The 72,089-nt window shown below is 43.3% G+C and overlaps 1 long non-coding RNA gene across 1 annotated transcript; it reads right to left on the reverse strand.

Moving 5' to 3' along the window:
• Positions 1 to 33,843: 33,843 nt before the first annotated feature.
• On the reverse strand, positions 33,844 to 59,248 carry LOC102396683. Its single transcript, XR_003107532.3, has 4 exons — positions 58,545 to 59,248; positions 56,647 to 56,713; positions 39,239 to 39,371; positions 33,844 to 37,773 (listed from the first exon to the last, which is right to left on the reverse strand). It is a non-coding gene; the product is annotated as an uncharacterized LOC102396683 (long non-coding RNA).
• Positions 59,249 to 72,089: the final 12,841 nt, after the last annotated feature.

Below are 72,089 nucleotides of genomic sequence, written 5' to 3' on the forward strand. Positions count from 1 at the left end.
ATTCCATCTGCAACACTGCGTGTGTACTTAGTCCACAGATGAACAGGCGGCTGACTAGTAAGTGGAGACTGGGACCTGTCAGCCCACACAAACTGGCCAGAAAAGAAACAGGGGAGTACCTGGGAGGTGTGGGCTGGAGTCAAAGCCTTTCTGAAGTTTTACAAGCAGGGGCAAGGCCAGCAGCTCATGGAGTGTCACCGTGGAAAATGGCAGCCCACCCGTGAGCGCTGTGTGCCCACAAAGGGTGTCAGTCCAGACAAGGTTCTCAGCCTCCCCTTCACTGCAGAGCAGTTCTGGTGATACGGCTGCATCATGAAAAGAACCACTGCCCTCTCTCTGCCCAGAAGATGCACAGAGCCAAGTCTTCCAGGACTTACCAGAAAGATACACATCCCCTTGCTGCCTGCTGAGTCCTGAATGGGATCCCCTGGTGCAGCTGACTTTGGACTGATTTCTGGGGACCTGGAAGCCCAGTAGCTGATGCGGGGTTACACGTGATCTTTCAGAGCACTGGAGTCTCGGTAGTGGTCTGAGCCCTTGAGTTCTGCATCTAAGGGCTTAGATACAGTGATCTATGTACATGGACTGGAACTAACCAATAACACGCGCAAAGAGCTTGTTTATGACACTAAGTATGATTTTCTCTCTAACATGAACAGTCAACCACACTCTCCCAATCATTTCTGTTCCACTAAACATTGCAAATTAGACTCCACAAAGAAGCTCATTTCCAATCAAACAGAAGAACCAGGGGGCCCCAAATCTGGTCTCACCCAGATGGCTGTGTAGGCACGTACTCACAGGCCAACTCACCCACGGAAAGACAACAGAACAAAACACATAAAAATAAACAAGTGACTGGATCCTGTGTCATGTGCTCTTTTGCTATTATTGTCATCATCCATTTTTGAAACAACTCAAGAGGCATGATTTGGATGCCTCAGTATCTGATGGAAAGCATTCAGGGGTTTAAAAATGTAGTTTGCTCTCTGACTTGGGTCCTCTTATACTGATGCTAGTTGGTTGTGCCAGAAGTGCCCAGAAAGCCTGGAAGCACAACTGCAACCTTCCACGTAAGCGGATACTATCCTCTGCCAAGTGAGAGCACTACCTCGACATTACAGACCAATTTATTCTACTTGAATATGATGTCTCATTAATCTCATCCATCTGTTGTTTATGTGTACGAACAATTCTAATGGGAAATGGGAAAGGCTGACCCAGGATTTCCTACTTGGGCCTCTGAGTTATCAGGTTGAATTTGTAAGGAGTTACTATGCCTACAGATGGGACACAGATATCTAAGAACTGTCTCTCCTCCCATCACAAAGACATTTCTGAGAACTTCCTCATGTGCCTGGGCAGCATTCCCATGGCCAGTGCCAGACAGATGCTCATGTGTCAACGTCTCCTGGTACCATCAGAAATTAAAATGGGATTTCCAAGACAAGAACAGAGGGCTGCCAATGCTCTTCTCTTTTCCTCTTCCTACTGCTGCTGCTTTCAGATCAATTCATGGCTTCACATACCCTCCACCAGGCTCCAGACAGGACAGACAAAAGTCAGTGTCAGTCAGTTTTATACTTAGTATTAGTGCAATTGAATGTGCTCATGCAAGAAGACTCTGACATTAAATTGGCTACACTCAGGACTGGGGATTACTGACAAGACAGTCTTCCAAAAGGATAATCAGCATCTTTGAGGGAAAATTAACACCTTATGAACAGCCAATCTGAAAACCCCCAGTATAATTAAATGAGGATTACTAAGTGTGTTCATTACATCAACAAATTTGTGGGCGCCCAATACATGCCATGCCTTGTGCTAGACATTGGGACATTCCGTGGTAAATGAAACAGATGCCATCCTTACTGGTCTAAATTATTCAGTGTTGTTATTGGCTTGAATTGTGCTCCACAATTCAAGGGGCAATAAATTGTGCCCCCAGATTCATACGTTGAAGTCCTAATCCCCAGTACTTCAGAACGTGACCTTCTTTGGAGCTAGGGTCTTTAAAGAAGAAATCAAGTTAAAATGAGGCATCAGAGTTGGTTGTAATTCAAAATGACTAGCATCCTTATAAAATGGGGAACTTTGGAGACAGACAGGCACACAGGGGGAGTAAGCCAAAAAGCACCAAAGATTGCCAGCAAACCAGCAGAAACCAGAGGAGAGGAATGGAACAAACATTCTCTCCCAGCCCTTAGAAGGAACCAGCCCCACTGACGTTTTGATCTCAGACTTTAGCTTCCATAACTCAGTTGTTGTTGTTTGTGCTCAGTTGCAAAGTCATGCCGAACTCTTTGCAACCCCATGGACTGCAGCACGCCAGGCTCCTCTGCCCTTCACTATCTCCTGGCATTTGCTCAAATTCATGTCCATTGAATCGGCGATGCTATCCATAACTATGAGGCAATACATTTTTGTTGCTTAAGCTACTTAGTTTGTGGTACTTTGTAACACAGCCCTAGTAAACTCAATGCAAATGCCTTCTATGAAACGATGTCATTTAAAAAGGAAGCATTCATGAAAAACTTGAAAAGAACTTTTCCAATTTCTCTTCTACAGTGGGAGAAGTCCAGCTTCCAGTAAACATGGCAGATTTCCATCCCTCCCAGCAACAACAAGCATTCCCAGCCATGCATATGGCCAAGACACGGCTCTAGTGCAGCCACTCTGAAGGAACAACAGCCAGAAGAAGCGGGGGCTCCTTGGGGTCCAATGGAGGGTATCTTAGGATCAATGGAATAAGAAACTATGTGAAGGAAAGAACCTCTCCAAATCTTCTCTGGGGAATCCAGGATTTTCCTGCCACCGTATTGTCTCAAAAACTTCTGAGATGTGCTGGCTGGTTTCAAAGATACAAAATTTCTAAATTAGTATTTTTCACCTGAATTCTAATCCCTTTTACATTACTAGTAAATTCTGTGAGCTCGGGCAAGTCTTATCTCCTCTTCGAATCTCAGTTTCCCCATTTGCAAAGCGATGGTTTAGACTAGAAGTTTTCTAGGTCCTGTCTTTAGAGTCAGTCACTTTGCAATTAGCAAAGTGCTGTAGAGTCTATAATGGTAGTAATAATAATAATATTATGAGTATTTATTTTACCATGTTTTGTTCTATGCAATTTTTCTAAATCAATGCATTTAGTTCACTCAACTCTTTTATAAGAAGAATAAAAGCAAATAGCTATTGGTTATTCTCAAATTTCTTCCTGTTCCAGGACTCAGTGGAATAAACAAGGGGTTTCCAGGTGGTGCTAGTGGTAAAGAACCCGCCTGCCAATGCAGGAGACATAAAAGATGTGGGTTCGATCTCTGGGTCGGAAAGAGCCCTTGGAAAAGGAGATGGCAACCTACTCCAGTATTCTTGCCTGGAGAATACCATGGACAGAGGAGCCTGGAGGGCTGTGGCCCATAGTGTAACAAAGAGTAGGACATGACTGAAGTGACTTCACACGCATGTCAGATGAAAGACACTGTCTGGGTCTGAGACGATCCCTCAGCATCAGAGCACTGGAGGAGCTGGCTTGCTCTGCCCTTCCTGCTGGGCCAAGGGCCTGGACTCAGCCACAGAGGGCAAACGTGTAGGGCACGTGTAGGGCAAACTACCGTACACGGTGAACGGCCTGCGTAGCCCATTAGAAACCTCTTGTCATCAAGCATACACAAGGCAACTGGCCAAAAAGCCGGTGAAAGAGGAGGGAATCCAGTGTATGATGAAATCGATGTTATTAATTCCATAGAATAAAAACAAAGTTTCCTAAAATACATCTTCCATGAAATAAAGGGGCCAAAGGTCAATACATTGTGATGGCTTCCAGGTGCTGCTTGGGGTTAACGCTTTCTTCTTGAAATGAGAAGCGATGGGACAGGTCTGTAACTTGAAGAAGAAAGTCACTAGGGTCTATCTCTCATTGCAGAGAAGGCCAATAGGACCAATTGACCAGGGACCCTCCCAGTGGCTATCTGCTACCAGGAAAAAAATGTATGAGACCAAAAATGACACCTCTTGGACCTTTCTGTGGCCAAGCCAAGGAAGAATGTGGCCAAAATTCACGATTGAGTTCAGTCTCTTGGCCGCAAGTTTTTAACTAACTCTTTGTAATGAGAGTAGCTTTAAAAGTTATATAAGCAAAAACACTTTGAAAAGTGGATTAAAAGACTTTTTACATTATATTCATGCTAAAACCAATTGTTATAATTACATTGTCTTATAACAGAAGACAAATAGCTGATTTGGATCAATTTTAATTATCCATTATTAAATTTGATGCTATTTATTCACCTCTAAGAACCACTAAGTTTGTCTTAAATCCATTATTCTTTAGTCAACTTTTGGGTGGAGGGGGTAATCAAACTGCAAATTCCTATCTGTTAGAACTGAAAGGAATCTTCTAGAACATCTGATCCAACTTCCTCTTTACATTGAGGATACTGAGGTGTGGAAAGAAGTGATGTTACCCAGATCATGTAGCTGGTCAGAGGCAGAACTGACAGGGAAACCCAGAGTTCCTGACACCAGGTAAGCCAGGAAACTGCCTTATACCTTCTAGAGGTCCCCAGACCCTTTCCCGCATTCCCTCCATCACCTGCTTCTTCATTTCTATCTCATATACATGGAGGCTTGGGGCTGACCTTGAGTAAAATGGAAGCATCTTTAAAATTATATTTCAAATCTAAAAATTATCATCTTAAGTTTCTAGACTTATAGTCAAATTTTTCCACTGAATACTACACTTCCTACCTTGAATCTCATTTGCCAGACTTCCTTCCCTAATCTCCCTTCTCCTATCCTCTATTTTAAAAAAAAAAAAAAAAAAATCAGGAAGAAGGAACAAGGAAGAGGTTCTACATACCCAGAAGAACACAGAACAAGCCCCTGGTCATCAAGGCCTGGCTTAAGCCCAGGAGAAGGCTGAGACCAGGCTTAAGGAAACAGGCTCCTCTGAAGGTTCCCAGGCTGACAAGCAGTGGTGCGGGGTGTGAACTGAAGAACCTTTGTAGGTAAATCACAGGTCAGTGAACCTTGATGGAAAACAAGGAGCTGAGGCAGCTCTTAGCCATGGCCCAATTCTTGCACAATACGGTAGGCCCTTAGCACTCTGACACTTGATGTGCTTGGTTTCAGCTGTGACACGTGATCGCACAGGCCATAACATGCTCATTTATAACTGGGGAGGTACCAGTTTGAATCCATACTCTGAGTCAGCTGTAAAGGGGTAGGTCTCTCAGCCAAGTTCATTTCAGTTCAGTTCAGTTGCTCAGCCATGTCTGATTCTTTGCAACCCATGGACTGTAGCACGCCAGACCTCCCTGTCCATCACCAGCTCCTGGAGTTTACTCAAACTCATGTCCATTGAGTCGGTGATGCCATCCAACCATCTCATCCTCTATCGTTCCCTTCTCCTCCTGCCTTCAATTTTTCCCAGCATCAGGGTCTTTTCAAATGAGTCAGTTCTTCGCATCAGGTGGCCAAAGTATTGGAGTTTCAGCTTTAGCATCAGTCCTTACAATGAATATTCTTGAGTATCCAAATTACATACTTCACTGGGATCTTATTATTGTCCTTCGGATTTCAGCTTCTAACATGAAAGCATGTTAGAATAGTATCTATCTGTGTGGGAGTTTTCAGAGGTCTAATATTTTCCCAAATAGCAAAGATTTACTCTGCAAAAATCTCTCTGTGGAATTTCTCAGAGGCACTGCATTGGCCTCTTGCTGAAGACTGAAACAATGCAACCCCTTGACCTACTTGCCTTGAAATTCTTTCACCATTCTCTTGGCAGGTATGTGCCGTTTCCCCTTAGTCTTCAGCTCTATTTCTTCTCTTTCATTATGGCTTTTTTTTTTTTCTTACTTGTCTAACTCAATGGTCTTTGTGTTTCCACTGCAGGGTCCTTCCAGTGTTTCATTAGTGTACTGGTGGATCTCAGTTTACCAGAGCAGAGATTCAGATACATATGGCCCCTGGAGTTGGGTGATATTCCCTGCCATGGCACCCTCTGGTACCCTTTTAACTAGTTTCATCCAGAGAGAAACACCCCAGCTCAGGGCTCCGTGATGACTTAGAGTTGTGGGATGAAGGGACGTTGGGTGAGGGGACAGCTCAAGAGGGAAGGGATATATGTTCACTTACAGCTGATTCACCTTGTCATACAACAGAAACTAACACAACATTGCAAAACAATTATCCTCCAATTTAAATTTTTAATTAAAAAAATACAAATATAAATAAATAAATAATTTTTTTAAAATAGGGAGAAGCACCCTAGGAAAAAGGTGGCAAGTGTGTCCATATATAGGGGTCAGAGGACTATAGACACATCCTGCAAGTTAGCCCCAAATGAACAGAAACCAAACTTCACCTTGCGAAGACTCTGGACTCGGGAAGGTGGCCACTGGTGTGCTGAAATTGAAAGAGACTTAAGAGATGGAAGGAAGTGGTTTCTGGAACAACACAGAGACTTTTCCCGGAATCTTTTTCCAGTTCAGCTCCCCCACCCCAACAGCTCCTGTGGAAGGCAGAGAGAGGCAGGGGAGCCCTGTCCCTGTGCATGTTCTTCTGGAGAAGAGTAAACATTGGCAATCTGGACCTCAGCAGCTGGAGGAGCGTGGAGCTGCGGTCTGGGCAAAGCAGCTCAGAGGGTGAGTATTCTGCTCAAATGAATGGCAGACCCCAGGGAGACTGGTGATGGTGTGAGAAGTTGCCCCCTGGGATGTCCATGGGGTTCTGGAGGGGGCACTCCTACAGAGCAGTGGCAGTGGTTCCAGCCAGGCGGCCCAAGAGAGTCCCAAGGGGTGTCACCAGGAAACCAACACTGAGCGATGAAGCCAGAACTGCCAAGGGCATCGTTAAAGATGACCTCCTTTCAGTGAACTCTCAGACATTCCTCAGGAGGGAGGCAACTGACCTCGAAAGGGGCGGGGAGTCCTGCAGTCAAGAAGATGGAAGGATCCAGCAATGTTTGGGCCTGCATAGTAACGTGATCTCATTTTTCTTGAGGTTCGTGATGTCAGGTCATAAATGTTAAGTTCAACAACACAGAGAAGGTTTCTTTGACAGATAGCTTTTAACCATTCACAGAAAGAGGGGCCCTCGATGTCTCTGTGAACCATTCTGGGTGATTAGGCATGTCAGTTCAGTTCAGTTCAGTTGCTCAGTCGTGTCCGACTCTTTGCGACCCCATGAATCGCAGCACGCCAGGCCTCCCTGTCCATCACCATCTCCCAGAGTTCACTGAGACTCACGTCCATCGAGTCAGTGATGCCATCCAGCCATCTCATCCTCTGTCGTCCCCTTCTCCTCCTGCCCCCAACCCCTCCCAGCATCAGAGTCTTTTCCAATGAGTCAACTCTTCACATGAGGTGGCCAAAGTACTGGAGTTTCAGCTTTAGCATCATTCCTTCCAAAGAAATCCCAGGGCTGATCTCCTTCTGAATGGACTGGTTGGATCTCCTTGCAGTCCAAGGGACTCTCAAGAGTCTTCTCCAACACCACAGTTCAAAAGCATCAATTCTTCGGCGCTCAGCCTTATTCACAGTCCAATTTTCAGATCCATATATGACCACAGGAAAAACCATAGCCTTGACTAGACGGACCTTTGTTGGCAAAGTAATGTCTCTGCTTTTGAATATGTTGTCTAGGTTGGTCATAACTTTCCTTCCAAGGAGTAAGCGTCTTTTAATTTCATGGCTGCAGTCACCATCTGCAGTGATTTTGGAGCCCCAAAAAATAAAGTCTGACACTGTTTCCACTGTTTCTCCAATTAGGCATGTATACACCCATAAAGGGGGGTAAAGACCACGGTGGGCACATATACACCCATAAAAGGGGAAAAGACCAGGGTGGGCACATGAAACTTGTTGGGCATCATGGGGAAATGCAGTTTGCTGCAGGACAGTGATGCTCAGAAATAATCCTTCCGGCCTGTATTTTTAAATTGCGTGCAGGTTCTTTGTGATCTTTTCTCATTCTGTGAGCAGTCTTTCTGTGTATATGTGGTCTCAGACTGACTGGGTACTGACTTTGCCCTTGAGTTCACCCAAATCCCATGCGCTCTGGGACAGACTGCATTTATCAATAATGCCAAAGATTTCCCTGGGACTTCCCTGGTGGTCCAGTGGTTAAGAATCTGTCTACCAACGCAGGGGGCACAGTTTCGATCCCTGGTCCAGGAAGATCCCACATACTGCAGAGCAACTAAGTCCATGCGCTGCAACTACCGAAGCCCATAAGCCTCCATTACTGAAGCCTGGGCAACAAGAGAAGCCTCGGCAACGAGAAGCCCACACACTGCAACTAGAAAGCAGCAACGAAGACCCAGAGCAGTCAAAAATAAATCAGTTAAATTAAAAAAGTGTGCCCTACAAGGTGATATCACCTTAACACTTCAGAGTTTGCGCATTGCCTTTCCACTGACTCAGTAGAGCATTATCTTACATTCTGAACTGTGCACATAAAGAGGCTAACTCTTCTCCTCAGGAAGGTTCTGAAGGTTGAAGGGGTTTTCTTTGTATGTGCCACCCACAAGAATCATAAGTGCCTATTGTTATGTTTTGATTTCGTTATTGAAGTATAGTTGATTTATAATATTGTGTTAGTTTCATGTGTATAGCATCAGTTCAGTTCAGTTCAGTCGCTCAGTCGTGTCCGACTCTTTGCAACCCCATGCATTGCAGCATGCCAGTCCTCCCTGTCCATCACAAACTCCCGGCGTTCACCCAGACTCAAGTCCAATTGCCTATTTTTTAAGGACACAGAGTACAGAAATGGGTAAAAGTGAAAAATCAGAAGTTTTTACTTTTATGTTTTTCAGCTGACCTCGCTCCCATGCAGACAATTGAGACTTTCCAAGATAGAGACTGTGAAGAGATTTGGGGTCTGTTTTATTTTCTAAGTATTTATAAGAATACACACACATAATACACACCAAGGAATGTCATCATACAAAAGAAGTACAGGCATCTTGCCGTTTTCAATCAATACTCTGTCTTGGAAAATTTTCCATGTTAGCCCTTACACATTTTCCTCATTACCTTTTTAATAGCTGCATGGTTATTCCCTTCTATGAACCATATCTAATTCATCCACATTTTATTAATAGACATTTAAGTTGTACAGAATGCTGCAGAAAAAGTATCTTTGTATAGATATCCTTACCAATTGCATCGATTCAGATGCTAAAGCTGAAACTCCAGTACTTTGGCCACCTCATGCGAAGAGTTGACTCATTGGAAAAGACTCTGATGCTGGGAGGGATGGGGGCAGGAGGAAAAGGGGACGACAGAGGATGAGATGGCTGGATGGCATCACCGACTCGATGGACGTGAGTTTGAGTGAACTCCAGGAGATGGTGATGGACAGGGAGGCCTGGCGTGCTGTGATTCATGGGGTCACAAAGAGTCAGACACGACTGAGCAACTGAACTGACTGAACTGATTGCTGTAAGGTAAATTTCCTGAAGTAAAATTGCTGAATCAAAGGGTACATGCAGATTTTTTTTTCTTTTTTGATGAATGTTTTCAAGAGGTTGTATCATTCATCCTCCCAGAGAAGTGGGTTTTATCAAAGTGGGAGTATGTTATTGTTGGAGGTCTTGGTGGGTCCCAATCTTGCGCATTGACTTAGAAGTAAAATCCTGGGCTCCCAGCATGACTAAAAGGTGCTCTCCACCATTGGAAATTCAGCACCTTTATATACAGCTCTGATGGTTTATTTATGGAAAAGGTGGTCCTCAGCAGTTATGGGGGAGGCAATGTTTCAGAATCACAGAAGGCTGGCACCATAAGGTCCTTGGCGAGATGACTTAATCGACCTCCTCATTTGACAGATGAGCAAATGCAGATGTGGACGTGCGCCGGCTCTGGGTGCACAACACCTGGCCCCCCACCCACCCCTCTGTGAGATGTGGGAGTTTATCAGCCATCCAGATCACTGGTGTGTTTCCAGTGCAGACTTGGGGGAGGGAGCGGGGCATGCTTTTGGAAATACAGCTGCCACCAAGGCTACAAGAGGTGTTCTCAAAAATGTACGTCAAAAAAAAAAAAAAATGTACGTCAACCCAGTGTGAATGTATAGGATCGATGCCCAATCTGGGATGAACAAAATGATGAAAATCTACTTGCTGAACAACAGATTGAAGTATAAATCTGCCTCCTGAGTCATGACTCACTCTTCAGTGAATGATCAGCAGGAGCAACCCTCTCCACAGCAATCTCCCTCTCTCAGCCCTTAAAGTCAAACCTCCTCCCTTTCAGAAATAAGAGGGAGGAACTGTCTAGGCATCTCCCCACCTCTCTCTCTTCTCATCTAAGGATGAAGCCTGGTCCATCTAAGTGGTCAGGTGGGAGAAAGGAAAGCCCAACCCAGCTCCTGTCTTGGAGGAGCTCTTCTTGGAGTGCTGTCCCCCAGGGCTGCCTTCTCGGCAGCCACAGACCTGACGCCAGCAGCTCTGACTCTGTTCACATGTGCCTGAGGAGGGCCGGGCAAATTGACTCAGCCTCACTGTGGTTCTAGTTCTAAACTGGCTGGGTCTGGCTTATCACTAAAATGATATTTTCATTTGGCCCTTGTTTTTGATCTCTTGATGGATTCAAAACTCAGATGAACAAAGGATTTATGTTAACTGGCCATCTTGAAATCACAACATTCTCCCTCTATGACAGTGAGTTTAAAGGCTCAGGAAAGGGGAACTGGATCCAGTTATTTACCTGATAAGTGCTTGATGGCTTTCTGTCTGCAGAAGCTGCTGGACCATGAGACCCTTGTTCTCTTTTCCCTGAAAGATCAGGGATTCATTTCAATTCCATCTCTCAAGTACATTCAGTTGAGTGATGACCTTTTCCCTTGACTGGTAGGACTGGGAGCTTAGGAACCTCCTGGAACATCAGCAGACGTGAGGGGCTTGCAAAGCTGAATAGCAAATAAGAATTGTGGGAGACAAAGAAAAAAATACACCTGTATATATAAACACCCACATGCATGACAAGAGAAAGAGGAGTTAGGAAAGAAAAATATAATCGAGCCTCATCTCTTGAATTGTTAGGAATGTTCTTAATATATTGTCAGGGGGTGGACACAAAGAGACTGATTACAGACTGATACATTTACTTTAATTATATTTGAGTAAAAACAAACCAAAAAGGAATCTATCTTATATGTAAATATGCATTTACATCTGTTTGAATGAACGTGGGCAGTAGGTAGCAGGTGTTAGCATGGGAGCTGGGAACGTGGGGAGAGATGGGACTGGAGACAGGACCAAAGGAGATAGTTCGCTTTTATTTTATTTTATATGTCTTTGCACCATTTCCTTTGTTACGGTAAGCATGTTTTACTCATATTGAAAAACATCACTAAAAAGAAATGAGATGAAAATGGAAAGAAAATGTTAGTTCCAAACTGGTATATTTCTCTGTGTTTGGGGGGAAGTGTGTTGTGTGTGTGTGTGTGTAAGACAGAGACAGAGAGGAAAGCAAGGCATAGAATAGTGTGTGTCACATGATCTATTTATATCAGCAAAAATGATTCATCACATATATGCTGCTGCATGCACTGACATGTCTTTCATCTTTCAAAATGTTTCACGTTTGAAACATTTGCCATGGCTATGTAATTCTTTCATGTGTCAAAAATATAATTATATCTATGAATGATTTATAATACAAGGAGAAAATGCATGTGATGTATTAAACAAAAGAGGAGTATAGCAAACTGCTTATATGTTAAAGTTTCAATAATAAGAGAACAATTGGGGAAATTCATAGACAATAAACTAGATGAGAAAATGCCATGATGTTAAGAGTGATGGTTAATTATAGGTGACATTTGTTAAAATTAAAAACACGTCCTGTGGGCATGAGTTTAATGCTGATACTTCAGGGTTGGGAAAGGTTTTGCCTGGCTGTGGATAGAGAGAAGATTTTAGGACCACAGCATCTGCGTGGTATCCGCAGGTCCTAGATGATGCCCTTGGCCTTAGCTAGGCCACATGAGAGCTCAAGGAACACAGAGCTGCCCCCACAGAGAGAAAATCACCACCAGCCCTGCCCCAGCGACAGGGTCAGCGGCCTTTTCTTTGACTACAGACAACATAATTAAAGACGAAAGGACTCCACTGGAGTTAACAGAAGTCAGGAATGTTCTATGTTCAATGGCTTTCTTTTGCTAGAATGATGCTGAATACAGACTTCTAGTTACACTGCCTGGATTCAAATTCCAGGTCCACAATTTGGGTCAGCTGCAAGCTTCTTAACCTCTCCATGCTTTGATTTTCCCATCTGTAAGATGCAAATAATAACAATAACCTACACCTTATAGGATTATTATGAAGAGGCAATGAGCTAAGAGAGGGATAAATCTTAGAGCACAGCACTTTGAACACAGCACGCTATAAGCATTTGTTATTAGCAATACTGGGAGCTTTCCTAGTGGCTCAGATGGTAAAGAACCTACCTGCAATGTGGGAGACCCGGTTCAGTCCCTGAGTAGGGAAGATCCCCTGGAGAAGTGAATGGCAGCCCACTCCAGTATTCTTGCCTGGAAATATCCATGGACAGAGGAGCCTGGGGGGCTACAGTCCATGGGATCGCAAAGAGTCAGACACGACTGAGCGACTAACACACACATACACACGATTCATATTATTATTATCCCTTTCACATTTAAACATGGTGGCATTAATACTTGTTTTGTCATCATACTTTATTAACTGCTACAGTTTTTTTGGCTTCCCAGGTGGCGCTAGTGGTAAAGAACCCGCCTGTCAATGTGGGAGACTTCAGAAATGCGAGTTCCAGCCCTGGGTCCAGAAGATTCCCTGGAGGACGGCATGGCAACCCACTCCAGTATTCTTGCCTGGAGAATCCCCGTGGACAGAGGAGCCTGGAGGGCTACAGTCCGTGGGATTGCAAAGAGTCAGACACGACCAGAGCAACTTAAAACACACAGACACGTACAGTTTCCTAGAAGTCAAAGCTGTGTCTGGAAACCACGTGGATTTTTTTTCCGAGGAAAGGGGACAGGTTGAAAACAAACAAGTACTTCAGATGAGAAACAGTGTCTGTGAGCTCCAGAAAGCCTTTCCCACTTGGCACCCCCATGAGGGCTTGGGTTAGGGGGTCAGAGAAGTTATGCGTTGAAACAGGTGGTAAAAACAAAAGACATTTTCAGCTGGAAACATCCCACACCAAGGTCTCAGAATTTCCCCCTAGATTTAAGAAGCTTGGTGCTATTTCAACACCTGAAGATAATTAACCAGGTTAGACCCATTCATTTTATTTTAGGACTTGGTCTGTGTGTTACTTGAAGTCACAACAACACGTTTCATTCCTGCCTTGAGCCAAAGTGGGCGAAAGAGAAAAAGGCTATAAATGATAGGTAACTTGCATTTCCTTGTATAAATATACAAACAAGTGACAAACACACAAATAAATGAATATATATATATATATATATATATGGTGAATGTAGACATATATTTTCAGGCACCATGAATTTATTAATTTGGAATGCCTACATCTTCATCTCTCAAATTCTGCCCTGGTAAATTTCTACATGATCATGTCTTCCCTTGAATATTCCCTAGTCACTCCCAGGTCCTACAGATTCCCAGCCCTTTGGAATTCTTAAGGCATTTAAAATAATTGCCAATTTAACTACAGACTGTCTTCCATTGTTTATAGGTGTTTCATATGTGTTAATCTCTCTCATCTTGATAAACTTCCTGATGATAAATGGTGTGGAGAGTTAGACTTCCTTTAAGTCTACTCTCTTCTCCCCCTCCCCCCACCTGAGAAAAAAGAAAAGCTGAGCATACTATGGAACTCAACATAGAATGACAGGCTCACAGAATTTTTTAGATCTAGAAGAGAGCTGAATCTATGAAGGGACTCTTTTCATAAATGAAGAACCTGACCTAGCATCACCTACTGGGATGACTGTACATCTAACTCACAGACACTGCCAGTAAACACACACACACATTCTTAATCCACCTACCTTCCCAGGTCTGCAACCAAATGGCTACTGTCTCTTATGACAGAATTAAACAGTATAATTTTGAACTAACCTCTGATCAGCCCAAGAGAGACCTAAAAATTCTTTCCCCACCTGCTTTAGACAGGACTCCTGAGATTTCTGGATGCTGGTTTGTTGTTGCCTTTTAAAAATGTTTTTGCCTTACAAACGTAAAGGGAAAGCAACAAGGTTTGACTAGTGGTGCTAGTGATAAAGAACCCATCTGCCAATGCAGGAGACAGAGAGGATGCGGGTTCGATCCCTGGTTTGGAAAGATTCCCCTGGAGGAGGAGATGGCAACTCATTCCAGTATTCTTGCCTGGGAAATCCCATGGACAGAGGAGCTTGGCAGGCTACAGTCCATGGCGTTGCAAAGAGTCAGACATGACTGAGGGACTGAGCACACACACACACACACACACACACACACGTGCATGTGTGCACACACAAACACACAGACACGCACTTCAGCCAATAAACCATGGAAACTAGTTTCCTGGTTCTAACTGCAAAGTACTGTGTTAACATGTTATTGTTTAGTCATGTCTGACTCTTTGCGATCCTGCCAGGCTCCTCTGTCTATGGGATTTCCCAGGCAAGAATACTGGAATGGGTTGCCATTTCCTTCCCCAGGGGATCTTTCCAACCCAGGACTGAACCCGTGTCACTTGCATCGAGGCACTGGCAGGTGGATTCTTTACTGCTGAGCCACCAGGGAAGGCCAGTTAACATGTTACTTAATCTTATTAATCACATCAGTGGGGAGACTGTGCCTTGTTTTATAGTTAGTGTCATTCAATCACTAACTTCTGTCCGAGTTTTGCGACTCCTTGAATTGCACCATTGTTTTATATCTTTAAGCTAATCTACCTTCATAAAATGCAAATAAGGCTAAACATTCATCCCCAAATAATGTTTCACATTATGTACACATAATGTATGTATACATAATGTTTCACATTATGTATTTGTATACATAATGTATACAAAATATAAAACTGCTGGCTGGGCACGTGGGTAGGTGAATATAGACACCAGAAACTGGGCCCAGTTCTTAGTTTCCTCATCCACTAAGGAACACAATGGAACCAACCAGGATGTTGGTTCCCATGGCTTACTATCAGTGACTCTGGGCTAAGTCCCACCCCGAACTATCCCCCTGCATTTATAAAACACACAATAAGAAGGTGTGGATGAGGAGTGTCCCCTGCCAAACCAGTACACAAAGGACGTGGTAACGATGAAGCCACCAGCCACTGTAGCCACTTCCGACTGTGCACCCTGAGGGGATTCAGGATGGAGAAAAGCAGAATTCTGGCCCCAGACAGTTAAAGTGCCATCGAGCGAATGATTTCAGTGAGGCCAGACTCTTGCATCTTCCCATACATTTTGTTGCTGTTGTTCAGTCTCTGAGTTCGGTCTCACAGACTCTTTGTGACCCCAAGGACTGCAGCACGCCAGGCTTCCCTGTCCTTTACCATCTCCTGGGGTTTGCTCAGACCCACGTCCATTGTGTCGATGATACCATTCAACCACCTTATCCTCTGTCACCCCCTTCTCCTCCCGCCCTCAATCTTTCCCAGCATCAGGGTCTTTTCCAATGAGTCAGCTCTTCGCATCAGGTGGTCAAAGTATTGGAGTTTCAGCTTCAGCATCAGTCCTTCCAATAAATATTCAGGGTTGATTTTCCTTAGGATTGACTGGTCTGATCTCCTTGCTGTCCAAGGGACTCACAAAAGTCTTTTCCAGCACCACATTTCGAAAGCATCAGTTCTTTAGTCCTCAGCCTTCTTCATGGTCCAAACTCTCATATCCATACATGACTATAGGAAAAGCCATAACTTCGACTAAATGGACCTCTGTTGGCAAAGTAATGTCTCTGCTTTTTAATATGCTGTCTAGGTTTGTCGTAGCTTTCCTTCCAAGGAGCAAGTGTCTTTTACATGGCTGAGTCACCGTCCCATACGTGGCAAGCACCAAATTCATTAACTTGAAATATCTGGTTTTCTTTAATTAATAGTATCTTTTGATATTCTGATTACCTGGATTTTTTGGTTTGGGGGTTTTTGGGGTTTTTTTTGCAAAAACGCCTATGTATCCTGGGTCTTCCCTCATCTCTTTGGAAAAGTCCCTTAGCCCTGTCTGAGAGGCTGTCTCCTAGGCCTAAGTCCTCATTAAGTCCTATGACTAAAACATATTTCACAACCTTTAGATGGTACTTTTTGTTTTTTTAGTCAACAAAGGAATAAACTTTGTCCACAAACTTCTTGAGTCCCATAGAATGACAGTTGTAAGTGCCATAAGCAAGTGGGAAAGAGCTTTGCAACTCTTGAGTTTGGTGGTTAGACACTGGGTTCTGAATTCTGCTGTGATTAATCTCCTTCCTCTTTTCTGTATGCATTAGACTGTAAACTGATGAGCAATCCTGTTATTTATCTCCGTATTCTGGTGCTAACAAAGAACATGGTGTGCACTAAGCGCTCAAAAGATATTTATTGAACTGATTTGAAACTGAGCAGTCAGCAGGCTATTGCCCAGACAGTAACTGTCTCTTTTAAAACAACATCTTCCTACTCTTCACCAATAATCACACTCCTCTTCACTTCTCCACATCTCCTGGTTGAGCAGGTTGGCCTTGAATTACAGAACAACCCCCTATGGGCTCTCCTCCTATTTAGAAACCTGACGTTTGTTTACAGATGATCCCAGCTTATGCAACGCTCCCCATTTTCCCAAAATATCATGCATCAAAATGCAGCCTGAATATAGATAGCAAAACGAACACTGATGTTCTGCCTAAAGCCCTTCCACAAGCTGCAGGAAGAATATTAATTATGTGTTCTATTTGTTTTCACAGCCTAGGGGAAGCCCACAACTGACACCAGCCCATCTTTAATCTCCTTGCCATTTCCTGTCTGGGGGCTGGGCAGGCTGATTCTTCCCTCCACTGACTTTCTAATTCAACCATATCCATTCACCTGGAGATACTGTGAGCCATCAGCGAGCCCTCAGGAATCCAAAACCTGGTGATGAATGTCCTTTCCGCAGTAAGGAGTGTGGCATTAGTGTACTAGAAACACAACAAAACCTTAAAACAGTTCTGAAGTGACTTGCTTCTCCATCTGTTCAAACAGTAGATATTTCTTCCATAATGATCCATTATGATGACTATTACAAAATTTTGCCCCTTTTTATCAGTTTCTGTTTCTCAAAGTTCACAAAGAGCCCAGATTTCATATATTTATTGAATTGTAGAACGACAAGACCCTCATCACAGGTACTAAAGAAATATTACCACTAATTATCTTTTTAGTTACAGAACACTGGCCTAAATGTTCTTGTGTTAATGCTTTGATCTTTCTACAAACATCCTAGGTATTTATAGTCTTATGTTCCAATGAATGTCTGGAAAAAAGTGGAAGAGTAGCTGTACTTAGGGTTTATTTTTCAGCATTTCCTGAAATTGATTTTAACATAAATTAAGTGCGACTTAGAAAGGAAAACATGTTTAAGAAAGGACCAGATATTTATCACCCAACTTACAGTCTGCTGTATTTGGACTTCGAGAAAATTTTTTCATTTTTCTAGCAAACTTGGAAACCATTTCTTAAACCAATTTTTGGACAAGGAAGGATTTTCTGATTATACTCTGGCAGGCAGCAATCTCTGACAGGATGAGCCTTACGCATACTTTAGTGACCTGGCTTTTAAAACACACACGGCATGAATCCTTCCCACATTATAGTTCCTTTTAAAGAACATAGTGATATGTTTAATGCATTAAGGAACAATAAAGATTATATAAGCCAGTCAATCAAAAAGTGCCAGTGGTCCTTGCTAAGTGGCAATGGTTGGCCTAGATTTTCAGGCTATGTAACTGATGCTGCTGTTTAGTCGCTACTTCGTGTCTGACTCTTTGTGACCCCATGGATTGTACCCACCAGTTTCCTCTGTCCATTTCCCAGGCAAGAATACTGGAGTGGGTTGCCGCTTCCTTCTCCAGGGGCTCTTCCCAACACAAGGATCAAACCCACATTTCCTGCGTTGCAGGAAGATTCTTTATTGTTGAGCCACTGGGGAAGCCCAACCGATGCTACGCAGGTGTAAGCATGGTTGCAACCAATGTTGATGGTAAAACAGCTCTCTTTGCTGATTCTGGATGACATCCATCCTGGGAAAGGACAGCATCCTTTCCCAGGGGCGGCTCATATTACATGTTGCTTAGCACCGTGGTCCTTGTGGGCAGTTAAACACAAACCATCACCATCGGAAAACACACGCATACACACAAACTTCATAACACCCGATGTCTTTCACTAAGGTTCCGATGATCTATTTCTTTCATCTCCACCCCAAAGGCAGGACTAGGATGTGAGTAGTGAGTGAGGTATTTGACTTGAGGAAAAAAACTTAAGAGGATACAAAAAAACCTCAGTTATCAAGATAAATAATGTGTTTTAATACATTATTTATAAACTAAAATTAAATGAAAAAATACACGATAACAAAATATTGCAATTGTAAATAACAACAAAATCCAATCTGCCTTTGCACAACCTTGCTCACTTTCCCTACCCTAATCCTGGCCCTGGTTCCAATAAAACTTTATTTATATAAACAAGGAGACAGCCCATGAGCCATGGTTTGCCAAGTCAATTTTTTTAATATAGTGCATTAAAATATTATTTATTTTGATAGCTGAGTTTTTTGGTACCTTTTAAAATTTATTTCACATCCTAGTCGACTCTGTTCTCTCACTAGACTGTATACACTGAGGGCAGAGACCAAGGGTTATTTATCTTTGGTGCATAGCAAGCACTCATTAAATGCTCAAAAGTGATTCTTAGGGCTAGTAGTTAATTTCACATTTAAATTGTTTCCCTACATTTAATCCTTAAAATTTTTAGTAAAAAAATACATTACTTGTCCCGCAAGGAAAATAGAAACATGTAGCATAAATGACAAATATAATAATCATATTCAGTATGGCTACTTTACCTCTAGTAATTTATCACAAGAAAATAATTCAGCTAAGCAAAAAGATGAAGATATTTAAATGTTTTGTTGTTGTTGTTCAGCCGCTGAGTCATGCCTGGCTCTTTGCAACCCCGTGGACTGCAGCACACAGGCTTCCCTGTCCTCCACTATCTCCTGGAGTTTGCTCAAGTTCATGTCCATTGAGTTGGTAATGCTATCTTATTGCAACATAAATAATTCCCAAGCTATGGGAACTGTTTACTATATTATGGTAGAACATAATAATATATGTAATATATATGATGGACTCATATATTAAAGAAAATAATTTTTAAAGACTATGTAAAAATTTGAAATATTTTATATGATAAAATAATAAGTAAAAATTAACAAAATACAAAGAAATAGGAATACCCAAAAAGTAAGCCAGTGTATACAATTAGAAATTAATATGCAAACCAAACTTCACTTAGATTATGGAATTACATTTTCATTATTTTTATTGACTTTAATCTTGTTTTGATAATGCTTTTACTAAAATATTTGTAATGAAAATTTATCTTGAATAAAGTATTCTCAGCAGGCACAAGGTAAATCCAATATCTGCAGTACATTTCTTCTCTTGATTAATATTCCAAATCTTTGTGAGAGGAGTTGAAAATCCAAAAACAAACAAACAAAAATACCCTTTCTTTTACATCAGGCCAACAAGTTAATTCTTTTTTTTTTTAAATTTTATTTTATTTTTAAACTTTACATAATTGTATTAGTTTTGCCAAATATCAAAATGAATCCGCCACAGGTATATCTGTGTTCCCCATCCTGAACCCTCCTCCCTCCTCCCTCCCCATACCATCCCTCTGGGTCGTCCCAGTGCAGCAGCCCCAAGCATCCAGTATCATGCATCGAACCTGGACTGGCAACTCGTTTCATACATGATATTTTACATGTTTCAATGCCATTCTCCCAAATCTTCCCACCCTCTCCCTCTCCCACAGAGTCCATAAGACTGTTCTATATATCAGTGTCTCTTTTGCTGTCTTGTACACAGGGTTATTGTTACCATCTTTCTAAATTCCATATATATGCGTTAGTGTACTGTATTGGTGTTTTTCTTTCTGGCTTACTTCACTCTGTATAATAGGCTCCAGTTTCATCCACCTCATTAGAACTGATTCAAATGTATTCTTTTTAATGGCTGAGTAATACTCCATTGTGTATATGTACCACAGCTTTCTTATCCATTCATCTGCTGATGGACATCTAGGTTGCTTCCATGTCCTGGCTATTATAAACAGTGCTGCGATGAACATTGGGGTACACATGTCTCTTTCCCTTCTGGTTTCCTCAGTGTGTATGCCCAGCAGTGGGATTGCTGGATCAATAAGTTAATTCTTGACTCTTCATTTTTCTTACTAAGCTTTGGAAATTACCCTATTTATAAGCATGGCAAATTGTAGGGGAAATCACACCACGTGGAGGGGATTTAAATATCACAAGTTTCTGTTTCAAATGGAGATGAGAGTACAAACAAGGAGGGGAGAAACGTGGATGGGTCTGGCCAAGACTAAGAAAAGAGAAAGTGTTTTGGGGCAGAAGTTTGTAAACTAGGGATCTTGGGCCCAGATTGTAAGCTAAGAATATTGTTTAAGAAGAAAAAGGAAGGAAGAGAAAGAAGTGAGGAGAGGAAATGATAGAGACCCACACAGCCCACAAGCCTGGAGTATTCACCATCTGATTCTTTACGAAAACGTTTGCAACCTCTGCTCTAGGAGGGAAAAAAACACACTTCTGGGTGTTAGTCTACTTTGTATTTTTAAAGTTAGTACATTTTATGTTGTTAGACAAGTTTCAAATTTACAGAAAAATTGAGCAGAAAGTACAGAGTTGCCCCAGATGCCCCTTCTGCCCCACAACATATACATAGTTACTCTCATTCTTGGCTTGCATTAGTATGGTACATTTGTTACAACTGATAAATCAATACTGATCACTTTTTTTGGCCAAGTGGAATGTGGGACCTTACTTCCCCAACTAGGGTTCAAATCCACGCCCCCTGCTTTAAACGCACAGTGTAGTCCCAATACATTATTATTAACTAAAGAACTAAAGTCCACAACCTCAGATAAGCAAAGGACACCATCCTTATGGCAGAAGGCGAAGAGGAACTGAAGAGCCTCTTGATGAAAGTGAAAGAGGAGAGTGAAAAAGCTGGCTCGAAACTCAACATTCAAAAAACTAAGGTCATGGTATCTGGTCCCATCACTTCATGGCAATTAGATGGGGAAACAATGAAAACAGTGACAGACTTTATTTTCTTGGGCTCCAAAATCACTGCAGATGGTGACTGCAGCCATGAAATTAAAAGACGCCTGCTCCTTGGAAGAAAAGCTATGACAAACCTAGAGTGAATGAAGTCGCTCAGTTGTGTCCAACTCCTAGTGACCCCATGGACTGCAGCCCACCAGGCCCCTCCGTCCATGGGATTTTCCAGGCAAAAGTACTGGAGTGGGTTGCCATGACAAACCTAGACAACATATTAAAAAGCAGAGACATTACTTTGCCAACAAAAATCCGTCTACTCAAAGCTATGGTTTTTCCAGTGGTCATGTATTGATGTGAGAGGTGGACCATAAAGAAAGCTGAGCACCAAAGAGTTGATGCTCTTGAATTCTTGAGAGTCCCTTGGACTGCAAGGAGATCCAACCAGTCCACCCTAAAGAAAATCAGTCCTGAATATTCATTGGAAGGACTGATGCTGAAGCTGAAGCTCCAATCCTTTGGCCACCTGATGAGAAGAACTAACTCATTGGAAAAGATCCTGATGCTGGGAAAGATTGAAGGCAGGAGGAGAAGGGGACGACAGAGGATGAGATGATTGGATGGCATCACTGGCTCAATGGACATGAGTTTGAACAAGCTCTGGGAGTTGGTGATGGACAGGGAAGCCTGGCGTGCTGCAGTCCATGCGGTTGCAAAGTCGGACATGACTGAGCGACTGAACTGAACTGATAGGTTGCCTCAGGGTTCACACTCGGTGTTGTACGGTTTTATGGGTTTTGACAAATGCATAATGTCATGTATCCACCATGACAGCATCATAGAGAAGAGCTTCACTGCCCTAAAAATCCCCAGCGCGCCATCTATTCCTTCACTTCCTCCCCCATGCAAACTCTTTCAACCACTGATCTTTTTATTGGCTCTGTAACTGCCTTTTCCAGAATGTCACATAGTTAAAATCATATAGGCTATAACCTTTCAGACTGGCTTCTCTTACTTCATTTCAGTAGCAATATGTATTCAAAATTCCTCTGTATATTTTTCTGGCTTGAGAACTCATTTCTTTTTATCACTGGATAATATTTGATTTCATGGGTGTGCCACAGCTTGTTTATCCATTCACCTATTGAAGGGCATTTTGATTACTTCCAAGTTTCAAAAATTATTAATAAAGCTGATATATTCTTTGCGTGCAGGTTTTTGTGTGGATGTTGGTTTCAACTCATTTGGGTAAATACTAAGGAGTGCCATTGCCGGATCATATGGTAAGAGCCTGTTTAGTTTTGGAAGTAACTGCTAAACTGTCTTCCAGAGAGACTGTGCCATTTAGTACTCCCACCAGCAATGAATGAGAGGCTCTGTTGTTCGGCATTCTCACTGCAGCTGATGTTTCTGGTATTTTGGATATTGGTTGTTCCAATAGGGGTGTCATGGTCCCTCACTGTGGTTCTAATTTGCAATTTCCTAATGACATATGATATTGTCTTTTCAGATACTTATTTGCCATCCATATATCTTCTTCAATGAGGTATAAGTTCACATTTTTTGCCCATTTTTAAATCGGGTAGTCTGTTAGGGTCAAAGACGACTGAAGCACCTTAGCACACACATTTTCTTATTGGCAAGTTTTAAGAGGCTTTTTTGGTTTGTTTCTTTTTAAAAAATTTGATTTTGCCTCATGCCCAGGATGCAGGGTCTTAGTTCCCCGACCAGGGACTGAACCTGGGCCATGGCAGTGAAAGCACCAAGTCCTAACCACTGGATCACAGGGAACTCCCAGTATCTCTTTTTTTGTACTATTGTAGTGTTGTTTTAAGGGCTTCCATGGTGGCTCAGCGGTAAAGCTGCCTGCCAATACAGGAGACATGGGGGTTTGACCCCTGGGTGGGTAAGATCCCCTGGAGAAGGAAATGGCAATCCACTCCAGTATCCCTGCCTGGGAAATCCTATGGACAGAGGACCCTGGGCGGTTATAGTCCATGGGGTTGAAAAGAGTCAAACATGATTTAGCAACCACAAACAAGTGCTGTGTTTATATTTCAAATTCCAAATGTACATTGTTGACATATATGAAACCAACTGACCTGTGTATGTTAACCTTGTATACACCCTACAACCTTGCTGTAAATGCTTATTAGTTCTAGGAGATTTTATTATTATTATTATTATTACATAGAAATTTTCTATGTAAACAGTTATGTTATCTGTGAACAATTTTAGTTTTCAGCTTTATTTACTCCTCCCCCATCTGCATACATTTTGTTTCCTTTTCTCGGTTTATTGTATTAACTAGCACTTCAAGCATAATAATGACTAGGAATGGTGAGAGGAGGCAGCCTTCCCTTATTCCTGCTCTTAGGGGAAAGATACCTGGTATCTCACCATTAACCATGATGAGAGTTTTTATCACGAATGGTGTGCTGGGTTTTGTCAAATGCATTTTCTGCCTCTATTAATATAATCCTATATTTTTCTTCTTTAGTCTGCTGATGTAAATGATTATATTAATTGATTTTTGAACATTGAGTGAGCCTTAACTACCTGGGATAAATCTCATTTGGGCATGCTGAAGAATTCTTTTTATACTTTGTTGGATTTGATTTGCTTAATATCTCATTAAGGATTTTTGCAGCTATATTCATGAGAGATATTGGTCTGTAGTTTCCTTCTTAGTAATGTCTTTGGTTTTGTCTTCAGGGAATACTAACCCCATGAAATCAGTTATGAAGTATGTCCTGTGCTTCCGTTCTCTGGAAGATACTGTAGAGACTTGGTTTCATTTCCCCCCCTAAAAACTGATATAATTTTCCAGTAAAACCATTTAGATCTAATCCTTTATGTTTGGGAAATTTATTAATTATTGATTAAATTTCTATAATTGATACAGGGATATTCAAGTTATCTATCCAAGTATGAGTTTTGGCAGACTATGTCTTTTCAAGGAATTGGTTTATTTCATCTAGCTTATCAAATTTAGGGGCATAGAATGGCTCATAATATTCCTTTCATACTCTTTTAATGTCCATAGGATCAGTAGTGATGGCCCTTCTTTCATTTCTGATATTAGTGATTTTTTGACTTCTCTTTTTTCTTGGCTAGTCCAGCTAGAGTTTTATCAGTCTTATTGATCTTTTCAAAGAATCCGTTTTTGGTTTTGTTGATATTCTCTGTTGATTTTCTGTGTTTAGCTTCACTCCTCAGCTTTCTAATTCTTATTTATTTGCTTTTGTTTTCTTTGGATTTAGTTTTTATTCCCCCTTGCCCCCAGTTTCCTAAGGTGGGAGCTTATATTATTGATTCTAGATCTGTCTTCTTTTCCAATACGTGCATTCAACACTATTCAATTCCCTCAGCCACATTTTTTTGTTGCCTACATAAATTTTGATGAGTTGTATTTTCATACACTCCTGTGTGTTAGTCTGCTTTTTTTTTTCTAAAAAAGCAAACAATATCTATACTATCATCTCCAATAAACAGATCTTTTTTAGAGATTCTTTAAGGTTAGAAAAGACTTAATGGAGCAAAAGTAATAGACAAATAGGAAAAAGCATCCTACGTTGAGTTTTCCTAGACTAATTATTGTGAAGAATGACTCGTACATCTTTCTTATACATATGCCAAGGAGCTCAGACCAAAACCAGCCACTATCTCCACTCCTCTTCATCTCGCCTTTCCTTTTAGAAAAGTGATGACTAACTAAATTTTATGGTCTCAGGGGCGTGCTGGAGACAGCTTGTAGCTGCTCAACAGAGTCCATGGCTAACCTGATGTTATCCTGCAGTTGGCCATGTTGGAAGTAGTTGCACCAGAGAAACTGACGTATAATGGATATTGGGGGTGGGGACGTTGGTTCACCAGCACACCAGTGCCAAATTATAAAGCCTAGGATTTTCCCCAGCTTTCTACATTTACCGGGCACAAGTAGGAAACACACACTACAGTCTGTGAAAATTAGAGGATCCAAGAGCTTTCAAAAACCATATTCCTCCAGATGCCATGAATACATCAGACCATCTGAGAAGAGGAATTCTTTCAAGCAGCAATGTAAATGTAGCTGGGCAACTGTCCAAAATAGATCTTCTAAGAACACTCAGTCATGTATTCTATAAACATGATGAAAACATTCCTCAACCAACTTTCATAGGGTTAAACTTAAGTGTAGTGATTCATCCAAATGCGCAAGCTGAAAGTAACTAAAATTGGAAGCCACAGCTTGGATGGTTATTTACTCCATGCTGGTTCAGATCAAAGTCTTTCCCTATGAATCAGTAGCATCTACCAGTACCAGAATAAGGGCAATTACCTGACGTTAGGGGTTTGGAAGGACTGGGCAATAACTGAAGATAAAAGGCTGGACGAAGGAGAAAGTATTTTCCAATAAAGCTAAAAATAACTTAGGGTCGTATAGTTATTTGAAAGGCAGATCTCTAACATTCCATGATTTGAACAGACATAGGCCCTACAATCTAATTACTGATAGAAAGAATAGAGATCAATAGTCACAACTACAGTGACTACTTTTACTTACTAATAAAAACTGTACAAACTATCTCCTTTAATTACTTTGGTGTATATTTTACAAACTCATGAATACAGGCACATACACATATACACATATGAGAAAATCTATCTATATCCTTCTCTCCAAATTTCCTCTACCTCCCTACCAAAATATAGATTAATAAAAATCAGTAGGGCTATTATTTGTACAGCAGTGATGGTTTAGAAAGCATTTTCACAGACATTAGCCCATTCATTTATTATTTGTTAATACTGTAGACATTATTTATATCCTCATTTTAAGTTGAGGAAACCGAGCCTCTGAGAGAGAAACTGACCTGTCCAAGGTCACACTGGAGGTCAGCATATGAATGAGGATTAACATGGAATTTTGTTTTTTCCACCATGCCTCATGGTTTCCCAGGTCTCCTGCATTACAGGCAGTTTCTTTACCATCTAAGCCACTAAGGAAGCTGTTTACTGGGAAAGATAGAAGTTAATCACCAGAGACACCTTTAGATCCTGATCAGTCCAGAGGAATCTACATAAAAAACATTGCTAAAACTTGCCCTTATCTTCCTTTCGTGCCTCCACGTATTTGCCTTCCTACAATTTGCCAACCCTAGAAACTCAGAGTCCTTTTCCTTTGACTTGTCACTTCTCTAAAACCTTATTTTCCTTTTAAGATGCTGTGTAAGCACAATTCTAACCACTCCTATTGAGTAGCTCCATGTGTACGTTCAATGCAGTTGTTAATAAACTTCTGTTTGTTCTCTGGTTAATCTGTTTTTGTTAAGACTAATTACAGGGTCTGAGAACCTAAGATGGACACAGGAAAAAGCTTTTTTTCCCTTGCCTATGGTGTCCTACAAGGAAATAGCCTTGGACCAGGAATTTTCTCATAACCTCCATGCTACAGTGGACATTGAACTGGGGGAGTTAAAGGTTTGCCCCTTGCAAGTAGGAAATGTACCTACGTGGTGTGCTAAATTGCTTCACTTGTGTCCGACTGTTTGCACTGCAGCTCTATGGACTACAGCCAATGTGTGAGTGGGATTCTCCAGGCAAGAATACTAGAGTGGGTTGCCATGTTCTCCTCTAGGGGATCATTCCAACCCAGGGATTGAACTTGCATTGGCCTAAAACAAGATCCAGGAGAGGGTCTTCCTGACTCAACCATATCCCTTCTAAGCCCTAGGCTGCCGACCTGCTTGAGTTTGATTTTCTAACACACAGGCAGAAGCATAGAAAATGCTCAACTCAAAATGCTTTTAAAAAAGGAGCTTTCACTATGTCCTGGATTCTTTTTGGACTTTCCAATACAGAAATAGAGAAAATAACTTTTTAAGTCAAATGAATTACTAAGAATTAAGTCGTTTGCATTCCTGGAATGTCTAAATTTGCATCAATCTAGCTCATGTAATTTATCACTAAAATTTTTTTTCTTTTATTTTTCTAAAAATGAAAATGACTTGTCTAGTACATTTGGAAGGCTTTAAGTCATTCTGATAGGTCTTTTTATATGTTTAAGAATTTTTGTCTGGTTGTTATTACCATTGATTTTCATAATCTTTGTCAGCCACTTCCTATGTTTGAGACCTCATGAAAAGTGTATTATCAAAGTCATAAGTTCACATAGGAATAAGGGCTGTATGTCCATCTCAAATTCTAAGACTTTATGACCAATTCCAAGAATTTTTTTTAAGTAGCCATTTTCTTCAAGTGTTTTGAAGTCCAAAGTAGTTTTAGAAGACTGTCTTTGGATTTGAAGGTCCCCTAGACTTTTTAAATGTGCAGCCATAGACAAATGTTCAGGTTATAGAAGTGGTGGGGAAAGTCTAAACCAACTGGAATCATCCTGGAAGAGCTGCTTGATTAGCATCAGATTTGTTCACATGTCCCTTTACTCAGCCTCTAGTGGAGAATCTGCTTCTAATTTTAGATGCTATATGAAAGCAAACATACTATAATCAACTAGGTTCACTAGTGCCAAGAACTGCCAGTTTGCTTAAAGACTGACTCTCTCCAGGTATTTTGTTAAAGTAGCACCTCTCAGTACTCTTGCCTGGAAAATCCCATGGACGGAGGAGCCTGGTAGGCTGCAGTCCATGGGGTCGCTAAGAGTCAGACACGACTGAGCTACTTCACTTTCACTTTTCACTCTCATGCATTGGAGAAGGAAATGGCAACCCACTCCAGTGTTCTTGCCTGGAGAATCCCAGGGATGGGGGAGCCTGGTGGGCTGCCGTCTATGGGGTCACACAGAGTGAGACATGACTGAAGTGATTTAGCAGCCACAGCAGCAGCTCTCAGAAGTTGGCTGACAACTCAATTTCTAACAGGGACATGAGGAAAAGTATTTTCTAAAGCTCTTATGTATTAAAGAAACCCCGAACAATTTAGCAGAGTGCTAAATTCATTGAACAAAGACGCTGTTAGACAGAGGTGGTTCTAATGTCTTGGCTACCTAAGTAAGCAAACCAAAACCTGATCTTATGAACACCTCAAGGTAGAGAAATCGAAACCTGAGGACAACTGATCACAAACAAACAATCAGGCTTTGCCAAATAAGGTCTCCTAACTGCTTCTGGTTTGCTACCAAACAGATTGGAATGGATGTTTGCTCAAATAAACTCTCGAAATTCTTAATATGCCTCAGTTTATCACTTAACATGAAAGAAAGTAAATGGAATTGTGTAGCTATTTGAATTAATTTTAAAGGGCTTCCCTGCTAGCTCAGTGGTAAAGATTCTCCCTGCCAATGCAGGCGGCTCGGATTCTATTCCTCGGTTGGGAAGATACCCTGGAGAAGGAAATGGCAACCCACTCCAGTATTCTTGCCTGGAGAATCCCATGGACAGAGGAGCCTGGTGGGCTGCAGTCCATGGGGATGGAAAGGAGTTGGACACTACTTAGTGACTAAAACAACAACAAAAATAAGAGAATTTTGCTCTTGACCTAAAATTCCTCTTTAGCTGGGATAACATTTTTAAAAACAGACTGGGTCCTTAAATGTAAGTACAAATAAAAAATATTTTGGTAATTATTAGTACATTATTATTTAAAATTATAAGTACAAATTATTCCCTCTCTACTACCCTTTGCTAGCAAGGATTTAGGGGAGAGCAAAGGGGAAACAGTGGAACAGGGTCAGACTTTATTTTTCTGGGCTCCAAAATCACTGCAGATGGTGATTGCAGCCGTGAAATTAAAAGACGCTTACTCCTTGGAAGGAAAGTTATGACCAACCTAGAAAGCATATTCAAAAGCAGAGATATTACTTTGCCAACAAACGTCTGTCTAGTCAAGGCTATGGTATTTCCAATAGTCATGTATGGATGTGAGAGTTGGACTATGAAGAAAGCTAAGCACCGAAGAATTGATGCTTTTGAACTGTGGTGTTGGAGAAGACTCTTGAGAGTCCCTTGGACTACAAGGAGATCCAACCAGTCCATTCTGAAGATCAGCCCTGGGATTTCTTTGGAAGGAATGATGCTAAAGCTGAAACTCCAGTACTTTGGCCATCTCATGCGAAGAGTTGACTCATTGGAAAAGACCCTGATGCTGGGAGGGATTGGGGGCCGGAGGAGAAGGGGACGACAGAGGATGAGATGGCTGGATGGCATCACCGACTTGATGCACATGAGTTTGAGTGAACCCCGGGAGTTGGTGATGGACAGGAGGCCTGGCGTGCTGCGATTCATGGGGTCGCAAAGAGTCGGACATGACTGAGTGACTGAACTGAACTGAACTGAAAGGGGTTAGCTCTGCAACTCAACACACACCACCTACCACTACACAGGCTGGACTCCTTGCCTATGGTAGCTCAAATGACGTAAGGCCAGCAGAGCTCCTCAGAGAGCCTGGAATGGGTTCACAGAGCGGGGAGATCTGAGTTCTGAGATGTTCCTGCCACTTTCTATAGAGTATTCCTGGAGAAACCCAACAATCTAAGTGAGACCAATACCCACCTCCCTCCTACCCCCAAAAGCCTCAGGGCTCTCTCTTTGTTTCAATTTCTTGATGAATGGAAAAGCTCTTCCCCACAGCCAGAAATAGCCATTTTCCCTCTTTTCTAAAAGAATCAGGCAGGATACACCCTGGGCTTTCCTTTGTGTTTGATGATAGCTTGCAGTCCCTCATTTTGTTCTCAAAGCCCACATTGTGTTGACTTACTTGATTGATAAAGGCTTCATTTACAATCCAAAGGATTTTTTTAAGCAATGGAGGGAATTTAAGAAGTTAATTCCAATGGAGCTTTCTGACTTTTTTTTAAACCGAGAAACCAATTACACTAATCCTGCTATTTTAACTCCCTGGGGTTCTTCCTACCTCCATTCCCTCCCCTCTCCTCACCCCTACAAACTGTAAGCAAAATTTTTGTTTTGAAAGTAACTATTCACATTTCTTTCCTTGGGAAAGGGTGCAGAGAACTCATCCATTTTCAAAGACCCCAAAATTCTTAGAACCATCACTGTGAGGTGGAGAAATGGAAGTGCAATCAACAAAGCCTGAAAGAAGTAAATCCACCTAAACTGTGCTCAGGTGCTCCCTAAACTCAATGCAAGACCCCCTCCACCCCCACAACACTGTTCCATCAGCAAGGGTTAAGGCCCTTAAAACCAGCAGTCCAATGAGCTTCCTGTGGACTCCATGTGAAATATCACTCTCCTGAGACTCTGGGAGGATTTCTGGCCCTCCAGTACAGTTTAGGTCAGTCATTCAGTCCTGTCTGACTCTTTGCGACCCCATGGACTTCAGTACGTCTGTCCATCACCAACTCCGGAAGCCTACTCAAACTCATGTCCATCATGTTGGTGATGCCATCCAAACATTTCATCCTCTGTTGTCCCCTTCTCCTCCTGCCCTCAATCTTTCCCAGCATCAGGGTCTTTTCCAATGAGTTGGTTCTTCACATCAGGTGGCCAAAGTACTGGAATTTCACTTTCAGCAAAACTGAACTTTCAGCTTCTGGCTCTTGGATGCAGTGTATTTCCAGGAAAGCAGTCAGAAACATGCCGAGAAAAAGACAGGTAACTCCTAGCATTGCTGGTCTGCACTCCTGTATGAGACGCTTGCTCCTTGGAAGGAAAGCTATGACAAACCTTGACAGCTTATTAAAAAGCAGAGATGTCACTTGGCTGACAAAGGTCTGTATAGTCAAAGCTATGGTTTTTCCAGTAGTCATGTATGGATGTGAGAGTTGGACCATAAAGAAGACTGAGTGCCGAAGAACTGATGCTTTCGAATTGTGATGCTGGAGAAGACTCTTGAGAGTCTCTTGGACAGCAAGGAGATCAAACCAGTCAATCCTAAAAGAAATCAACCCTGAATATTCAATGGAAGTGTTGCAGGAAAGGGACCCCTTCCAGGGCCCAAAACTGGGCTCTTGTCTAACACTCGGAAATGAATTGTCCGAGGAGACACATGTGCTGACAAAGCAAGAGATTTTATTGGGAAAGGGCACCCAGGTGGAGAGCAGTAGGGTAAGGGAACCCAGGAGAACAGCTCTGCTGTGTGGATCACAGTCTTGGGTTTTATGGTGATGGGATTAGTTTCCGGGTGGTCTTTGGCCAATCATTCTAATTCAGAGTCTTTCCTGGTGGTGCATGCATCGCTCAGCCAAGATGGATGCTAGCAAGAGGGATTCTGGGAAGTGGACAGACACGTGGTGTCTCCTTTCGACCTTTCCAGAACTCTTCCGGTTGCTGCTGCTAAGTCACTTCAGTCATGTCCGACTCTGTGCGATCCCATAGACGGCAGCCCACCAGGCTCCCCCGTCCCTGGGATTCTCCAGGCAAGAACACTGGAGTGGGTTGCCATTTCCTTCTCCAATGTGTGAAAGTGAAAAGTGAAAGTGAAGTCGCTCAGTTGTGTCCTACTCTTAGCGACCCCATGGACTGCAGCCTACCAGGCTCCTCCGTCCATGAGATTTTCCAGGCAAGAGTACTGGAGTGGGGTGCCATTGCCTTCCTTTCGACCTTTCCGGGAACTCTTCTGGTTAGTGGTGGCTTATTAGTTCCGTATTCCTTATCAGGATCTCCTGTCATAAAACAATTCATGCAAATGGTTACTATGGTGCCTGGCCAGGGTGGGCGGTTTCGATCAGTGTGCTTCCCCCAACAGAAGGACTGATGCTGAAGCTGAAGCTCCAATACTTTGGCCTGATGCAAAGAGCCGACCCATTGGAAAGACCCTGACGCTGGGAAAGATTGAGGGCAAGAGGAAAAGTGGGCAACAGAGGATGAGATGGTTGAATGGCATCACTGACTCAATGGACATGAATCTGAGCAAACTCCAGGAGATACTGAAGGATAGGGGAGCCTGGCAGTCCATGAGGTCTGAAAGAGTTGGACATGACTGAATTACTGAACAACAAAACTCCTGTATGAGACAGGTAAACCAGTATGGAAGCTGGATTGTAAGAGGCCTCTCACAATACGGGTCATATCAGTGAGTCACTCAGTGAACCTGCAGTCCTGGTGGGGCAGCCGGAGGCTAGTTGACCTAGGGAGCCTCAGCAAGGATGCTTCACCTCTGTTCTACATAGTTTTGTCCTCTAGTGGGCTAGCCTGGGCTCATAGCCGTGGAAGCCTTCCACCGGAACAAGAACAGAAGGGACAAGACCTCTTGTGGCGTAGGCTTGGAATCATACATCACCTCTCCGATATTCTATTAGTCAAAGCAAGTCACAAGGCCAGTCCAGCAGGAAGGGGTGGAGATAGATTTCATCTCTTTTTTAAAAAAAGTTTTGTTTGGCTGCATTGGGTCTTCGCCACAGCATGTGGAATCTTTATTTGTGGCATGTGGGATCTAGTTTCCTGACCAGGGATAGAACCTGGGTCCTACCACATTGGGAGCATGGAGTCTTAGACAATGGACCACCAGGAAAGCCCTTAGATTTCATCTCTTGATGGAAGGACCTGCAAAGAATTTGCAGCCATTTGTAATCTACCTCATCCGTAAATCCATGTAGCTTTATCATCTCTGGTACTGATGTCCTGTCGTCTGTCTGTGTTCTCTGGTGATGATATTCCAACAGGTTGGGTATGGAAAGTTTTTCTAAAAAGATTCCAACTGCCACAAGGCAGCTGTAGCTTCATCACTTCCTCCGTGACTGTTGATAAGGTCGGGCACATCAAACCTTTCCTGAAACTGTTGCCAGTATCTTAGATGGAGAAGAGACAGAATGGTCCCAATTTGCTACCCACAGCAGATTGCTAGGGAAATAATTGCTTTCTTTACATTCAAGTGCCATTTTCACAGCACCCTTGCTGATAAACTAATGTTAGCCAAAAACCAGTAACCCGGCTACATTTCACTAAGAACTGTTATCTCTAGAACACCTGTGGATAAATGTGCTAATGAGAGACTTTTCTTAAGGACTCTTATCTCCATGATTATTCCAAGCCACAGTTGAATGCAAACATCATCAGGACAGTGTTATGCTTAATAGCCTAGAATGCTCCTGTAATACTTAATCCCCTTTACAGATCTGCCTCTGAAATAGGAACACAGCCTCAGGGGAGAGAGCAGCTTAATCAACAAGCCTCAGGTAGGAAAGGACCACTAAGTAATGACTTCCCAGCCCAGGGATGCTCCTATAGATTCTGTATATTTCCAGTCCAATCAAGACACAGCCAAAAGAATCCTTTTCCATCAAACTTCATTATTCATTTATGGGATAATTCTCTGAAATGGGCTAGCTATTTCTTACACGTCCCTGGTAGAGTAAGAAGCCAGTAGATGTCTTATACTGTGCAAGCGCTTTCATCAAAGACTTGGTGCCCTTACACTGTTTATACAAACTTGATGGCCAAGTAACTGGAGTTGGTTTAAGTTCCTATAGGAAGTGAAAAGTGAAAGTCGCTCAGTCATGGTTGACTCTTTGCAAGCCTGTGGACTGTTCAGTCCATGGAATTCTTCAGGCCAGAGTACTGGAGTGGGTAGCCTTTCCCTCCTCCAGGGGATCTTCCCAACCCAGGGATCAAACCCAGGTCTCCCACATTGCAGGCAGATTCTTTACCAGCTGAGCCACAAGGGAAGTCCAAGAATACTGGAGTGAGTAGCCTATCTCTTCTCCAGGGGATCTTCCTGACCCAGGAATCAAACTGGGGTCTCCTGCGCTGCAGGCAGATTCTTTACCAACTGAGCTATCAGAAAAGCCCCTATGGGATCCATGTCATCCTTGATGTCCACTTAATAGCAGGTTTTTCTTTTTTAAATAGCAGATCTTAAACCCAGACCTCATAGCAGTTTTGCTTCTCCCTTCTTGAGTGTTCCATGCTTATCTGAACTGTAAGCAATGGTCAGTGTTACCTTAGCCATCAATTAAAGGTATCTTTTCCTTTTCCTGACCTCTTGCACCTTCTTCTCACTACTCTCTTTTCTTCTATATGGTCCCTTCCTTCATTCTTCCCATGGGACTCACTTACTGTACAAATTAGGATTTGGTGTTTGAAACATACTCCATTCAATTTTAAACACAAATGGACTGAATTAGGGCAGTGGTGGAAAGACAAGAGAAGGGGGCTCTTGGGTGAGTCCCGGGGTACTCCCATAATTCCAAAGAGCCAATGACTAGGAAGCTGCTCCCTGTGCTGAAATCAAGACACTGGGGACTTTCGAGGCTGCCCCTGAGTGTGTGGAGTTCAAGAACACCATCATAATTGCAATCCAGGGGTGAAGAAACAGGGATCTGGATGCCAGGATCAGAATGTCATTGCTTCACATCACCTACAGAGCTGGACAAGTGCTCCAGAAAATTTCATGATCTTGCTTGCCTGCAGAAAATAGCCAAAAACAGCATGAAAAATGGCCACTACCTCATTTCCTCCTTGCAAACAACGTATACACAGATCTCGTGAAATGGAACAATCTTCTAGCTAAAAGAGAGTCTGGGAAATGTGGTAGCTTGGGGTTTTCTAATCTCTGTAGTAAGGAGAGGCATTCTGGAGGGAGGTGAGAATGAATATAAGTGCTGACTGATCAAACCCTGCTCAAGGACTCCACTGCTCAGCTCCCCTCTTATAAAAGGAATTAGAATATTTAAAACACAAGCACATGCCACTAGACTCATTTTCAACATTATTCCAGCCAATGCTCATGGCACCCAATAAATAAGGTGCTATTAACCCATTTTTCTGGGTGGAGAAATGGGGGCCAGGGAAGCTAAGTAATTTGCCCAGGGCCACACAGTAATAGTAAGGCTTCCCCAGTGGCTCAGTGGTAAAGAATCCACCTGCCAACGCAGAAGTCATAGAAGACACAGATTCGATCCCTGGAAGGAGGAAATGGTACCCCACCCCATGGATAATTTCAGGATAATCCCATGTTCAGAATAATCCCATGGACAGAGGAGCCTAAAGGGCTACAGTCCATAAGGTGACAAAGAGTTAGATATGACTGAGAACGCACGTAATAGTGGGGAGCTGGTGATCAAACTCAGGTTTGTGTAATGCCAAGGTCTATATGTGTCAAAACCAACATGGTGCCAAAGGCTATGAGCTTCACCACCAAGCTAACCCACGTCATGGAAGTGCTTACTCTGTCACCAGACCAGGGACTCAGCCACTGAAGCACATGAGAATAGTTTTCCATTTCCTTTCCTGGAATCTGACAAATTACACTTCATTTGCTTAATCCACTCTGACAAGCCCTGGACCGAGGAGCAAACAGGGGCAGAGGACAGCACAGACAATATTGCTACACAACACGTGCCATCTCATCACCTTTATGCCGATTGGTCATCTAAGAAAACCACCAGTATCTTCATGAAAGACTAAGAAAGCACTTAGAATCTGATGACATTTTAAAAAGAGCTGGAGAAGAATTCTTAGCTCGGCAATCATAATCATATTATGCATAATGCGCATCATTCACAAACATTAGGACAAAGAACACAGGCCCTCAGATCCACCGCTGACCCAATACTAGCCTTGTGGCAGGTCAAAATCAAGACAAGAGCATAGCCTCGCCCACTTGATTGGGTGCCAAGGGCTGTCTCAAGCCTTCTCTTCTACTCTGATAAAGAATATAATTTAGAATAAGATGGAAAAATCCCGTCCAGAGGCTGCTTGAGGAAGCTCTCTGTCATGGCTGATTATCAGACTAGTGTTCATTGTCAGGAAAACAAACAAAAAAAAACATGAAAATGCTGTTCTTAGCATAGTACTTTTATTCCCCCCATCATGATTTAGTCAAGATTTAAATCCTCTCAACTGAGGAATTCTTTGTTCAAAGAAGGCTGCATGAATCCACAGGAGGTGAGCGTGTGCCCGCTGAGAAGGTCACCTGACTCCGTACCTGGCTGGTCCTTCTGGCAACAGACAGGCCACCTCCACCCTCTAGATGGTTCTTTCTTAGACACAAATGCCTTGACAGAGCTTCTGGTTCTCAGAGGGAAATCCCTTTACACACACAAACTCATCTGTAAGAAATGCTTGCGGCAGGCAGGACCTTTTAGAACGACCACCTTCTAAAAAATGTGGCAAATGCTACCAAAAGGAGTTCTATTTATCTGAGGAGCCCCACGGCAACATACCTTCCTTCTTCCTCTTTGAGGATTTCTTTACCAACAGCCAATGTTCTCAATTAGCCACGAGGTGCCCTTTCTGCCTGCAAGTCACCTCAGCATATGTGGGCATTTGCTAAACGTGGGTGGTGATTCATCATGGACAATGGCCAAGGTTTTGACATCATCAATCAAGAGAGGAAAGAAGTCCTTTTCTCAATCAGATGATCTTTGTATCTCAGCAGATAATAATCCAATAACCCACACTAGCACCTATACCCTCCACTCTACGTTTCCTCTATAATTTGGAAATTCTTTCCACCTCCCATATAATATGCCTGTCCCAATGGGAACTGTTACCACCTTCAAATACGAGTGGCTATTTATTATAATAAAAGTCTAATGTTCTTGGGGTTAATAAATTCTATTACATTTGGCTTTTTCTTACTCTCCAACATGAGAAAGTCAGCCTTGGAACTCACCTCTGAAGTCTCTCCTACTTCCACATATTTTTTAAGGAGACTCTTTTTTTTCCCAATATTTATTTATTTATTTGGCTACACCAGGTCTTAGCTGTGGCTTGTGGGATCTAGTTCCCTGACCAGGGATCGAACCCAGGTCCCCTGCCTTGGGAGTGCAAAGTCTTAGACACTAGATCACCAAAGAAGTCCTACTTCTGCATATTCTAATTCCCTAAAAACCTGAGCAAGTTTTGATCCTTTAAAGTCCCAAACTCCATATGTGCAAGGGGAGTATGATCTGGCCTGATAAGAGAAGAACCCTCCTTTGTAAATAGAAGGTAAGGTTAGAAAAGGGAGGGAAATGGTCAGAGTTTGAGTCTGGGCTCAAACTGTGATGGAATCAAAAATTTACTCCATCACAAAATATACCAGGTAGACGGTGTGCACTCAACTTTATTCCTGGGGTAAGACCAACCACAGTGACTTAAAACTCTTCGATTTCCGAAATTCCTCTACCAGTAATTTTCTCCAGGGCCTCTCAGGTAAACTTTCCTTTAAAGTTAAATTGGTTTTCATCTAATCTGTTTTTGAGATTCAATGCTTAAATTGTTTCAACCTGATGGATGGTTAGCATTTTGCTAAAAATTTGAAACTGCTAATGGGTAGTCAAAATATACTTGTTAGGTTTTAAAAATATTTTCTCATAAAATGAAAGACAAAGAGTATGTGCAGGAAACCCCACACCCTGAGACGGTGCTCCACTCATAATGTGTCTGCCTCTAAGGGAGGGTTGTTTTATTAAACCCAAGACATGTACTGACACAACATTCATAAAATCATCCAGCTGTACACGCACAGATTGTACAACAACATAACCATCCAGGGGGTGTGGGATAGCTAGGAATAAACAGATCCATTTGTCATTTGGGTTAAAAAACAAAGGATGAGAACAAAGATGTCACCTCATATGCCGGTGAGGTGAGTATTTCACTTCAGTGACCCATGCCCTTTCCATCTCGGGGTGAGCTGAAAAGAATCACACAGCATCATTACTTTTTGGCTACACTGTCCTAAAGACTAACAAACACAAAACCTGTGATTTTCCATAGCTGTGTCTACTCAGTGTTTCCTCAGAGCTGTCATCTATGAAACCAGCTGGCTTCATATCAAGCCCTGGAGAAGTACAACTGATGCCCCCAAAATTGATGGATGTATGTCTTCCTTTATACTACTGGGAGGTACTAAAAGGTTATTGTTTGACTTGAATATTAAAAGTTCTCAGCATGCATTGTTATACTGTCCACTCAGACCTGTTGAAAGTAACTTCAAAAACCAGACATTCAATACTGATGTTACCTTCTGACCTTGGCTCTCGAACTCTTCCTCTGGCTACTGTAGATCTTTCTAAAATTCAGCTATGACCCAGTCCTCCCCGAACAGTTTTATCAGTGTGATATCCTACATCCTGATGCCCCTCTGCTTAAATCTGTAGTCTCTAATGCTGCCTAAACATCAGATTCACCTGCGTTGCTCTAAAGGATCAATGCCTTTGCCCCAGTCCTTAAAATTCTGATTTAATGGAAGTGGGAGCTTGGTATAATGTTCAGTCTCCCAAGGGTTTTAATGAGTAGACAAGAGTTGAGAACCAGTGACCCAAAGATGAAGCTTCAGTGCCTTATCATGGAGGGAAGTTCCTCTAGGATTGGAGCCCTTTGCTGATCTTCTCTCTCTCTCTCTCTCTCACCACAGTGCATCCATCAGACCGTGAACTCAGCCTTGCCAAGGGCACACAGGAGCACTTCCCATCAGCATCTCTGTAGCCTTTTCCCAGAAGCCCAAGCTTCGCCCGCCCACACACGTTCCTGCAAGCAAACATCTCACTCTTCTTTTAAGGCTACCCTTGCCCCCCACTCCCACCCCCAGGGACCATTTCTGCCTCCCTCCTTCTTCCTTCCCCTCCCCCACCCCTGCTCTGCTGGACTTGTTTACATAGCTGCTTCTCCTCCCTGGGGACTACATACCCTACCCCACCCAGGCCCAGACCAAAATCTAATCCTAGAAAAATGAGCTACATGAGAACAATACACGTCTGTTTTGTTCACCACTCGGGGCTGGCTACTACGTAATTTGCAGAACCCACTGCAAAATGGAAACGCAGAACCCCTTGTTCAAAAATTATTAAGAATTTCAAGATGGCACCAGCCAAGCGTGAAAGCATAGGGCCCTTCTATCTCATACGCAGTGTGTGCTTTAAAATGTTTGTTGAATAAAGGAGTTTTCCCATCTCCTGCAGTTGGCATGGGGGTTTGTGGAAAGAGTGTGTATTCCCTGCATTCTGAGAAACACGGAGGCCACAGGAGGGGAAGGAAAGAGGGGAGGATGGGAGAGGCATTTTTCAATTTTTGATGAAGCACATGTCTCATTTAACCACAACCAGTCACTAGGAATAACCACGCAGGGATCCCCTTTATGGTCCTATTGAAGAACCTACCCTGTAACAGCTTTTCTCCTTCCAGACTGGCAGGCAGGACACAAAGAAAGGGGTCTCTCCATCCAATCAAATATTTTCTGCTTTTCACTGAGGAGCAACAGAGCCAAGAGAGCTTTATCAAAGTCACCTGATCCTAGAAATAAAAACATATATATTTTAAATTTGCAAATCACTTTATTGTTCTTTCCCTTTGCTAACACACAACATGATTGTTTTTCTACTATTTCTCATATTCCTCACAGGCAGAGGGGCCGCCGCTAACCACACCTTCTACACAAAATGACTGTCACAGCTTTGGTCTTCATATTTTTAAAAGCAAATCTAAGGCATTATGAAATGTTATCCCTGCACGCGTCTCTCAAAAGCTTCGACGTTACTTCCATCCCACAATGCTGCAAGAAATCCAGAGCCGCCTGCATTTTCACCCTCACAAAACTATGACCATACAGCCACCATCACACCTCACAGAAATATCAACTCTTCCTTCCTGGTTCTCATTCTGTCTCTCTCTTGAACAAGTTCCCTGGATCCTGTCTTTATTAACCTCACTGACCCATGCTCCCAAATCCTTGCCTCCTTGGGGTGGATCCTTCGTCCACTCAGAACAGACCATCTGGAGAAGTACTGAGAACACCCAGCTTCAAAAGAAGAGTGAGTCATGTATAATAGGAAGTACATGGTCGTGTCCGTTCCTGCCTTACACTCTGTGTAGAAAAGTCATAACATTCTGATTTCTGGGAGATTAGAGCCCCTGGTTTTTCGCTTAAAGAGGAAAATCAGTAGGTCAGTTAACTCGTCTCATTCTCTATTTTTAAATCAACTTTCTGTAGTAATTTCCTGTCCTGTCTCACCCTGCCCACATTTCTCCTGGTCTTGTTGATAAAGTCGTCCACCAAATACCAAAGTCGGCTCAGAAACACTTCTTCAGAAAATTTAGGCTGGATTTCCAAGCACTCCGATCAAGGGTTTTCTTAATCGTTCCACTCTCAGTCTTAAACACGTCATATTCATTATTCCATTAGTGGTGAGGAATCCTCCTCCGCCCCTTCCCCCTCAAGGCAAATTTGCTCCCCTAAAGTTAGGGCTTTCCACTGAGACCCATTTAAGGGAAAAGGGCATTAACATCTAAATGGACTTTTAAATATAAAATAACACTTACTTACTAACACCAAGGTAATCCTCTATAGCAGTGGTCCCCAACCTTTTTGACACCAGGGACTGGTTTTGTGGAAGACAATTTTTCCACAGACCCAGGATGGGGTTGGGGGGGGGATGGTTTCTGGACAATTCAAGTGCATTACATTTATTGTACACTTTATTTCTATTATTACATCAGCTCCACCTCAGATCATCAAGCATTGGATCCCACAGTTTGGGGACCCCTGCTCTACAGAAATACTCTGTGCATGACTGAAAAATGCCATTGCAGCCTAAAGTCTAGACGTGTTGGGACCATCAAAGGCAAACTTTAGAATACAGAATACTACAGAATACAGAATACCACAGAAGCAAACACATAGTGTTTAGGACCCAACACTAAAATTGTAGATAACCATGTTAACATTTATTGAGCAATTCACCATGCCTCCATTAATCTTGGAAACAGCCCTACCAGGGGCATACCATTATGCTTATTTTAGAATATAGGTGGCTTGCCCAGAACATAGAGCTCAGTTCAGTTCAGTCGCTCAGTCATGTCCAACTCTTTGCAACCCCATGAATCGCAGCACGCCAGGCCTCCCTGTCCATCACCAACTCCTGGAGTTCACCCAAACTCATGTCCATCGAGTCGGTAATGCCATTCAGCCATCTCATCCTCTGTCGTCCCCTTCTCCTCCTGCTCCCAATCCCTCCCAGCATCAGAGTCTTTTCCAATGAGTCAGCTCTTCACATGAGTTGGCCAAAGTATTGGAGTTTCAGCTTCAACATCAGTCCTTCCAATGAACACCCAGGACTGATTTCTTTCAGAATGGACTGGTTGGATCTCCTTGCAGTTCAAGGGACTCTCAAGAGTCTTCTCCAACACCACAGTTCAAAAGCATCAATTCTTCGGCACTCAGCTTTCTTCACAGTCCAACTTTCACATCCAAACCTGACTACTGGAAAAACCATAGCCTTGACTAGACGGACCTTTGTTGGCAAAGTAATGTCTCTGCTTTTTAACACATAGAGCTACTGCTGCTGCTGCTGCTGCTAAGTCGCTTTAGTCGTGTCCGATTCTGTGCGACCCCATAGACGGCAGCCCACCAGGCTCCCCTGTCCCTGGGATTCTCCAGGCAAGAACACTGGAGTGGGTTGCCATTTCCTTCTCCAATGCATCAAAGTAAAAAGTGAAAGTGAAGTCACTCAGTCGTGATGGACTCTTAGCGACCCCATGGACTGCAGCCTACCAGGCTCCTCCGTCCATGGATTTTCCAGGCAAGAGTACTGGAGTGGGGTGCCATTGCCTTCTCCGAATACATACAGCCAGCTGAAGGCAAATCTGAGACAAAGTCTTCTTATTTGCCAAACAAATAGGACTCTGTTCGATTCACATGCATCGAGCTTTTCACTCTGGGGATGGCGCCTTCTTGCCTCTTCTTCCTTCCTTTCTCAAAACTGCATCATTTCCAATGGATCTGAAGATGCTTGTGGAAACCTGAGATTAACTGCATGCAACTGCTTATGTCTAATTGCGCTTTTATATTTTCCCCTAGGAAAAAAGGACCGAGCTTAATAGAAAACAGAAAATAAAAAAGACATTTCTTTTAAAACCCTACACTTAATTTATTAAAAAAAATTTTTTTGGCCACACTGAGAGGTATGTGGGATCTTAGTTCCCATGACCAGGGATCGAACTCACCCCTCTTGCAGTGGAAACACAGAGTCTTAACCACTGGACTGCCAGAGAAGTCCCACCCTACACTTATATTAAACCCCTGGTTGAGCAATTGGATGCTACAACCTCTGCCACACACGCACACACACACACATTCCTACAGAATCCTCATACCCTTAGTGCAGTTGCTACATATGACAAATATTCCTCTAACCCAAGGGGTGTTTTCAAGACCAAGCTTGGCACAGCCCATGTAACAACTAAAAATATATCTAAGAGAGACTATGTTTCCTGGAAATGATCACCTTTAGAAATGAAAATTCAAATCAGTTGTTTAGGTGCAAATTTTATTGTGACTTCAGTCTGTTCAGGGGACAACAGTAATGAAATATACAAATGAGGTACACAAATCCCTGGCTACAGATTCATTACTGATTCAACAAACACTAATTAAGATATCTTTGCTGTCACAGTCTGTGAGATTTTTGCCATTAAAGTCTTCCATCAGCAAGACTTATATCCCAGAGAGAAAATAACCACCCACCTGCAAAGCAGGAGCAGTCAAAGAGAAGGATGAGATTAAATCATCAGAACATGGGCCAGTGAAATTGCTATTTAAGGTGACAGCTGGATATCTGAAGGAAAAAAAAATGAATCTTATCCCCTAAAATCCTGCAGCAAAAAATATATTTTGCAAACTAAAAAATTTTAGTAGCCGAATTCACTCTTTATATCTGACTTGAAAGTGAAAGCCCTACCGGGATGTCCATGGGATTTCCCAGGCAAGAATACTGGAGTGGATTGCCATCCCTTTCTCCAGAAGATCTTCCAGATCCAGGGATTGAACCCATGTCTCCTGCCTTGGCAAGCATATTACCACTGCGCCACCAGGAAAACTCTTATATCTGACATAATGGCCTGAAAAATCAAGACCATCCTGAAGAATGCGGAGAAACAAATTATGGGGGAAAGGTTGAGAAAATCAGCAAATAGATCAAGGATACAACATGTAAAAAACTAATGTTTCCAGAGGCTGGATATTGGATATTGACACATGATAATAGTATTGCAGATTTCTTATGAGTGAGGTTCATATTGGTGTTCTTATGAAGGAAATGATCAAAGCTCAAGGACTGGCCTTAAAATTCTCAAAAAAGAAAAAAAAAAAAAAAACAAGCAGCATGCAGGACGGTGTGATTAGCATAAATATGAATAATAAAACGATGGCTGTCAAAATTGGGTAATGTTCATGAGAGTTCATTACACTGTTTTATAAGAAGTTAAGTTAAAACAAAGTGACAGGGACCACCCTGGTGGTCCAATGGTTAAGATTTTATCTTCCACTGCAAGGAGGTATGGGTTTGATGCCTGGTCCAGGAGCTAAGATATCACATGACTTATGGCCATAAAACCAAAACATAAACGAGAAGCAACATTGTAACAAGTTCAATGAAGACTTCTAAAATGTCCACATTAAAAAATCTTTAAAATAAGTACATAAAAAATAAAGTGACCGAGAAGAGTGGAAAATTGAGAGTGGCAGCAGCATGGTGGACCAAATGCCCTGAAGCTCCCACTCCCACTGAACTCCTTTCTTCATTCATTATATCAAACAAAAGTTATAATGGTAATATAGGCAGCACATTCTAGAAAGTAAAGGGAATGTTCAAGAACCAGAAAGAAAAGGAAAAGAAAACCAGAGATCCCAAGCTTGAGTTGAGAGCAGAACAATACACAGGTAGGTGGAAGGAGAATTAATCAGAGCAGCTGCCTGCAAAATACTCTTTACATCCTAAAGTAGCTTTGCCATTGGCTTACAAAATCTTGAGTACTCTAAAAATTGGAGAAGCTGATGCACAAAAGAGAAATTCCCTTTACACTCCCAGACACAATCAATGATAGACATCTGGAGGAGCTGAGTTATGGGGAATCTTGGTTTCCATCTCTACCCTTCAAGCCAAAGCAGGCAATATCTTGTGGTTCAGAGAACAAAGATTCAAATTGGGTGTGCCAGTCTGTCTATTGTCTTCTATAGAGGAGTGGGACTAGACACCATCTAGTAGCAAAATGGCTTTAATGCTTTGATGACAAGATAAGCATAAATGACTTCACTGTGCATTAATGTTTCCTTGCTCCTCTTGGATGTATTCAGTACTTTATACGGTTAGGACATGAACTGAGGGATTCCATTTGGTTTGTTTTCCCCAGATCTACAATATCAGCCAAGAACAACAGAAAGGAACATCATCTGGTCAGATTCCAGCTGCCCTACCAGATGATGGAAGTGGGTTAGAAGGTTCTGCTACTCCTCTCTGTCCCCCAGTAATCACCCCAGTGGACCTCAAATCTCTATTACCTATTCCCTAATCACTGAGGTCCAAGTCTCCAAATCATATGAGCCTGGAATATTTTGTTGCAAAGAAAGGATGGGAACAATAGTCTTCACCATTTAAGAGCGAGGGTAAGCCCAAGGTTAGCAAGTGATTAGACTTCTTGAAGCCTCATCTTCTGGCTGAGAAAGCAACTTCCTAACCGACCTACATGTGATTGGGGATCACACAGGACTGGGGTGTTAAGAAGGTGCATTTGGACTGGAAACCATCTATTTTTAAGGGTCAGGACTGGACATGATATTCCCTCTTACCAGGCCCCAGGGCCTTTTTATTATGGCCTAGGATGAATTCCTCATGAGATACCTAAGTCGAAACCAACACAATGACTTGAGGCATCTTTATATATGTGTGTGTGTGTGTGTGTCTGTGTGCTCAGTTGTGTCCAACTCTTCTCAACCCCATGGACTGGAGCCCACCAGTCTCCCCTCCCCATGGGATTTTCCATGCAAGAATACTGGGAATAAATATAAATATATATATATATATATATATATATATTTTTTTTTCATTTGGCTGTGCTGGGTCTTAGTTGGGGCAAGCAGGATCTTCGATCTTTAGTTGCAGCATGCCAACTCTTATTTGTAGCATGTGGGATCTGGCTCCCTGACCAGGGATCGAACCTGGGCCCCCTGCATTGGAAGCATGGAACCTTAGCCACTGGACCACCAGGGAAGGCCTGACTTGAGGCTTCTTAAGCCTAATAATCACCAGGAATCACTTATGATAAAAAGCATTTTTATATCATTCATTTCACTGGACCCCCACATCCCACGGAGGTCATTAGTGCTATTTGCCACACAGCACTAATATGGTCCATAGGTGGACCCAGAAGGGTCCACCCCTTTTCAGACACATGATGGAATTGCACGTCCTGGCTCCCTTGTAGTTAGGTGGGAGCATGTGATAGTTCTGGCTGGTGAGTCATGAGTGAAAGAGACAGGTGTCCTTTTCAGTTTACATGATTTAATCACAACACAATCAGCAACATCCAAGGTAGGAGTCGCTCCATCAGCCCAGTTTACTGAGTGACTGTGGTGAGTGGAATCCCCCATCACCAGCTGCAAAAATCTGTGACGGACACAGAGCAAGAACAAGAAACACACCTTCACAGTTCTAAACGGCTGAAACTTTAAGGTGGCTTGTGAGCACATTACAACGGACACATTTCAATTTACACCACCTCTGGAAGGAGACCATCATTTTAATCACATCACCCTTTCATGTGCTACTTTACTCAGCAAACGTTTACTAGAAATTGTACTAGCTTTGGGTTTGGCAGGAAGTCAATTCTGACTCCATGTTGGAAACTGTTTCTCTGAACTTGCTTTTATTATTACAATCATACTTCATGGCATTCCTGGAGGATACTGCCCCTCTGCTTGACTGTAAACTAAAGTGTCTTTGTTCGGGTCCTGGAGAGATGGTTTGTCCCTGCCCACCTGTGAATAGAAGAGATTTAACACAGCACTTCTGAGGGCTGGCCATTTCCTTGGAGATGTTTTACAAGACTGAAGACCCTTTCACTTTACTCCCCCACTGCATCTCCCTCTCTGTTCTGTCTTTTGATTTTCGTTTCTCATTGCTTCTTTCTCTCTGATCTTTAAAAGAACCTGGCATCCAGACTCCATAAGTTGGTTATTTTGAAGTGTTAGCTTGCCATCTTCTCAGTCTGCCGGCTCCCTGACTGAAGTCTCTTCCTTTGCCTCAACACCTCTTCTCTTGGATTCATTGGCCTGTCCTGCGGCGAGCAGAGCAAGCTTGGACTCGGTAACGGGGACCCAAGAGTTCAGAAGGCAGACATGATCCTGTGCCCCAGGTCTGTGGCTACAGATATAAAAATGGTGTGTGCATGGGAGGGGGATAATTGATTCATTTAAAAAACTTGGATTGGCACATCCCTGGTGGGCAGTGGTTAAAACTGCACTCCCAATGCAAGGGGCACAGGTTTGATCCCTGGTCGGGGAAGTGAGATCCCTTATGCCACAGGGCACAAATAACTTGGCTTATCAGTCTCTCTAAGGTCAGTTCCCTCATCTGTAAAACATACATAATACCCATCTTACAGGATTTTGGTAGATTAGCAGCAATGCCTGGCATACAAGAGGGAAACTAAGCAGCTGCAAGTATTTTCTTTCATTTTCATAAGCAAATTATTTTTGCAAAGTATGAAAAGGTGGTGAAAATTAAGAATTTAAATTCTCTGGTCATCAATTGCCATTTTCACATTATTCTTGATTCTAGGATGTCTTGGTGTTGGTATTTCTTTTTTAAATTTAGTAATTGGTAACCAATTGGCCCTCCAGCCCCTCTCTAGCTAGGTTCAAGGTCTATAACAAGTAGTCTAAGTTTTTTTGGATGATGAAGCATCTTGGAGAGGCCCCTGTGTTTCCCTAGGCTGAAATTACTAAGGACAAGTATCATCTTCCTAGAAACTCTCAGGAATGCCCGTGTAGAAGAGGAATTCTGATGTGTTGGACTCTTTTCTGCACTTGGATCAGCTCAAAGGGTGGGAGAGACAGGAAGAGAAAAAAATGTTCCCAGAGAGTAGGTTGGACAGAGGGACTTGGGGTATCCAAATATATGCATATGGCCCCCGCAGTTATGTTCATAAGCACGAACACATCTCTGTGAGTGGGTGTCCATGACTCAGGCCAGGCTTGAGCCCCAAAGGATTTGCACCATCTAGACACTCTCCTCAGCCTTTTCAGTGTCAAACAGAAAGTGAGAAGAGGCTGGCACATGGAAGAATTTTTGTTGAGATAACCATCATCACCATCTCAAAATAGTCCTCAACCTTGTTAGCAAGAGTGATAACATTTGGCCCGTCTAGAAGACATGCAAAGTAGCTAAGAATCTATTTAATCTTTAGGAGGTAAGCAGTGATGGAAAAACACGTTTGGCACTCCCGTCTTGGGGAGTTCATCAAAGCTAGGGGAGCTGTTGACTAACCAGCCTAAGGAATGCGCAGTTCCAAAGGCATGAAGACAGTGCCTTCAGTAGGTTGAATTTGGGGTGTCTACAGAGGTGTTGAGCCGGCAGTCAGAATCATGGGCCCAAACTAAGATGAGATGTTGGGATTGAAGTTAAATATCTAAGCATCATCCTCACATGACTAGAAACTGAATCCTTGAGAATGATTGAAAATAATTCAGATTCTAGACAATAAAAAAGAAGAAACAAGAGGTGAATGTGAAAATCACTGAGATTACTCAGAACATCAGGCCTTCTCAACTCTGCTACAAAACTGATGAAAACCATAAAGGCGATCATTGGTGTTAGTACCGTATTCCGTTTTAGCTGTTAAAGACCCAGATATGCCACTTCTATTCATACATGGACAGTATAACAGAAAATTTAAAGTCACTAGGTTTTAAAACCAGGTAGACCAGGATTTGAATCACAATTCCCAGATTTATTATATGTATTCTCTTGGGCAAGAAATCTAGACTGAGTCTCAATTTCTTCATCTAAAAAAAATATGATAATGGTAGTATTGACAAGAAATGACTAATTAATTTGAGAATTAATTAGATGGTCCATATATATATACAATACAATGCCGTGTTAATAGTGTGTTCAGAAGATGATATATAAAAACGTGATAATAGTTAAAGAGAAAGATAGCTAGGCATCTGACAAAAAGCCAAGGCTCCCCCTTCCCTAGTGTATAATTTTTGCTAGAAAGTAGATGACCAGCCAAGGGCTAAAGTTCCTGGACTCATAGTTAGGGGAGCAACAAGAGAGCTCTGGCCAGCAGAAAGTGAGCAGAACGGATGCTCAGCACTCCTAGGTCTGGCCCACGGAAGCCTGCCTTGCAGGGTCCCCCCATGATTCTCCTCCCCTTCTCGCTGATAAAGCGTCAGTCTTGGAAGCCATGTGTTGGAGACAGCAGCGCTGGTGGAGCCTGGTTCCCAGAATTACAATGCAGAGGAGGGTCACGCTGATGAACTGCTCGACCTCCCACTTGTTATGTGAGCAAGATATAAATTTTGAGCGAGCTAGAGCCATTACGTACTTGGAGATTTGTGTGTTACAGCAGTTGCAAATAACAAGAAATAAGGGAGGTCATGTTGATGTTTGGCAGACACCAACACAATATTGCAAAGCAATTATCCTTCAATTAAAAATAAATAAAATTTAAAAATAGAAAGGAAATAAGGGAGGGATTCGCCTCCCCTCCTGGATATTTCAGTGACACGGCTTTTGAAAGTCGAGCGTCTATCTGAGAGGCACTGTCTGCCAGATGATAGCATGATTCTAGTGCTTACATGTTCCACTTTGGTACTTGTTAGGGTATTACATACTCAGAGATGTATGCTCCAATGTTTCAGAGGGAAAGAAGCTGATAGCGTAAGGGTTAGACAGCACAGGCTTTTAATAAGGCACTGAAGGAAGGCAAAGTAGGTTCCGAAGGAGGGCAAGGCAGTTGGAGTCTGCAGAAATGCGGTCAGTAAGGAATTTCTGGAGGCAACGTGCTAGCAGGACTTTGAAAAAGATAGATGTCGAATATTAATTATTTGCATTGTTGCAGTGTAAACCTCCTTCTCCCTGAAAGCTAAACAAGTTTGATATGAGTGTGTGTGTATACACACACACACACACTACACCTCTATACTCTACAACCCTAAAAGTAACACGATGTTTTATAAAGATAAGGTTGAGAAGCTTTTAAATGTAACCTTGGCAACTTAGATGCAGTCTCAGAGAGGCACTTGGTGAAATCTGAGACTAAATAAAAAGACAAAAATCTAATTAACTGCATTGTGCTCAGGAGGAAGGGTAATAGTAAACGCGAAACCTGACTGGGGTAGCGGCGTGGTGGGAGCAGCCTTTAAAAAAAGGGTGGGAGGCTCAGAATCTGTCAGTGCTCATCAGTGTCCAGGAGGAAAATCACTGGGGCTGGTAGACAAGACCATTCCTTTCAAGAGAGGATGTTTTATTAGAGCACTCCATGGTAAAAATATCTCTTAAATCATTTGTTCATTTCAGTAGCTTTTGTAATAGCAAGCGATTATAAGCAATAGATGGATTTGCAATTTTCAATTCGATTATAAGCAATCTGATGGATGTCCATCAAATTACAGTATGTCCAAACGGTGGAAAAATCAGACATCTTGGAAAGATGTCTGAAGCATAATGGTATCTCCAATTATTATTGGAGAATAATAATAAATAGTAATTAAAATACAAAACAGATAATCTGTAATTCTCCTTTTTTGAAACTTTAGCAAGACTGCCACACACATGCAGGTGCACACACACACACACACACACTAGAGTAACAAAAGGGGTAAACAAAATTAGCTGTACATTTTAAATTCTCCTTTTCCTGTGATTCTAGCCTCTACCAAGACTTTAAAATTTTAATTGGCTTCTCAAGTACATAAATAGACAGGCAGAAGATTGACCCACCCAAAGAACTGACTTCTGCTGGTTATATTTCTGATTCTAAATTGTGTTGCTCTGCTCTTGAGAGTCCCTTGGACTCCAAGGAGATCAAACCAGTCCATCCTAAAGAAAATCAACCCTGAATATTCACTGGAAGGACTGATGTTGAAACTAAAGCTCCAGTACTTTGGCCACCTGATGCAAAGAGCTGACTCATGGGGAACGACTCTGATGCTGGGAAAGAGGTGGGAGGAGAAGGGGACGACAGAGGACGACATGGTTGGATGGCATCACTGACTCAATGGACCTGAGTTTGAGCAAGCTCCGGAAGAAGTTGAAGGACAGGGAGGCCTGACATGCTGCAGTCCATGGGGTGGCAGAGTCGGACATGACTGACACATCAGTTCAGACGCCTAATCAGAATATCTAGATCTGAAACTCCCACCAGAAGACCAGATCCTGGGAGGGGGATGTGCCTTGCAGGCTCTGTTGTGTGGGGCCCAAGTGGCAGGACATCACCCGCTGGCCCATCTGGAACATTCCATCCACCACTGGGTGGCTAATGCTCAGGGCAGAGGAAAAGCCCCATTGCCCAAGATGCCAGGAGCTGATGCCAGGAGCCCACGTCAGCCACCCCCACCTCCCACCTCCACATTCTCCCACTCACCCTCCAACCAGACCTTCCCCTCACCTAGGCCAGTTCTGGGAGGAAAGAAAAGAATAAAGAATTTTCATACTACACCTCATTTGAGGCCTAAAATAAGAGCCAAGGACCTGTCGTGAACCAAAAAACAAAACAAAACAAAAAACCCAAAACAAGATAAAAAAGCAAGCCTGGGCTATTTAGAGACCGTGTCATTAAAAATGATTTCATCAGCGCCCGGGCTCCAGAGACGTGACTTACCAGAGGCAGCCAACCTTCCCAGGTGGTGGGAACTCATTTCAAACAAATGATAGCGAGTAGGTTTATTTCGACCTGTGACTATGAGTCACCGTGTTTGAAGCTGACAAACACCATCAGAGACAGGTGACCTTGGCCATGGGACTTTTTCTTTCTGGGAAAACCAAGCGCACTTCCTGCGAGTGAGGCCCCCGAGTCTCAAATCAGGTCAGCCCAACGCACGTGGGCCGGTCAGCTGGGAAAACCAGACCCTCTGCCACGCGGGGCCCTCTCTCCTCAGAAAGCTGGGTGATTCAGCGGGCTTGGAAACCTGGTAGGAGGAACCACATTTAAATCTGCCTAAAATGCAGCTTCGGTGGGAGAGGAGGGTAAATTACTTTGGGAGGGAGAAAAAAAAAGTCCGAACCTTGTGATTCATCACTGATAATACTGTAATAACACTAATAATACCAAAGGCGTCGAGGTACCTCTGATCCGCTGGGCTGGGGAGCTGGGGCGAGGGCAGGGGGCGGGAAGGAAGGGGGCAGGCTTGCTGAACCCCCACGCCCTGGAGGTGGGAGTGATGAGAACACTGCGCGTTCTGAGGACCCCTGGACTCTCGCCTCCCACAGGCTGTGAGTTGCACAGGACACAGCTGGGCAGCTGCAGGGTGAGGGGTGCTGCCCACAGTGGGTGTCAACCCGCTCCTCCTCCGCTGCCTCCCTTCTTCCCATTTTCCCTGCACTTGTGCCTCATCTGTGAAAGTACCCATTCCATCGTGTGACCGTAAACAGCTTTTTCTAAAGGGAAGAAGAAACAGGTGTTTGGGGATCAGAAATCAATAGGAGTGGCTGTTTCTCTCCGAGCTGGAAGAGGGAAGTATGAGAAAATTGTGGGGATTAGAATCTGAACCAGAAGTCAGGTATCTTGGTCCCAAAGAAAAAGGCACAGGGTAGGGACATAGGTCAAGCCGAGCAACCCCAGCCTCACTTTACTTCCGGTCTTGGTTTTAATTTTGGCCCAAACTTATGGGCAGTGTGTGTGTGTGTGTGTGTGTGTGTGTGTGTATGCTTAAATAAACAAGAAAAATCTCGGAAAACACTCAAGAAACTGATAACTTTGTTTCTAGGAGGGAACTTCTGGTACATTCTGAATGTTGAAGGAGGTGGATAAATTTCCTACTCAGGGTGCACATCAATGAACACTCTCCACTAAACAAGAGCAAAGAGCTGGTGGCCCCTATCTGAGAATTGATGGGTATAATGTTATAAGTAATTTAACCTATCAGCAAATTAAACAGAGATGAAAGTCGAGATGGGAGGTTTTCACAATCAGGTGTACACACACACACACACACACACACACACTTCAAATACATGGCAGGTAAAGAGATTTTAGTTTTGAGACTCAAGAATATGTAAATCTTTAATAATCTTTCTAGCTTAATAGGGCTTCCCTGGTAGCTCAGCTGTTAAGAATCTGCCTGCAATGCAGGAGCTGCTGCTGCTGCTGCTAAGTCGCTTCAGTCGTGTCCGACTCTGTGCGACCCCATAGTTGGCAGCCCACCAGTCTCCCCCGTCCCTGGGATTCTCAAGGCAAGCAGGAGACCCAGGTTCAATTCCTGGGTGGGGAAGATCTCCTGGAGAAGGGATAGGCTACCCACTCCAGTATAGGCTAACCACTCCAGTATTCTTGGGCTCCCCTGGAGGCTCAAGCAGTAAAGAATCTGCCTGCGATACGAGAAACTTGGGTTCTCCCTGGGGTTGGGATGATTCCCTGGAGGAGGGAATGGCAACCCACTCCAGTGTTCTTGCTTGGAGAATCCCCATGGACAGAGGAGCCTTGTGGGCTATAGTCTATGGGTCACAGGGTCAGACTGAGTCACTAAGCACAACACAGTGGCACTAGCTTAATCATTGTAAAATGGGCTTCCCAGGTGGTGCGGTGGTAAAGAATCCACGTGCCAGTGCAAGAGACTCAAGTTCAATCTCTGGATTGGGAAGATCCCCTAGAATAGGAAATCGGCAACCCACCCCAGTATTCTTGCCTGGGAAATTCCATAGGCATAGGAGCCTGGCATGCTACAGTCCATGGGGTCAAAAAGAGTCACACATGACTGAGCGACTAAGCACACGATTGTAAAATATCACATACCAAATGCAGAAAATATGGAGAAGTATTTAAAGCAACAAAATTACATTTGGGGACTTCCATTATGGCTGAGTCGTAAAGAATCCACCTGCCAATGCAGGGGATATGAGTTCCATCCTCGGTCGGGGAAGATCCCACGTGCCGCACAGCAACAAAGCTCATGCTCCACAACTATTAAGCCTGTTCATGGAGCCGGGGAGCCACAAACACCAAGCCCATGTGCTGCAACTACTGAAGCCCGCATGCCTAGAGCCTGAGCTCTGCAACAGAAGAAGCCACTACGAGGAGAAGCCTGCACACAGCAACTGACTAACTAAATTTTTAATAAATAATTTTAAATGTTTTTAATTACTTTTAATCCCGCAGTCAGAATGCAGCTTCAGTAGGAGACGAGGGTAAATTGCTTTGGGAGGGAAAAAAAAAGTCCGAACCTTGTGATTCATCACTAGTAACACTGTAATAACTAATAATACCAAAGGCGCTGAGGTACCTGTGACCCACTGGGCTAGGGGGAGAGGGCAGTGGGCAGGAAGGAAGGGGGCAGGTTTTGGGAACCCCTACACCCCGGAGGTGGGAGTGACAGGAACATTCAACTATTTCAAGCACTCATCTGTGCCTAAGGGAGTAGAGCTAAGATCACAAGGCCACTTGATCATATCTGACTACCCTGAATACAGAATTGGCCCAGAAAGAGATCGATCATTAAAAAATCGGCAACCCAAACCCACTGCTTGATTTTTAAAATATTTTCCATGTACAATCTTTCAACAAGAAGGATATTTTTTCTCTCTTGAGGGAGTCATATATCTGATTCCAGTCGGATGGATGATACTCTAGGATCTCTTCAGAAAATATACTGGCTTTTCCTAATCTGGATAGACTAAGGTTGAGCCTTTCCAGAAAAGAAGAAATGAGCCACCATTGACCATAAGTTCCAATCTTGAACAAGGGCAGCTGCACCTCTTAACCATTACTTTTTTAATTTTAAAAATCTATTTATTTTTTATTTTGGGTTTTCATTGCTGCTCATAGGCTTTTTTTCTAGCTTTGGGGAGCAGAGGCTACTTTCTAACTGTGGTGCGTGGGCTCCTCACTGCTTCATCACCACTTTAGTATTCACCCAACACACCCTCCAAAGAAATAAAAATGTAGCTTATTTTACTGCCTTGTATGCCTTAAGATAAACGTCCTTTGCAGGGCTAAAGCCAAGTGAAGTAAATTCAGAGATGCCACAAACAGAAGCGATAGAAAGTGTGTTGTTTTGCATTGTTCAGAGGTACAGACCCTCAATATGGCATGCAAAATGTTTACATTACGTGAACATCAGACTCACTTTCCTGTTTACTACCGTATGGTAGAGTACATCAGTTAAAAGTAGGGCTTTGGAGTCAGCCAGACTGGAATCCAATTACTGGTGCTGCTGATTGTTTAATTGGGATTTGGGGCTACATTTTTAGTCTTTTAAGTCTCTATTTTCTCATCCATGAAATGAGGATAACAATACCTCCCTCATGAAGTTTTTGTGAGGTTTAAATGAGTGGATACAGAAAAAATAAACCCAGTGCATATTACACGACACACACTGAATCAACACTCTCTGATACCATTGTCCACACGTTGTGGAAACAAGAGTGCCTGTCTCACGGGTGAGTAAACACTGCTCAGAGTTTCCAGCAACCTAAACTTTTACAGTCTATCTCTTTGGGTCCTAGAGCCCTTGACGTTTCCGGAGTCAGAAAAGTCATGGCTGATTGCTTGGGCTCCATCCAGTTTCATTCCCTCCCCCAACCCCTCACCCCTGACGAGTAAGCAAATGGTACATTGTCATAAAGAAATGGATTTTTATCATTTAGGGTTTAACCCACATCCTAGGTGAGCTGTCCTTAAAAGAACTCTGAACAATAAAAAGTTGACTTAAAAAAATTGGGAGAGGGGCTTCCCTGGTGGCTCAGTGGTAAAGAATCCTCCTGCCAATGCAGGAGACCTGGGTTCCGTCCCTGATCTGGGAAGAGCCCACAGGCCGTGAGGCAACTAAGCTTGTGCGCCACAAGCTTACTGAGCCTGTGCTCTGGAGCCTGGGAGTTGCAACTACCGAAGCCCACGTGCCCTGGAGCCCACGCACCACAAGAGAAGACAGTGCAGTGAGAAGCCCGAACAAAACTAGAGGGTATCCCTTACTCACCACAACTAAAGAAAAGCCCACATGGCAACAAAGACCCAGCACAGCCTAAATAAATTAATTAAAAATTTTTTTTTAAACTAAAAAATTTTTTTTAAATCTCAAACAGTCTGGAAAGCTTGGCAAGGAGAGGGTAAACATTTTTAAAAATCCCACTGGTCCCATGCAAGAAGCTTACAAAGTCCACTAACAGCAGCAGCCAGGCCAACTTCTCTCTACAGGAAGGGAGAAGCCAGCTGCTAAGGACGGAGCAAGGGACTTCGAAGGACCAGAGAATTCCCAACCATTCTTCCCAGACCATTTGTGCTGAAGGTCTCGGGGTCACACAATTTGGAATTTTAAAAAATGACGACAAAGCACATTTCCTATATCCCACAGCAGTGAGAAATGTCAGCGTATAAGGCATTTCTGTTCAAAACGAACCCTTTCCCACCGATACAAGGACAGAGCCATGCAGACTGGCTTAGTTCCAGAGTGCTTGATGTGGTCTGTAAATCCCTGCACTGTGTTCCTGAAAGGAGTCCCTGAAAAGATGTGCTATATCCCCACGGCTCTCCCACTTTCCCCCTCACTCCACCCCTACCATTCCACCCCACCCCTACCAAGTAACTATAACTTTAAAAAATTAGTAAATGAGATGCCTTACGTTTTTGTGATAAGTTTTCCCAAAGTAGGCTGCATCCTGTTTATTTTATGGGTAGGGAAGTAAGAGTGAAGTCACTTGGGCCATTCACAGAAGGCTTTATTGTACTGAATAGAACAAAGGCTATAGGAACGAAAGTTTAACCCTGCATATCTCAGTATTGAAGAGAACTATTTGAGCAGGGTGAAAAAAAAGAACACAAAACCAAAAACTAGGGCATCTAACCCTAGTAAGTGCCTCCCTGGTAGCTCAGCTGGTGAAGAATCTGCCTGCAATGCAGTAGACCCCAGTTCGATTCCTGGGTCAGGAAGATTCCCTGGAGAAGGCAACAGCTACCCACTCCAATATTTTGGCCTGGAGAATTCTGTATTTAACCCTAGTAAATAATATTTTTTAAAAATCTAAATTAATATGAGTCAATAAGCTAAGAGTCTGTCACCTATAGGAAACCAGTTGAGAAGGCAAAGCAGGTAGTTGGAGTAGGGGACTCTTGGGTACCTGGAAAGGCTTATATCCCAGAAATAATCCCAGAGGCTTTTTCCCATCAGTGGGATGATCATTCATTCCAGGTTGACTGACATTGTGGATTGTAGCTCCAGGTTAAGGAGAAATAGCACGTTTTTTTGGAGAAGGCAATGGCACCCCACTCCAGTACTCTTGCCTGGAAAATCCCATGGATGGAGGAGCCTGGTAGGCTGCAGTCCATGGGGTCGCTAAGAGTCGGACACGACTGAGCGACTTCCCTTTCACTTTTCACTTTCACACATTGGAGAAGGAAATGGCAACCCACTCCAGTGTTCTTGCCTGGAGAATCCCAGGGATGGGGGAGCCTGGTGGGCTTCCGTCTATGGGGTCGCATAGAGTTGGACATGACTGAAGCGACTTAGCAGCAGCAGCAGCAGCACGTTTTTTTAGTCCCCAAACTGTCTTTGTTGGATGATAAGTTATATACTCACCCTATCAATGGGGGACATTGTAAAGGCGTCGAGTGACCCATAGGAGATGATAGATGGAGTTCATTTCCTAGAAGAAGAGAAAAAGTATAGGTGAATCGATACTCTACAGAGGATGCTGTAAGGCATAAATACTAGTAGAGACGAGCTGACATTACACAGAGGAGAGTCAAAGAATATGACTGTCGCACAAAACAGTGTGATAGCAGGTTATAACTCTGGGTCCTTTGAATTCCCTGTGCCCGCTGTGCCTGTACCGCTCTTGCCATTTATAACATTGTCTTACACTATAGCCACGTCTATAATACATACAGAATATTTCTTCTACTAAGATGTCAATGTATTGAATTCTTACCTCTGTGCTGAATGATGCAGGAGCTGTAGAGATAACTGAGCTACAAGTCCTGCCCTTAAAGAATTTTAAATTAATAGGAGAAATAGGATAGAGCCATAATGACATAAGATGGAAACAGAAGAACATAAAAGGCTCTGGGAGGCATTAAAACAAAGGAGGAATCCTACACAATAAAGAAGGCAATCAAAAGAGTAACTCAAGAAGAATCGTATTATATTAACCTTTATAACATTCACTGGAGATGCCGACATCTAAAAACACCAGAACTGTAGCATCAAGTCCTCTAGGAAATCTTGCTCCATTAATCAAACCCTCCACTGAATCCCCCAAAATGTAAGACTTTAAAAACTCATCCCAAAGGCTGGGCTAGTTACTTAAATGCTATTATCTTGAGCTTCCTATTTTCCACATCCTTGGCAAACCAGAAAAAAATTCATTTTTTCAATCAAAAAACAGTTACACATGCTATTTTTGTTTTGCAAGTGTTATTTTCCCCATTGTTTGTAGGTTTAGGGTATCTCTTCTACATTCTAAAACTCTTCGGTAACATCCCCTGTGAGTGGAAGTTAGCAGTACCATGTGGAGATGTTTTGCCCTATTATAACTGTTCTTTATAAAAATGACTAGGGACTTTCCTGGTGGTCCAGCAGTTGACTTCACCTTCCATTGCAGGAGGTGTGGGTTCCATCCTTGGTCAAGGAACTAAGACCCCTCATGCTTCATGCCAAAAAGCCAAAACATAAAACAGAAGCAAGCTTATAACAAATTCAATAGAGACTTTGAAAATGGTCCATATCAAAAAAATATTTTTTTTAATTTATTTAAAAAGAAAAATTAATTTAAATGACTAGTCTCCTAACAGCTCACATGCAGCTAACAGGGGAACTGTCATGCTTGTCATCACATCCAACTCACCAGAGAATCAGAAACAGGTTGGGAAGAACCTGATCATTTGTGGGCACCCCTTCTTCCAGCCAGATTTCAGTCAAGCAATCCCTGAAAATGGTGCCTGAAGCATGTGAAGCTGACATGCCTTTCTGTACATTTCTCCTGGGTTTCAGTGGAATCTGTGACCTAGGGGACTGCTGCTGCTGCTGCTAAGTCGCTTCAGTTGTGTCCGACTCTGTGCAACCCCATAGACGGCAGCTCACCAGGCTCCCCCGCCCCTGGGATTCTCCAGGCAAGAACACTGGAGTGGGCTGCCATTTCCTTCTCCAACGCATGAAAGTGAAAAGTGAAAGGGAAGTCACTCAGTCGTGTCCAACTCTGTGTGACCCCATGGACTGCAGCCCACCAGGCTCCTCTGCCCATGGGATTTTACCAGGCAGGAGTACTGGAGTGGGGTGCCATCACCTTCTCCAACCCAGGGGTCTAATACTTGAAAATGTGATCAGTTCTTCCACAGCTCTCAGGCTGCAGGCAACTGTGGAATGGGAATCTGTTCCACAACTTGATTGAGAAAAGGCCAAAGAATAGTAGACGGATTGACATGCTTTTGAGGGTCTGGCATCCCTCACCCAAAGGGCAGCAAGCAGCACCTGCTCACCTTCTAGTCAGACAGTATCTTCTACTCCCAGATGGTCATTACAGTCTCCCCTAGTCAGGTCCCCTCCAGAAATTTCTGTCCGAGATATATTCCAGGCAAGAATATTGGAATGATTTGCCATCTCCTCCTCCAGGAGATCTTCCTGACCCAGGGATTGAGCCGGCATCTCCGGTTCAATCTGAGCCACTGAGCCACCGGGGAGGTCCCCTCCAGAGACACAACGGCAGTAAATGGAGTCTCCCAAAAGTTGAGGGTCTGCTAGGCTGTGTCTCCACAGAGAAGTCTGGTTATCCAAGAGCTTCACAGGAAATCATTCGTCAACTGAAAAAAAAGGCACAACTTAGAAAGTGAGAATTCTGTTGTATTCAGCGGACTTACTGAAGACTTAAGCTCCAGATACAGCATCTCAGGTAGCTTTGAGGGATTCTTCCAAAGAGATAGGGAGCAGTCAGGAATATAGGCGTTTTTTTGCAAAACAAACAAACAAAAAAACCCAGGTAGTCAGAACATCAAAAGATTACTGCTAATTAAAGAAAACCAGACATCTCAAGTTAATGAATTTAGTGGTAAGAGTCTAGGGCAGGTATTCTGTTTTTCCCTCTGCTGAAGCCCCTCAGGGTACACCATGGGGGTGGCTGCAGAGGCTGGTAGCTTGGTGGCAAGCAAGGATCTTGCATCTTGAATTCCCCCCCCTGCATCTTGAATTCCCCTTAAGGTGCACCATTAGGGACCACGATAGTGGCTGATGATTTGATGGCTTCAATATCCTTTTTCTTATTGAAATGGTAGGTGACATTCTTTGTCAGCACATTCATTCACAAATACTCCTCAGCACCCACTAGGTCAGACTTGTGCTGCTAAGCCTGCAGGGACTGAGGTAAATAAGGTCTGGTCCCTGACATCAGGGATCCCTTCCGACCCACAGGGTAGACAGATAAAGGAAGTCAGCACAAGGGCTAAGAGCTACAGTAGCTCCAGGCTCAGTCCCAGGGTAGTGCTAGAGGAGGAACAGCTTTTGAGCTGTTTTTAAACTTAGGTAGAATTGCAACAAGGAAGGGGGCCTTCTTGGCAGAGCAAAGCACATGAAGGGGATGGCATGGCATGGCACTTTTGAAGAAAGAAGTTTAGCATGATAGGAACATGATGGGGAAAAGAGAAACAGATTTGCTCCTGCCTTCTACAAAGACCTATTAATAACTTGCAGGACTTCCCCAGAGGTCCAATAATTAAGAGTCCGTGCTTCCAATGCTGGGGACTTGGGTTCGATCCCTAGTAGGGGAAGTAAGATCCCACATGCCATGCGGCAGGGCCAAAAAGTAATGATAATAAATAAGTTTTAAAAATAAAAAAGGGAATTGTAGTTTAAAAAAAAAAAAGAATTTTTAACTTGGCCTTGGGGATACAACAGAGAACAAGATAAAGTTTAGGCTCATGATCTCACCTTCTCATGCAGGAAGAGAGGAAACAAGCCAACAAATGAAAACTGTAAAAGAATTTCAGATAAGGGCTAGCAAGAGAACAAAACAGGATGAAGTGATGGGGAGGGAAATGGACTTTCTTTAAAGAGGTGGTCAGAGACAGCCCTAAAGTGGGGAGAGGACGTTAGGAACCGAATGTGATGGAGACAGGCCCAAGGAGAGGGGTTCTGAGAGAGGATGCAAAAGCGAATTTGGAGACGGTGAGGGGACCACTTAACCTCACCCACCAAGGTGATGGCTAAGACATCAAGTTTTTATTCACCACTGATTTTGAAGTTCTGTTCAGGGGGTGATATTGCAACATACCTAAAACATAAGTACATAATCCCTGACAGAGTTAAACATCAACTCTTTACACCAGTGTTCTAAGGTGTTTATATTAAGATCTTCTGAAGAAAGTTGATTTACACCACCACCTATCTAGTTCCCCATGAAAGGGTGTTACCGCGTCCAAGCTCACTCTACAAAAGGCCAATGAATCCGAGAGATGAGGGGTTGAGGCAAGGGAGACTTTAATCAAGCTGACCCAGAAGATGACAGGCTAGCACCTCAAAATAACCGTCCAGTCAGGGCCTGGTTGCCAGGTTCTTTTATAGTTCAGAGATGGGGAGGAGCTGAGGAAACAAAGTAAAAACACTATTCAATCCTTGCCAATCCTTGCAAATGTCTCCTAGAATGGCCAGCCTTGGGCAGCAGGGAAAGTGTTAGTTTCACTTCCTTATAGCCCTTCACAGGTGGGCAGCTCAGGTTATCTCCTTGTGGCAGGTCATTATGTATAAGAAAAGGGTTAAAGTCGAAGGGTTAAAAGGGTTAAAGTGATCAGTGCAAAGAAATAGAGGAAAATAATAGAATGGGAAAGACTAGAGATCTCTTCAAGAAAATTAGAGATACCAAGGAAATATTTCATGCAAAGATAGGCTAAATAAAGGACAGAAATGGTATGGACTTAACAGAAGCAGAAGATCATTAAGAAGAGGTGACAAGAATACACAGAAGAACTGTACAAAAAAGATCTTCATGACCCAGATAATAACAGTGGTGTGATCACTCACTAGAGCCAGACATCCTGGAATGTGAAGTTAAGTGGGCCTTAAGAAGCTTCACTATGAACAAAGCTAGTGGAGGTGATGGAATTCCAGTTGAGCTATTTCAAATCCTAAAAGATGATGCTGTGAAAGTGCTGCACTCAATATGCCAGCAAATTTGGAAAATTCAGCAGTGGCCACAGGACTGGAAAAGGTCAGTTTTCATTCCAATCCCTAAGAGGCAATGCCAAAGAATGCTCAAACTACCGTACAGTTGCACTCATCTCACACGCTAGCAAAGTAATGTTCAAAATTCTCCAAGCCAGGCTTCAGCAATACATGAACCGTGAACTTCCACATGTTCAAGCTGGTTTTAGAAAAGGCAGAGGAACCAGAGGTCAAATTTCCAACATCCACTGGATCATCAAAAAAGCAAGAGAGTTCCAGAAAAACATCTATTTCTGCATTATTGACTATGCCAAAGCCTTTGTGTGGATCACAATAAACTGTGGAAAATTCTGACAGAGATGGGAATACCAGACCACTTGACCTGCCTCGTGAGAAATCTGTATGCAGGTCAGGAAGCAACAGTTAGAACTGGACATGGAACAACAGACTGGTTCCAAATAGGAAAAGGAGTACATCAAGGCTGTATATTGTCACCCTGTTTATTTAACTTATATGCAGAGTACATCATGAGAAACGCTGGACTGGAAGAAGCACAAGCTGGAATCAAGATTGCCAGGAGAAATATCAATAACCTCAGATATGCAGATGACACCACCCTTATGGCAGAAAGTGAAGATGAACTAAAGAGCTTCTTGATGAAAGTGAAAGAGGAGAGTGAAAAAGTTGGCTTAAAGCTCAACATTCAGAAAACGAAGATCATGGCATCCAGTCCCATCACTTCATGGGAAATAGATGGGGAAAGAGTGGAAACAGTGTCAGACTTTATTTTTTGGGGCTCCAAAATCACTGCAGATGGTGATTGTAGCCATGAAATTAAAAGATGCTTACTCCTTGGAAGAGAAGTTATGACCAACTTAGACAGCATATTGAAAAGCAGAGACATTACTTTGCCAACAAAGGTCCATCTAGTCAAGGCTATGGTTTCTCCAGTGGTCATGTATGGATGTGAGAGTTGGACTATTAAGAAAACTGAGGGCCGAAGAATTGATGCTTTTGAACTGTGGTGTTGGAGAAGACTGTTGAGAGTACCTTGGACAGCAGGGAGATCCAACCAGTCCATTCTGAAGGAAATCAGTCCTGAATATTCATTGGAAGGACTGATGTTGAAGCTGAAACTCCAATACTTTGCCCACCTGATGCAAAGAACTGACTCAATTGAAAAGACCCTGATGCTGAGAAAGATTGAAGGAGGGAGGAGAAGGGGACAACAGAGGATGAGATGGTTGGATGGCATCACCAACTCAATGGACATGAGTTTGAGTAAACTCCGGGAGTTGGTGATGGACAGGTAGGTCTGGCATGCTGTAGTCCATGGGGTCGCAAAGAGTCGGAAACGACTGGGCGACTGAACTGAACTGAACTGAAAGCCGCAGAAACAGATCCAGTGTAAATTTAAAATTAATCCTTCCCAGTTACAAGGAGGTCAGGGTTGATCATTTATAATCCAAAGAGGACTAAAGAAGAAAATGATAGCTTCATATCCAGAGTGGAAAGGATCTTAAAAGTGGTCTATTCTAACCCTCCTCCTTCATCCCATTTCACAGATGGAGAAGACAAGAATCATACTGGGTTATAAACTAAATCAATGGCAAAGTTGGAGCCAGAGAGAAGCCAGGCCTCCTGACTTCCAGGTTTAACGGCTTTGCTAATTTTGGGTTTTTGTTTTTAAAAGAAAAGCTCAGGCTTTTAGCCAATATTAGTCTACACAACTGGACTAAAAATGGATATTCACCATTCTCTTCTGTTTCAACTTAAACAGAATCACACACAAGAGAGGGACAGTTACACAAGCGAACAGTGAAGAGTCTTGGTGTCTATTAAACACACTTGTAACGGTCTTTTCTCGGCCCCAATTCCACCTACCGGGTCAGAAACAGCCCTTGCTGTCGAGGCCGCTTCCTGTATATGCAACTTCAGACTTGGAAAAATCAAACCTAAAGTAAATAATTATTGTGCAATGGAACAGGTGACCTTACTGTGGAAGTACCTCTTACTCTTGGCCAAGGAGTCTGCCCATTTTTCTTCATCAGAGCACAGTAGCCATTAGAATGTATTATATTTGCCTTGAAGGAGTTGAAAAACCTTTCCCACCCCCTTTCCATATGGACAATGAAGAAAACATTTTGCCTTGAGAAGCTTCTGGCATTTTCCTATTCCTAGTTGTGATCCACACAGCCAGCCTGAGAAAAGCTAATGTCAGGCAGACTATTTTGGTATCTCTAATCCCAGAGCTGAAAAAGGCACAGTTACATCAAGTCAAAGGAGAGAGACTGAACCACAAGTTGTATTCCAAGTGGGTTCCATCGAATTTTGTGGTGGAAAGTGAGTCCCGCCTCTTACACAGGCTTTGTGGGTTAATTCATAACCGCTACCCTTCCAAGCCCTGGAGCTTTCTCCGTGTGATTAAAGTCACCAAGAAGTTTCATGATTGAAAACTCCACTTTGCCCAGGATTTATTTAGATATTCCTCTGACAAACTCTCGCTGACTCTGCAGCTCCGGTGGGAATTGTATGAGGAAATTTACCCATAAGTCACAAAGCCAAGCTGATATGACAAGCGGAGGAGAGCCATCTGGCAAATTGTTTGTAAGACACTTTCCTTGTGTTTGTTAAATCCTGTTTCCTTTTAAGTCACTTACCAGGAGACCTAACACACATGGTCTAACCAATTCTGAAAGTCCCCCAAAGCTTTCTGAGTGGGTATAAAATGCAGACTTAGGAAGGAAAACCTAGATTTTTTCAAATGTTAGAATTCTTGATTGTGATGTTATGCAAAAGACCCAGGCATTATGAAACAGACTCAGAAGCTTCCATTACTTCCAATAATTGACACACAAAAAAACAAAGAGCTTTTTTTTTTTATTTGAGCCAAAATGCTTTCCTTAAAGTTTACAAGAGGTTGAGAAGAAGGGGAAAGAGAAAGATACACACACCCACACACACAGAGCTTTATGAGGGCAGAACCAGACTTCTAAGATGGTCATCCTATAGTACATCAGTTCACCTGGGATGATTTTTATTTGTGAAAATTGAAAGGGCTCAGGCTTCCATTCCAGCTGATAGGGGGTAGGGAGCAAAAACTATTAGGCAAGAGTCTAACCAAGCTCAGAAGCATCTTTAATTAGTACTCCATTTCATTTCATAGCACAGTTTACATCCCTCTGGTTGTTCTCTTTGGGCCCTGGCACTGTAAAATGCTAAAGGACTTTATCTAACTAGGTCATCTGAGATTTCCCAATCCTTCTATCTGACTTGGGTAGGTCTCACGATGACTTCATTAGCGAAGGTTGGTCGTGTTGACTCTTTGGGTTTGGAAGAGCATCACTGAGCTTCACACCCCACTCTACAGCCAGCCTGCCACCCCCCAGGGCCTGCGCCTTTCTTTCCCTGCGGCTGGTCCCCTCCCCACACCAGGACTGCAGCTGGGGCCCCTCCCAGGCTCAGCTGCTCTTACTGACTGCTCAGCTGCTGGTGGGGAGCTGGGGTGTTAACAGCTGTGGTTGCCCAGAGCTCCTACAGAGAGAGAGAGATGCCAGGAGTAGAGACCTACAAAGCAGATGAAATGCGTTTTAGCAAACCGAGGTGGTGTCAGGCGAAGAATTTACAAAACAGGAGTCCCCGGCCCGAGGTGAACGAAGGGTTTTAGTAGCATCTCCAACATCCATCTGTCCCCCACGTGCAGGAGGCTGCACTACCTCACTGCTCACTCTGACTCTTCATAAATCTCCCCCACTCCAGGCTGATCCTCATGAGTCCTTTTGCGTTGGGAAAACAGTAAGAAAAGATGCTGGTTTAGATCCTCAAATACCTACTGGCCAGGATCTCCGGGGGGAAAGTCTGGTCTCAAATCAGGGACTGTACATTTTCTTGGACCTCTTTTGTAGCTTAGTTGGTAAACAATCTGCCTGCAGTGCAGGAGACCAGGGTTCGATCCCTGGGTTGGGAGGATCCCCTGGAGAAGGAAATGGCAACCCACTCCAGTATTCTTGCCTGAAGAATCCCATGGACAGAGGAGTCTGGCGGGCTACAGGCCATGGGGTCGCAAGACACGACTTGTGACACGACTGAGTGACTAAAGCAGCAGCACCACATTTTCTTGCTTCACTTGCTCTATCTTTTCAGTGAGAATAGAGCCCGCCCACACCTCCTGCCTGCATTTTTACTACACCTGCAACCCTAACTTTAGAGAAAAAGAATTTGTTTATTTTTAAAGAAAGATATCTATAAATATGATAAATTAGATGAATTGGGGCTTTAAAAAAATAGAATCAGTTTTGTTTCAAATAAAATAACCAAGACCTAGATTTTTGTTTAACATTAGTGTTTGTTTTTCTGTTATTTTATTTTATTTTTTTTAATTTATTTGTTTAGACCACTCCAGGAAGCTTGTCGGAGAAGGCAATGGCACCCCACTCTAGTACTCTTGCCTGGAAAATCCCATGGACAGAGGAGCCTGGTAGGCTGTAGTCCATGGGTTCGCGAAGAGTCAGACATGACTGAGCGACTTCACTTTCACTTTTCACTTTCATGCATTGGAGAAGGAAATGGCAACCCACTCCAGTGTTCTTGCCTGGAGAAGTCCCAGGGACAGGGGAGCCTGGTGGGCTGCCATCTATGGGGTCGCACAGAGTTGGACACAACTGAAGCGACTTAGCAGCAGCAGCAGCAGCAGGCAGCTTGTGGGATTGAACCCACATCTCCTGCATTGGAAGTGCAGAGTCTTAACCACTGAACCACCAAGGAAATCCTAAGACCTAGACGTTTTTATGCAGGCCCCTCAAGACAGCTTGGGTTTCCCTGGTGGGTTATATGGTAAAGAATCTGCCTGCAAGGCTGGAGACCTGGGTTCGATCCCTAGGTTAGGAAGATCCCCTGGAGAAGGAACTGGCAACCCACTCCAGTATGCTTAGCCTGGAGAATTTCATGGACAGAGAAGCCTCACTGGCTACAGTCCATGGAGTCCCAAAGAATTGGATGTGACTGAGCGACTAACACTTTCACTTTCAAGATAGCTTGGTGCCTACAATGCATGGTGAAAAGTTATTTTTCCAGCAGCTGTGTGCCCTTGTATAGTTAATTTTTTAGTAATCTATGTTGGTAAGGGCTAGAAATAGTCTGATGACCTAAATTCTGAATTTGTTGTATTCTACTGGTGCTCTCACTTATTTTCAAAGCAAATAAATGTCATCCCATTTGCTCCTCTCATCTGTAATCTGAGGAGATCAAAAGACTAAACTGAAACCCAGGTGTGGTCTGTCTCACAGGAGTGGTGTGGACTCCAGTTTTCTGTTTATTCAATGTTTACAGTTTCACTGGCCTCCCACGGAGACGCTCCAGGCCACTTTCCCAGCCACAAAAATCAAATCCCAACTACATCCATTTACAGGAGATGCTGAGTGACCTCAAGGTCGGAAGCTGTTTCGCCCCTGTGCTCCCTCTCAACCCCCTGGTCAGGTCGAAAGAGTGAGTCAGTAGAAGATAGAAACAGGAACAAGAAGAAACCAGCATCTCTCTGCTGGGTCTTCCCCTGGTTCTGATTATGCCTGTCCCTCCCAGCCCTCCCCTGCTCCACCGTGTCCAACCCCAGATGATCAGTTTTCAACAGATCAGGTTTTAAGAGGTAGAACAGAACACTGACTCCCAGAGTAGCGGGGCGACGAGACCAGACAGTTTACCAACGTGGTGGTCACAGTTGAGAAATCACAAGAGCATCAACACACGGTGCTTCTTCATTCTTGGAATTTAGAGGAAAAAAAATTTACATCACAGAGTGTTCCACACACAAAGCCATGATGTTACAGGTCCTGGTAAGTGATACGCGCGTTGAGAGAGGAGGGTTAACACTGGAAAAGGAAGCAGAGCTCGCCTCCGAGGGCTGGTCCCGTCGGCCTGCAGTCCCCCCATCCCCCACCTCACACACTGGGACCCAGCTGCATGGTGACCTTGAAGGGGTCTTTAGGAAGACAAGTATTTAAACTTGGACAGTGGGATAAAGAAACATTCACTGTTTATCCAAGGCATTTGTTTCTTTTTCCTTTACTTTACACCCAATACAACAGGCCCCTGTATTAGTTGGGGAATTTATACAAAGTGTCCAAAAACAGGTGAAATTCATGATAAGTGTTGGGATGAAAGGACAACTTGGAGAATGATGGTACTCCCAGCAATCCCATGTCTAGAGGTTCATCCTAAGACATAACTGGACAAAGATGTATCTGTACCTTTGTGTCATTTATTTATAAAGCAGCAAAAAAAAAAAAAAACCAACCAACAAAACTATGAATAAGACAGAAGTTAAATAATTTGTGGTATATCCACAGAACAGATTACTATGGAGCCATTTAAAAACATCAGTGTTAATTTTTTTTTTTTTAATAAGAGACTTCCCTGGTGGTCCATTGGTTAAGACTTAGCCTTCCAAGGCACGGGATGTGGGTTCGATCCCTGGTCAAGCAGCTAAGATCCCCCATGCTTCACAGCCAAAAAACCAAAATGTAAAATAGAAGCAATATTGTAAAAGAAAAATTTTTAATAAAAATAAAAACAATAGTACGAAAATGACATTGAAAATTTACCTAGTGACAAGGTTAGATTCTACAACATACACATTTTAAAAGTAATAGCATTTATAGTATGACTGACTCCATGGCCAGAAAAATAGGCACATATGTGTATGGTTAAATGTTTTCCTCCCCCAAATGTACCCATTATATTTATATTGAAAAGGTTAGAAGAACACATACTGAAATGGTAATGCCAATTATGGGTGGGGGTGGGATTCTTCTTTATATGCAGAATGTCTTTATTGTCAACTTTTTGTATTGAAGCATATGCGTGGGCACACACAAAACCGATTTTCACTGGTAAGACAGCGAGACCTGGGCTTCTGTCTGGGGAGTCAGTGGCATCTGTGCTCCAGGGCACACATGCTGTGCAAACCTGCTCACGGTGGGGGGGTGGGGGTGGGGGGACACGCGCTGGTCCTCTCTGAGCAGCACGCGCTGACTCCTCGATGCCGGGGAGAAAGGAGGTGCCCAGCCTTTGCTAATGTCCCCAGCTGCTTTATGGGACAGATGTCAAGTTTTGTGATTCTGGTCACTCCTCAGAGGAAAATAAAAAACAGCAAATGAGTCAGAGACACTGCTACCTGCCAGGACAAAGAAAATAAGCCCCCAACCTCAAATATATTCCTCTGCACTTGGATGCTGTATCACTTTTCCCTGGGGTCAAGTTCAAAGTGATGAAAGAGATTCTGAAGATTACCCCTGGTTTCTGAGGTACAAAGATCAGATAAAGCATGGCTGTATGTGAGTAAAAACAACAGAAAAAGAGAAAAGGTTGTCTTGTGACGTTTTAAGAGGACACGGCCTTCCTTTTCTTTCTGTCTGGACGCCCCCACCTCCACCAAGTAGTTTAAATTAAGACCATCCTGTTTCTATTATTTCTTCAAGCAAGGACCAGACAGGCAGATAAAACCTCTCCAAGGTGGTATAGGACGTTGGGGGTGGCTAGGTGAGGGAGTCATAGAAAACAAAGAGAAACAGGAACAAAAGGAAAGACAGACCCTAGTATCCAAGCTAGGTTGGGAGCGTTTATTTTATTCAGCTGAAAAGTGTTAGGCTCCAATTCTGAAAGCCTGGTGCATCCAAGGGCTTCCCCAGTGGCTCAGTGGTAACGAACCTGCCTGCCAATCCAGGAGACACAGGAGACGTGGGTTCGATCCCTAGTTCGGGAAGATCTCCTGAAGAAGGGAATGGCAACCCACTCCAATATTCTTGCCTGGAGAATCCCACGGACAGAGGAGCCTGGCAGGCTACCATCCATAGGAGTCAGACATGACTGAAGCCATTATACACACATGCTATGCCTGGTGCATCTAGAACCCACAACTTAATAAGAAAGAGGGGACTTCCCTGGAGGTCCAACAGTTAGGACTGCGCTTCCAACGCAGGGGGCGCAGGTTTGGTCCATGGTTGGGAAATTCAGATCCCACATGCCACACGGCACAGCCAAATAAATCAATAAAATTTTTAAAAAATAAGGAAGAGGGAAGGAGAGAGAAGACAGAAAATCAGTGTGTGTCTCCGGGGGAGTGTAAAGCAATGAACTCCACCGGTTTAACGGGGTGTGAAAGAGACATTCAGACTCCACAGGGGAGGGGGCGAAAGATGGAAACAGAACTGCCTTCCAGACCCTCTGCAACAGAGGAGATGCTCTTTCTGGAAGCCAGGCAAGGGATGAGGATGCTGCAGGTGAGGCCAGGTCAGGCCCTGGGGAGGGTGTGGTCTACCTGGCTGGTGGTGGGGAGGGGAAAGGAAATGGATATTCCAACATCAAAGGCTGTAATGTGCTCAGGCACAGGACCGCATAAAGGCCTTTACTTCTCAAATGTCAGAGAGAGGGGATGGAGGGGGAGGAAGGTTGGGGGTGGGGTGGAGGGGGATTTGGGGGCAGTAGCGGAGATGGTTCAGGAAAGGAAAGAGGCTAACAGCTGCTCATCACTCTCAATTTCGTTTCCTGCTCCCTATGCGCATACACCACCCTAAGAAACAACTTCCTCTCTAAATGACTCTCTTGACCAGGGGCCTTATCCAGCTCGCTGACATGATTTTATCAACATTTTAAAAATCAGTTGCAAAAGAGTGCTTGGACAAACTCCATCTAGCAGTTTATGAAGTCACACATTTCCCCCCACCACATGCTACCATCCTGCAAAGTATGTTTTATTAGCCCTGATTTTGACCGGAAGACCTTAAGGCTCAGAGAAGTTAAAGAGCTTAACCAGGTCACAGAGCATAATGAGGGGTAGAGCTGAGTTGTTAATCCAAGTCTTCACATGCTCTGACGTCCTTGGTGAAGTCATAGGGTCTTAAGGTTAAAATCCAAAAGGTGTGAAGAAGTGGAGATTGCCAGTATACAGGTCATAATGGTCAGAAAGTCTTTTGAAACCACCTCAGTGTAACCTAGCCATAGTCACTTGGGTGGCCAATATGGAAAAGTGGAGTCTGTTCTGTTAGGTCCTTCCCTGCAAACAAGTTTTGCCATATGAATGCACAGAAGGTCTTCTATTTTTCTGATTGTGAAATGAACATATGACACATTATTTCAATTGAGAAAGCAGAATCTTTTTAAAGTGTAAAGTAATAATTAAAAAAGCATTTTAAAGCTGCGCTTTGTTCATTTATGAAATGCTTCTAATAAAGTGTCTGCTTCTTAGTTGAGTTAACATTATTATATACTCAACCCCGCAAGGTTTTGTTGCAGGAAGGCGGACCCCTTCCAGGGCCCGAAACTGGGCTCTTGTGTAACACTCGGAAATGAATTGTCCGAGGAGACACATGTGCTGACAAAGCAGGAGATTTTATTGGGAAAGGGCACCCGGATGGAGAGCAGTAGGGTAAGGGAACCCAGGAGAACTGCTCTACCGCGTGGCTCACAGTCTCGGGTTTTATGGTGATGGGATTAGTTTCCGGGTGGTCTTTGGCCAATCATTCTAATTCAGAGTCTTTCCTGGTGGCGCACGCATCGCTCAGCCAAGATGGATGCTAGCGAAAGGGATTCTGGGAAGTGGACGGACACGCGGTGTGTCCTTTCGACCTTTCCCGAACTCTTCCGGTTGGTGGTGGCTTATTAGTTCCGTATTCCTTATCAGGACCTCCTGTCATAAAACACCTCATGCAAATGGTTACTATGGTGCCTGGCCAGGGTGGGCGGTTTCAATCAGGGTGCTTCCCCTAACAGTTTGATGATCACGAATTTGTTGCGGAGGAAACTGACCAGTCTGGAGAGGTCGCTGGGCACCTTTCAGGATGACGGCCCTAGAGATGAATACCCGCTGTGTTCTTCTAGGTCCCTGCTGACCTCTGAGAAGGCACACCCCACACCTCTGATCAAACTCTCCAGGCAAGGTCGTCTCAGAGCCCTGCGAAACGGGCTGGCTGGAGAGGTTCTATTAATACAACTGTGTTGTGCCAATGTGCTAATAAACCTTCGGTTGCTTGGCAGGATTTAGCCTAAGACTGGCTTTCCTTGTCACTGGGACACCACTGTGGGGGCCCAACCCACTTACCTCTGCTCCCCAGATTCTCAGCATCATTCGAGGTCATCCTGCCATCTGCCCCAATGGTCAGCCTGGCTTCAGTGCGTCACCAATAGTCCCCTGACACGGGGGCGGGGTGGGGGGGGTGGGCAGTGGCAAAGTCGGAATCTGGGGCCAGATCCGTCTTCTCCAAGCCCTCGACCTCTAGAAAGAAAGGACGAAGGCCAAAGTGAACAAACAGACCAACGGTTCTGTCAGTCAACAAGTAGGGAAAAAGCCCTTTTTATTGACTGAACTATCTTTAATCCTCAGGATCTTCCATATAGTGAATCCTTAGAGATCCTCCTCTGGCCGTAACTTCTTTAAAGGTCAGGCTGAATATGTATGCCACTGTAAGTCTGAACAGGAAATAAAGGATGTTCAGAGTATGTACTTATGTAAAACTCAGTGCTTGGCCCAGAAAATGGGGCCGGGGGGAGGGGATGGAAACCATGGACACAAGTTTCTCAGTGTTCCTCTTCAAAAGGTCAACTTTATTTTAACTCTGTGTCCCTGGGTCCAGCCAGGGAAACGCACCCTCCTCGTTCACGTGGTGTAAGACTCCAGGCTGCTGCCGTTTCAAGCAGTCAGATTGTCCCGATCATCTTTGTTGATTTTTAGCCCTTTGCTTATTTTTAGCCCTGAAAGGATGAGAATTTCCTATCCCTCCACCATCCTCTCAAGGCAGTGGGGTCTTGTTTGTATTATCAACAAGGATAGAAAGCAGAAAATCTTTCAGAGTTTTTTTTTTTTTTCCCATCTACACTGACAGTTG

The sequence above is a fragment of the Bubalus bubalis genome, chromosome 1, assembly GCF_019923935.1.
Source record: "Bubalus bubalis isolate 160015118507 breed Murrah chromosome 1, NDDB_SH_1, whole genome shotgun sequence".
NCBI classification, from domain to species: Eukaryota; Metazoa; Chordata; class Mammalia; order Artiodactyla; family Bovidae; genus Bubalus; species Bubalus bubalis.